Here is a 72,089-nt window from a genome sequence, read left to right as displayed (position 1 = left end):
CTGGCTCCGCCCTTCACCAGCTGCAGCACTTTTGGGAGAGTGGGCCCCAAAATTTGCCTAGGAACTAAGGCAGAGCTGGTTTAGTAATATGGCCCTGCGGGGTTGTGAGTGTGGGAAAGCTAGTTGGCTGACCAACTCGGCTCCCCCCGGGGCCCAGATGCAAGTCTGAGTCACCTTGTCTACGTAAGTATGGTATTTTTCAAGGGCTTATCTATGCCACAGCACAAGCCAGAACCACCTGTCCCCTTTGGCTTTTCAAGATAGGATTTCTCTGTAACAGACCTGGCTGTACTGGAATTCAGCAGATCAGGCTGATCTCGAAATCACAGAGATCATATTTCTCTGCCTCCCGAATGCTGGAATTCAGGGTGTGGGCCACCACTGTTGGGCCAGAACCTTACTTTTTTTTTTTGTTTTTGTTTTTGTTTTTTGTTTTTTTTTCGGAGCTGGGGACCCAACCCAGGGCCTTGCGCTCGCTAGGCAAGCGCTCTACCGCTGAGCTAAATCCCCAACCCCCAGAACCTTACTTTTAAATGGTAGTCTTGTGTTCCATTACCTGGCTCTACCACTTAAAAACCCATTTTTCAGTTGCTGGAAACTTGGGTTGCTTTGAGTTTTGAAGTCCTGGGGATAATGCTGCTATAAACATTTATGACAAGATTTCCTGTGAACACGGTTTTCAGTCTTCTTGGGTATACACCTGGGTATCAAATTGCAGGATCATGTGACAACTCTGTGTTTAACTTTTCATTGCTGGAGATTGAACCCAGATCTTTGCTAGGTGAATCTCTCCCTAAATTGTCTTAGTTTCCTTGTTTTAATTTGTGCCATTGTACACTTCTGTAGTACATGAACGGGCTAGTTTGTCTATGTTCTCACAGAAAGAAAAAGTTTAAAAACTCTGTTTCTTCTTTCCTCCCTCCCTTTGTCCCTAAGCGTGTGCTTTATCCCTGTGTCTCAGGTCCCAGGCCTGTCTCTGTGCATTTAAAGAGAATGCTGCTACTGGCTTCATACTGTAGGAATCCTTAGTCAGGCAAGGAAGCAGTATATTTAGCTTCTTACATGACCCAGCTGTAAGGCATTTTCTCAATTAGTGATCAAGGGTGGAAGGACCCAGCACATTGTGGGTGGTGCCATCCCTGGGCTGGAGGTCTTGGGTTCTATAAGAGAGCAAGCTGAGCAAGCCAGGTAAGCAAGCCAGTAAGTAACATCCCTCCATGGCCTCTGCATCAGCTCCTGCTTCCTGACCTGCTTGAGTTCCAGTCCTGACTTCCTTTGGTGGTGAACAGCAACTCGGAAGTAAGCTGAATAGACCCTTTCCTCCCCAGCTTGCTTCTTGGTCACGATGTTTGTGCAGGAATAGAAACCCTAAGACACATCCTTACATGTCACTTCTTATAAAACACAAATTGCAAAAAAGCCATGCCAATGTTTAGTTTGATCCCCTTAAAAGGAGCCAGGCTTGGTGTTACATCCCTGTAATCTCAGTACTCAGAAGCAGAAGAATCTAGAATTTGAGACCAGCCTTGGCTACACAGAGAGTGTGATGCATGGGATCAGCCTGGGATGCATGAGACCTGTCTCAAAAAAAGTAAAAGAAAAAAAATCCAAACTGATCAAATAAACAGGTAGACAATCTCTCTCTCTCTCTCTCTCTCTCTCTCTCTCTCTCTCTCTCTCTCTCTCTCTCTCTCTCTCATACAGATACACACACAGAGAGCATATATAAAAAGAAAGATTAGATAGATTTTTTTTAATTTAAAATAACATTTATTTATGAATATGAGTACCTGGTACCCACAGAAGTCAGGAGAGGGCATCAGCTCCTCTGGAACTGGAATTATGGGTGGCTGTGAGCCACTGTGTGGATACGAGGAATCAAACCTGGGTTCCCTGCTAGAGCATCGAGTGCTGTACACTGAGCCATCTCTCCTGCCCCAGTGAAGAAATTTTGTATGTCAATAGCTATGAAGGCTTGGGGTCAGAGGTACTCAGAATACTGGATGGGTTCACAGTGTTATTTTCTTTTTAGGGCTGGGGTAAACATTTAAGTAACAAATTGAAGGGAACTTGGGGAAGGAGGCAAGAGGGGTGAAGCAAGCGGAAGAAGGCAGCAGAGAAAATATTACATGTCCGTTGTGGGGAAAAGAAAAACAGACGTGCATGTGGTATATGTGAGCTTTCTACCTCAGGGTGTCCAGATGGCTAGAAGAATGAAGAGGAGTCCAGATAAGAACCTTTCCCGTGAGCTTCAAGTTACAGCAGATCAGGGAAGACTTGGTGGGCTGTGCGGATCTTAGCTTCTAATTCCACATACGGGTTTTATTAGGCATTTTTATATGTAGATAGTTATATGGGAGTGAGTGTGGGCAGAGGTCAGGACATTACGTACACTGGGGCCTATGAGATGGGACAAAAAGGGGTTTTAAGGGAGGTGGTGGGTGATAAAAAAAACCTGTGAAATGAAAATGGAAGTGGGATACTGGAGGTAAAAGGGGACAACTGGGGACAAAAGGGGCAGAGTTATGGGAGTACAAGAAGGCCATAAAGAAATAAAAAATAAAAAAATTAAATTTTACAAAGGCAACTTATTTTCTGGGTTTTGAATGACAGAACTCACATTTTCATTTAGGATTTTTTAGACTTATTCATTTCATTTTATGTGTATGATTATTTTGCCTGGATGTTATGTATGTGCACCATGGCTGTGCCTGCTGCCTCTGGCAGTCAGATTCCCCTGGCACTGCAATTGCGGATGGTTATGGGTGCTAGGGATTGAACCCAGGTCTTCTGCAAGAGCAAAAATGCTGACCTAGCTCTCTACCTCCAACACGTTTTCATGTTTCACTGAGCTCAATAAATCGAGTAGCTGGCTTCACACATGGTATGGGAGGGAGTACTACATACACATTTACATGGAGAACATTATGTGTACAGAAACGGAAAGGGAACTGGGTCTTGGATCTAATTTAGCACTTAATGCATTGCATTCTGTAGACCAGAGCAGCAGGAGGGAGTGGAGACTTACAACTCTCCCATCTTCAAAGTTTCTTTTTTTTTTTTTTTGGTTCTTTTTTTTTCAGAGCTGGGGACCGAACCCAGGGCCTTGCGCTTCCTAGGTAAGCGCTCTACCACTGAGCTAAATCCCCAGCCCCCAAAGTTTCTTTTTGAGAGTGATAAAGCATGCTACTGAATGCAGGGAGAAAAAGTTGACTTATGACCTTCTCTTAAAGGCGTTTAAATAAGATCTAATTTGGAGTTGATTGCTGCTTTATTTCTTCAAACCCTGGAAAATCTTAGCTGATCTCATACACTGCTGACTTCATTAAAATTGTTGTTTTGCTAAGGAGTCCCTAAATTACGGTGGTTAGATAGTCCTCTAAAGTGCAGGGATGGGAGAAAGCAGGAGAAGAGCTAAAGCCAGCCAGAAACAGTTGTGTGTCTGACTTGGTATCTTATGAATTCTTTCCTGCAGACAAAACCTGCCACTATATCTTCTTTTTGTTTCTTGATCCACTGTCCATCCTGTGGGTCACAAACAGGCTCAACTTTGGGAAAAGATGAAGGGCTATGCTTAGTCACTTGTCTAAGGTCTATCAATTAGATGACCCAAGACTAGAATCTAGTTTCCTTTGTGCTTAAATTAAAATGAGTTGCACTGCACTTAGAGATTCTAGTCATTTCTTTTGCAAATATCATTTGGGGGCTATGTATGCGCGCGCGCGTGCACACACACACACACACACACACACACACACACACACACACACACTTTTCATTTTATTGAGATTTAAACCTCTGTCTGGCCAAAAAAGTTTAGTTTGCACAAAATCATTATCACAGATAGTTTTTTAAGACTTTGAAAAAGTTCTTCGTTGGCAATTCTATTAACCATTAGACAAGAAATTAGAGAAACAAACAAACTGTCTGCTTAATTCAGCTCTTCAATAGAGTTTCACTTAGGAATATGTGTTTCCATCCCAGAAATGATTAGTGGATGGTTAAATTACAAGAGGAAGAAGAATTAACATTTTGAATGAAAGCGTATATAATGAGGGAGCTTGAAGTGGGAGAAAATTACTCCCAAACAGAATAGAATTTTGAACAAGAGAAAAACTGATCCAGCTATTTATGTACATTACCCATTTCAATCATTACACTTTGAGTTCTTTTTTTAGTTTCGGGCTGGTCTTTTATTAATTTTCTTTCAAGACAAGGTCTCATGATGCAGTCCAGGCTGGCCTGCAACTCCTGGTCTTCCTGCCCCTAGCTTTCCCACTGTTGGGATGACAGCTGTGGGCCACCTCACAAGGCTGCTCGAACAATTAAGCTTTTCTATCCAGGGGTCTGCTGGTGCTTTACTGCACAAATAAAGCAGATTCTTCATCTAGAGCCTCAGAAGAGCGTGCAGATTGCTCGATGGCATAGAGATAAAGCTGGTCTCACTTCCTTCTCATCTACTATCTCCACCACCTAAAAAGAAATACACAAGAGCTGGACAAAAAAAAAAAAAAAAAACAAAAACCAAGGAGGAATTTTAAAAACATTTAAGTGTGAGTGTGTGTGTGTGTGTGTGTGTGTGTGTGTGTGTGTGTGTGTGTGTGTCCCCGACATGGATATGTGCCTTCATGTGCTATGCCATGCATGTAGAGGTCAGGGAACAACTTTTGGAGTCAGGACTCCTCCTCCATTTTTATATGCGTTCTGGGGATTGAACTCAAGTAATCATTTAGGCTTGTATGGCATCTCAATGGCCCCATCATAACCATTTTTGTTTGTTTGTTTTTGACTTTTTTTTTTGGTTCTTTTTTTCGGAGCTGGGGATCGAACCCAGGGCCTTGCGCTTCCTAGGCAAGCGCTCTACCACTGAGCTAAATCCCCAACCCCTGTTTTTGACTTTTGCAATTTTTTTCTTTTTCTTTTCCATTTTTATTTCTTTTTTTTTTTTTTTTTTATATTGTGAAATTTGCCCAAGTTTTATTAAGGTATTTGATTTTTGGGCTATGAACCATGGGGTATTTTTTTTTTTTTTTATTATTATTTTTTTTCTTCCATTTTTTATTAAATTGGGTATTTCTTATTTACATTTCAAATGTTATGCCTTTCCCGGTTTCCTGTCCATCAGCCTCCTAACCCCTCCCCCTCCCCATTTTTTAAAGCTACACAGTTCAGTAGCATAAAGTACACTGTCATTGTTGTGCAAGTGATTTTCAGACCATTTCTATTCTGCAAGTGGCAACTCTGTATCTATTAAAGACTAATTTCTCCCTGTCCTTCTCCCAAGCTCTTAGCTACCTTTATATTTTCTCTTTCTATGATTTTAAATTTTTTTCTTTTTATTATTTTATTATGTTGTGGGTGTTCACATAAGAATGGATGCCATAGGCTCATATATTTGAATACCCCCCCCCTCCCACACACACACAGTTGGTGGAACCATTTGGGAAGGATGAGGAGGTGTAGCCTTGTTCTGAGAGGTGTGTCACTCGGGGTTACGGGTTGAGACTTCAAAAGGCCAATCATTCCTAGTAGCTCTCTCTGCCTGGTGCTTGTGGATTGAGATGTGAGTCCTGAGCTGCAGCATGATGCCTGCCTTCAGGCTGCAATGATACCTGCTATGATGCCACCCATGCTCTAACCCTCTGGAACTCTGAGCCCCCCCAATTAACTACTTTCTCTTCCAAGTTGTCTAGTGCCTATGGAAGTCAGAAGAGGGAATTAGATCCCCTGGAACTGTAGCTACAGATGAGCTGCCATGTGTCTGCTGGGAATCAAACCCTGGTCCTCAGGAAGAATACCCAGTGCTTTTAACCACTGAGTCGTGTGGAGGATTTTGTTCTTTTGTTTGTTTAGTTGTTTTTTTTCTTTCTTTTTTTTTTGAGAAAGGGTCTTATATTTTTGGTTGTGAGCCTAGCCTTTAATGACTGAGCTATCTCTCCAATCCCACTTGGGAGGGAGAAGAAATCAGAGGGCACAGGGAGGGAGGGAACTGGATGGGAGAAGGGAGGGGGAAGGGCAGGGGAAAAGGAGAACATGATTAGGTATTGGGTGGGGACAGAACAGGAATGAGGCCATGAGGGCCAGCAGAATAAATAAAAAATATACAACTTCAGGAGGTGGTAGTTAGGGGATCGTCTAGAATGTACCAGAAACCTGGGAGGTGAGAGAATCTCAGGACTCAAAGTGGGGGAACCTTAGATGAAATCCCCAACAGTGGGGAAAGGGAACTTATAGATTCTACCTCTAGTAGAAAGACAGGACATCAAGTAAAGGAATGGGATTGCCATCCCACAGTCAAAAATTCTGACCCATAATTGTTCCTGTCTAAAAGAACTGCAGGATCAAAAATGGAGAAGAGCCTGAGGGAAAGGAGGTTCAGGGATGGGCCCAAATTGGGGTCCATCTCAAGAGAAGGCTCCAAGACCTGACACTATTACTGATTCTATGTTGTGCATACAGACAGGAGCCTAGCATGGACGTTCTCTGAGAGGCCCAACAAGCAGCTGACTGAGACAGATGCAGATACTTATATCCAGCCATTAAAGTGAAGTCAGGGATCCCTGTGGATAAATTAGGGAAAAGCTGGAGGAAGCTGAGGTGGAGGGCGACCCTGTAGGAGGACCAGCAGTCTCAATTAACCTGGACCCCAGAGATCTCTCAGACACTGGGTCACCAACCAGGCAGCACACACCAGCTGAGATGAGGCCTCCAACACATATACAGCAGAGGGCTGTCAGGCCTGGGTTCAGTCAGAGAGGACGCACCTAACTTTTGAGAGACTTGAGGCCTCAGGGAATGAGGAGGTCTGGTGGGGTGTGGGGGTGTGGGAACATCCTCTTGGAAATGGGGGAGGAGGAATGGGGTGCGGAACTGTTGGAAGGAAGAATGGGAGGGGGATAACGACTAGACTGTAAAAAGAGATTAAAAGATAATAAGGGAGGAGAGAGAGAGAGAGAGAGAGAGAGAGAGAGAGAGAGAGAAAGAGAGAGAGAGAGAGAGAGAGAGAGAGAGAGAGAGAGAGAGAGGGAGAGAGAGAACCTTTCTAATTAACCTAGGCTGGTCTAGAATTCTCAATCCTTCTGCCTCTCCAGTTCTGGAATTATAGACCCATTTCATCACAACTCTTTCTACGATTTTGATACTTTTAGATACTTCTACATGAATGGAATCATACTGTGCTCGTCCTTTTGTGATTCACTTCTTTTGCTTAGCATAGTATGGGACAGGAGCTCTTAATTTTTTAAGTTTCTCTTCAATCTCTGTATTACAGGGCTGTGAATGGCTCTGGTCAGGGGGCATGCATTGTTGAAGGTTTTCTCCACAAGGATGGAGGGGCATTCATGCTCTCCAGCTGTAAAGAGACTAGCAGAGCTAGCTAATCATTCACAGAAGGTCTAGGAGGTGAGAGTTTTGACTAGGGTAAGGCACAGGTGGCATGCCACACACCCGAGAGCTATTGTTATATCAGTGTGAGATAGCATCTTTATGATTCACTCCTGCTAATGAGATGGCCAGAGAAGTCACCGAGAAGCTCTCAAGGGCAGAAGGCTGTAACATTTCTGCATTTGCCTATTCACTCTTGAATACTGCTGAGATATTTCCTATCTACAGTACAGTTGAACCACATTAACTTTGGTGGATGTGTCTTACAGTTAACTAGTTATATACAAACCATCTGTTTGTACACATGACTGTCTTCTCAGCCAAGTAACTTTCACCTTCAGGAGTTCAGCTGTGTCCTCTTGCCAAAGGATTACCCCTACCGGGCTTGATGACTGTTTCGTTCCCTCCTGGAGTGGAGGTAGGGGGTCACAAGACCCTCACTTGTGTATCCACCTCTAGCATTCAAATCTGCCTTAATAGGCTTTGGGGGGGGGTTTACAGAATATATAGACTGGAGAGGTATAGAGGAAGGGATGCTTAAAGTATGCAGCTATGGGTAAGCTGTTATTTCTGATAGGTAAAGACGGTCTGATGAGGCCTTTTGGGAGTGGGGAGTACTAACAACCCTGTAGGTAACCCTTCACCTAAGCTCTGTAAGGAAGCCCAGAGAGACCTTTAGTGGGATAGGGCCACGATTTGCCATTGGACTTTGGGAGAAGGGGTGGTTGTTGGAATTTTAGCAACAGTTTAAATTCAGAGGGAATGAAGCTAAGACTAAGTGTTCACGTCTCTTCAGAAATCCTGGCTGACAGAAAAGGCACAGCTGAAATGCAAGTGCTGTCAACGAACACTGGCAATTCTGAAGCAGAAACTCCATGTTTCAAACATGTCAGAGTGGACTTCTGGGATCCCCTAGAAACTGTGACAAACTAAAGTTAGTCCCTTGGAGACTGTTACAGCTGTTCAAGAACAGAGTCCTGACTCCTATGGCCGGAACCCCTCAGCATAAAGTCCTTCAGGCTCAGCTTGACTACGGTTGTCCATGGGTAAGAAAGTGAAACCCAGCCCTGCTGGGAATGAGGCCATGATGCTTTCAGGTACACACACAAAAGCACTCAGGGGAAATAATGTCCCAAGAAGGCCACCTGTTTGGAACTGGACAGAAAAAAAGGCCACTCTTGAACGGGGCCAGCTCTTTTAACACTGACAATTTGAGCTCTGTCTTAATTCTCCTGACCTGTGAAACACAAGATTGCAAACTATCTGTGTCCTGACAACATGGAACCCAGGACACACTAACACTTTCTTAAAGTTTCCTCTGAATTCCTTCAAATCTGCCTATCCAGCTCTAATCCCGATTCCCTTTTTTTTTTTTTTGGTTCTTTTTTCGGAGCTGGGGATCGAACCCAGGCCTTGCGCCCCTTACCACTGAGCTAAATCCCCAGACCCCCCATTCCCTCTTATATTGGAGGAAACATCTCCGGGGACCCCTGAAGCAATGTTTTGCTGGCAATGTTTAGCTACACAAAGCTAATTTGGTATGGTCTACAGGGGAGTTCCTTGTGAGTTTCTGCCCACGCCTCTTTGTTGCCAGCTGCTTAGCATCAGAATTGTGAAAGAAAACTGAATAGGCACTGGTTTCAAACCTTGGCATTTTCTTCTTTTCTTTCTCCTGTCTCAAACATAGTCTCATACCCCACATCCCTCTTTTTAAAATGGCAGCTATTTCACGGGAAACTGTTTAGCAAGTTACAGTTTGTGGAAATTAAACAGAATATAACATTGTGCTGAGCAATGTCAGTGTAACTAGGGCCTCCTCGGTCATTAGATGCTATGGGTTTATGTTGATATAGCTTGATGACAGGAGAGGGTACATCAGGCTCCGTTTGAATAGGGACTAAGGGAACCTGATTGCCAGGGCAGGAGCTTGGGACTAAGGTGAAATTAAGTTAGCCACTAGTGTAAAAATTTAATGTAGTGCTAAATGTTTTTTAAAACTTTAAAGGCAAAAATATCATGTTACCAGTATTTTGAAAAAATGTTTGAGCAAAAGAATCTGAGATGAATGCAATTTTTTTTTTTTTTTTTCTTTTCTTTTTTTTTTTTCCGAGCTGGGGACCGAACCCAGGGCCTTGCGCTTGCCAGGCAAGTGTTTTACCACTGAGCTAAATCCCCAACCCCGCAAATTTTTTTAAAAACCAAAGAAAGCCAAGTTGTGTGGCTCCTAGAAGGCAGAAGCAGACAGATTTGGAGGCCAGCCTGATCTACACAGTGATTTCTAGGCCAGCCAGGACTACATAGTGATTTCCACATTCAGACCCTGCAGCAAATAACCCATATATATTTTAAAAGATTTATGTTGGGCTGGTGAGATGGCTTGGGGGTTGAGAGCACTGACTGCTTTTCCATAGGATCTGGGTTCAATTCCCAGCATCGACATGTCAGCTCATAACTGTTTGTAACTCCAAGATCTGACACCTTCACACAGATATGGATGCAGGCAAAACACCCATGCACATAAAAACAAACAAACAAACAAACAAACAAACAAATAAATAAATAACCATTTATGTCTACAGTTGTATAACCCTTGAGAGTGAGTATCTTACCTACCCTCATCCTAGTCCCATCTCTAGAAGGACAATGGCTAGCCATATGGGGCTATTGGTTTTCTCACTAGTCTAGATTTTAGCCTCATTGGGAATTACTAATCCCAAATGGAGAAGGAGTTCAAGTACACCTTGGTCAAGGGATGCTTGACTGGAAGGAAAATGCTTTTCATGATTTGTGGTTCGATGTTAAGTGGAGCTGAAATTTCAGGGCTTGGATCTGGCTCAAGGAGATAACATGATAATATGTGACTACGCTACTGTCTCTAAAGAGCTATTCTCTGGTGGTAACAGAGTTGGGTGACTCTCAGAGAGTAATCTTAGGGTTTCAAGTGGACAGATACTTGTGAGCCAGAAGTAACAAAGGACATTGCTATTCCTGCTAATCTGGGTGACTAGAGCATCCCTGCCATGGAAAGAACCAAGACTGAAGATGTGTTACTTGTATGAAAAACATGTGAGACAAAATAGAACCCCCAAGAAGGCAGAAGGCAGGCATGTGGAAATCGTATTTTGGTATATTCTACTGGGAATGGAGTCATCTAGAGAGATGTATTTCTCTCTCCTTTTCTTTATTGGATAGATTATTTACATTTCAAATGTTATCACCTTTCCAGGTTCCCCCCTCTCCCATTCTCCCCCCCTCCCCTGCCTCCACAAAGGTGCTCCCCCCTCCCACCCACTCCCACCACAACACCCTGGCATTCCCCTACACAGGACCAAGGGCCTCCTCTCCTACTGATGCCAGACAATGCCATCCTCTGCTACATATGTGGCTGGAGCCATTTGGTTGGTAGTTTAGTCCTTGGGAGGTCTGGGAGGTCTGGTTGGTTGATATTGTTGTTCTTCCTCTGGGGTTGCAAATCTCCTTCAGCTCCTTCAGTCCTCTCCTCTGTTGGGGTCCCCTTGCTCAATCCAGTGGTTGGCTGCAAACATCCTCATCTGTATCAGTAGGTCTCTGGCAGAGCCTCTCAGGAGACATCCATATCAGGCTCCTGTCAGCAAGCACTTCTTGGCATCGGCAATAGTGACTGGGTTTGGTGGCTGCATATGGGATGGATCCCCAGGTGAGGCAGTCTCTGGATGGCCTTTCCTTTAGTCTTTCTGTTGTTGTTTTTTGAGACAGGGTTTCTCTGTGTAGCCCTAGCTGTCCTACTTGCTCTGTAGACCAGACTGGCCTCAAACTCAGAGAACCACCCGCCTCTGTCTCTGGAGTGCTGGGACTAAAGGCGTGCACCCCCACCACCTGGCTGAGATGTAGTTTTCTGATAGTTTTAAGCACTATCAGAAGAACTAGGCTAGGTGGTCTATGTAAAAATCAGGTTCTCAGCATAAATGGAAGGAAAAGATCGTGTTTCTAGAAAAATATTTTTAAAGAAATGTAAAAGTAATGTTTACTCTCCTGCATTAATTGTCATCTCTGAGGCTTTCTGCCTCTACCTGCTAATCTAGGCCTAGTCCTGGAAGCTTCTAGCCTCCATACATTCTTATCTGGGCCTAAGCTCACCCCTTTCTCCTTTCTGAACTCTGGCTGGCTGGTTCAACTCAGCTGCTCTGGCTCAACCTCCTCCCCATGCACACTGATTCAGTCTGGCTTCTCTGAGCTTCTCCTGGGTTGCTCTGCTTGGTCTCTAGCCATCTGTTCTCATCTTCTAGCTCTTTCTCATTCTCTGGCTCGCTCTGCTTTCACTTGTGTCTAGCTTGTTCTCTCTCTCTCTCTCTCTCTCTCTCTCTCTCTCTCTCTCTCTCTCTCTAACTGTCCTGGTAAGTTGTCTTCTCTCTCCCCCTCCCTCTCCCCCTCCCTCTTCTCTCTCCCCTTCCCCCTTCTCCCTTCTCCGCCCCTCCCTTAAGTAGCTTCTCTTTCCTCTGTTTTCTCTTGAGTGGTGTGTGCTAAGGGCACAGCTATACCACAACTAGAAAAAGCTTTTTTTCAGTAATTAACACAACCTCAGGGTTCACAGTGTGATCAAATATTCCAAAACAGAGAAATAACATAACAGTTGTAGAGAAGCTTTTAAAGTCTTAGTAATATTTTTTCCTTTCATCTTTTTGTGGCTGTAGGAACTGAACCTAGGACCTTGTGCATGTGAGGCAAGTGTGTCACTGAGATTTATCTACAGTGTTCTTAGTGTTCTGTGATGTCTTTATTAGCAAAGTATCACATCCCCGAATTGTCTATGTAGGATCTGAAACCCTAAACTGCTTTTAGCTCACTTAATCCATGTCTTAGTTACTGTTCTACTGATGTGACAAGACATCATGACCAAGGCAACTGAACCCAAAATATATGACACTTTTATCAGGATTAAGATATGAACTCAGAGCTGGTCATGGTGACGGGCACACCTGTAATCTTGGCACGAGGATCAAGGATATAAGTTCAGCTTGGGAAAATAGTGAGATCTTGTTTCCAAGAAAGAAAGAAAGGAAAAAGGAAGGAGGGAAAGAAATACAGATAGATAGACCTGGACTATAAGCCTCAGGATTCGGGGGTTGGGGATTTAGCTCAGTGGTAGAGCGCTTGCCTAGCAAGCGCAAGGCCCTGGGTTCGGTCCTCAGCTCTGAAAAAAAAAATAAGCCTCAGGATTCAATCCCTGATACTGAAATAAATAATAAGCAAATAATTAATAAAAGTAATTAAGTGCTTGGTTTTCCTAATGATGTTCTTAGTAGAAACATTGGGCTAAGTTTCTGTTGAGGGTAAAATGTCTACATAGTGAAGCCTAAAACAGGAAGCATTCTGAATTAAATACTTAAGCAGACAAATGGTGGCTGGTTGATTCCAGTGGTCAGCCAAGACAGAATTCATGAGACAAGTGGCTAATATAGAGCTTCCTGTGTTAACAGAGATATTTTATAGCTGTGCTATTAAAAAGAGTAGCCATTAGCAGCACGAGGCTCCTGAGCACTGAAATGTGGCTAGTGTAATTTAATTTTTAATCCTAATTAAAAATTTTGGTTTTGGGTATTGGAGATTGATGTTCCATATATTGAAAATCAGTGTTAATATTTTTTAGGCGAGGTCCTAGAAAGTATACACATGAGACACAGGAAAGGATGGCTAAAGAGAAGGAGACACAAACTGCACCACTAGTTTTAGGTGACAGGTACATGAGACACAGCCTCAGCCTTTAAGCAATTTAAATTTAATGTGAAAAATCTCATGTCACTCCTAGCTATCATATGCAACAGTGTAGTTAGTACTGTCCAGATCTCAGCTGGGAGCAGGCCGGTGGAGGGGAGAATACAGTAAAGCTGCCGAGGGCCAGACCTCATCCTACTGGGGCAGGCATGGGATTCTGAATTCTTTGTCACTTGCCAGATTTTCCAGAGCAGTGCCTCTCAGACTCCATGAAGGGGTCTTGTCAAAGTGCTCATTCCAACTTAGAGGTTCTGGGGTATTGGAGCATAGCTTGCAAGTCTGTCTCTCTCTGTCTCTTCTCTCTTCCTTCCTTCCCCTTCCCTAAACAGGATGGTCTTGAACTCACTATAAAGCCAGAAAGACTTTGAATTTCTGATATTCCTTTATCGACCTCCCAAGGGCTAGGATTATAGGCATATATTATCCTAGCCTGTTTCTTTTTTCTAATTTTAAAATTTGAAATTTTTTTTGTTTGAGACATAGTTCTGTCGATCCTGGAACTCATTATGTAGGCCAGATCTCAAATACCTGCCTCTGGCTCCCGAGGGCTAGGTTTAAAGGCATCTGTCACCACACCTGGCACCACTGCACCTTGTTAATGTACTGCTGAGTGAACTCAGGGCTTTCTGCATGTTAGAGAAGCGGTCTACCAACTGAGTGGCCTCCCTGGCCTGAAAGCTTTCATATCTCTCTCTCTCTCTCTCTCTCTCTCTCTCTCTCTCTCTCTCTCTCTCTCTGTCTCTCTCCCCCTCCTCCCCCTCCTCCCCCCCTCCCTCCCCCTCCCTCCCTCCCCTCCCCCCTCCCTCCCCCCTCTCCCCCCCCCTCCCTCCCCCCCCCCTCTCTGAATCAGTGTTTTACCTGCATGCCTGATACTCATGGAGGTCAGATGTTAGTTCTGTGGAACTGGAGTTGTGGGAGGAAATAAGCCACCGTGTGGGTGTTGGAAACTTTGTAAGAGCAACAAGTGCTCTTAACTGCTGAGCTGTATCTCCAGCTTGTAAGCCTGAATTTCTTTAAAAAAAAAAAAAGTATACACACAGAGTGCGGATGGGTGTTTTGTCTGCATGTATGTCTGTGTAGCTTCTGGGTGTGGTGCCTGTGGAGACCAGAAATATGTGTGTTGGTTCTCCTGGGACTGAAGTTACAAACACTTGTGAGCTGCCATGTGGGTACTGGGAATTGAACTCTGGTCCTCTGCGAGAGCCACCAATACTCCTTTTTTTTTTTTTAATATTTAATCTCTTTTTACAGTCTAGTTGTTATCCCCCTCCCGTTCTGTCCTCTGACAGTTCCTTATCCCATTCTTCCTCGCCCCACCACCAAGAGGATTTCCTCCTACCCCAACCCCACCAGGCCTCCGCATTCCCTGGGGCCTCAAGTTAGGTGTATCTTCTCTCACTGAGGGCAGACAGGCATTCCTCTGCTGTATTATGTGTTGGGGCTTCAGAATAGCTAGTGTATGCTGACTGGTTGAATTAGGGAAAGGCCAGAAGAAGCTGAGGAGGAGGTCGATCCCACAGGAAGACCAGCAGTCTCAACTGACCTGGACCCCCGAGATCTCTCAGACACTAAGCCATCAATACTTTTAACCTTTGAACCATCTCTGCATTCCCCAAGAGAGGGCCAGCATTTCTAATGAGCTCCCAGAGATGGCAGTGCTGATCATCTTAGGACCACACTTGGTACATGGTGCTTTATTTGGGTTGTATTACTTTTCTTTTCTGGCCAAGAGAATTCGTGAGTGACATGAATGCTGTTAGCTACTTTCAAATATCTTACTCAATAAAATAGTACAATTAACCAGGAAAGGTTGCTGGGGGCATCAATCTTATCGTTAATCTTGTTTCATTTCAAATGAGGACAGCTGCATTTTAGCCTCTAGCTCCAATTCCTTTCATACCCTTTAATTAAAAGCATCAGGAAAACCTGGAACAGGGAGGGACAGAAACTTAAGAGACATTGAGATCACCATGCATTTTGTTAGGCACTATTTTTCTTTCAGAAAAAAATGCTGCCTGTTTCAGAAAACAAGTCATGCATTCGGACGTGCATGTGGTGTGGACGTGCACGCGCAGTGTGGACGTGCGTGCGTATGGGGTGGTGCAGACGTGCGTGCGTAAGCGCTTCCGGTGCAGATGTGCGTGCATGTGGACGTGCATGTGCGTGAGGTGTGGTGCTGGCGTGTGTGTGTGCTTGCGGCGCGCGCGCGCGCACCGCGCATGCGTGCAGTGGGCAAGTGTGGTGGGGATGTGCGCGTACATGCGTGCATGCGTCGCGGCGTAAGCGCGTCGATCGTGCGATGCATCGCGGGCGCGCATGCATGCGTCGCATCGTCTTGCGTCGCGTCGCGTCGCGTAGCGCATGCGTGCGTCACATGCATGCGTGCGTCATGCGTCGAGCATCGCGTCGCGTCTGCATGCGTGCGTGCGTGCGCGTCGCATGTGCATGCGTCGCGTGACGTCATCGCGTCGCAGCGTCGCGTCGCGGCGATCGTCGGCGAAATGCAGCGTCGCGTGCGTCGCGTCGAGTCTGGCATGCGTCATGCGTGCATCGCGTCTGACGTCGCGTGCGCATGCATGCGCGGCGCGTGCATGCGTATTAATGCATGTGTGTGTGTGTGGTGCGGTGCAGATGTGCGCGTGTGCATGCGTGTGGTGTGGTGCGGACTTGTGTATGGTTCGGATGTGTGTGGGTGCATCTTTTAGTGGGTGAGGGAAAAGTCAGTATATAAAGGCACAGAACAGGGACTTGCATTTGCCAATATTAAACAGTTGTAATTCCTGTAGATATTAGGGAGATTCTCCAAAATTATCATCACAATTTTACAGTAAGAACAGATTCTTGATTGGGCCATAGAAAGGACTTGTGTCGGGTAGGAATTGTCTTAAGATAGGCAGACATTTTAAGCCTGAGAATGTTAAATGGATCTCTTAATGGGAAATAATGGGCACACTCTTGTTATTTCCACATTTTAGTGTGTTCCACAATGTCACCCATACATTGGGCAGCTGTTCTTTTCTTAACCACACTCCAAGCCTACAAAATTCCCATTTAGAAAAAAGAATCCCATTCAGCACTATGCATCTCAATTACAATCTGTTTCAAATTGCAGATGTTGGAGAACAGCAAAAGCCCACTGCAGGAAAACTCCCCACAAGCAAGAGAACCATTACCTAGGGCCTGTCCTTTCTGACCAGAGCTGGGCCGGATTGGGAACTCAGTATGAGCTCTGTTGCTGGTGGGGTGGGGTAAGCGGAGGTGTCTTTTGTGGGTATGAGAATTTTATGACCATTTTCAGTTTTTTATATTTTTCACATGTATGTGGTCTGCATGTGTATGTGTGTAAGTTTGCGCATTCACATGTGTTACACGGGTATGTGGAGACCCGAGGTTGAGTATTATCCTCGGTCTCTCTTCCAAACCTCATTCATCGAGGCAGGGTCTCAATCAAACCCAAAGCTTTTTTGGTATGGCTAGCCAGCTAGTTTTTTCTGACAGTCTGGTTTTGTAGGAATTGCAGGTGGGCTGCCACACCCACCCGCATGTATCTGGGTTTGGGTTCTGTGGATCTTTTGATCTCTGGTCCTCAGGTTTGCAAAGCAAGTGTTTTAACCATGGGAGTATCTCCAGCCTCCCGCCCCTCCCCCATCCGTCTATTTGTCACTTTTTTCCAGCATATATTCTTCCTCACCTGTAAAAGTGGACATTCTCAAAGACTAGATCCCAGATTTTCTTCTTTATAATTTCTATATAGTTAGCTATGTTATTAAAGGCACGTTTATGATAAAATCCTTTCTTTAAACTGTGCCTCTCTGACAATCATTTGAGCTGTTGGGGAATCAAACTTCATGTGAGCTAGTCAGGTGCCCTTTTATTTTCGTTTTTATTTTATAATTTTTAAAGGCAAGATTGCACATAGCACAGATAGGCCTTGAACTCCTGATCCTCCAGCCTCCAATATTGGGATTATAGACCTGTGCTACCACACTTGGCCCCCTCTATCATTGTTTTGCATGTATGTGCTGGTATGTGTGCTTATGTGCACATATGCATGTGGAGGCCAGAGCATGAGTTTAATTAAGTGCCATTCCTCTAGAGCAGTAGTGTTCAGCCTTCCTACTGCTGCTGATCCTTTAATACAGTTCCTCATGTTGTACTGACCCCCAACCACAAAATTATTTTCTTTGCTACTGTTATGAATTATAATGTAAATATTTTTGGAGATAAGAGGCTTCCCAAGAGTCAGAACGCATGACTCAAGTTTGAGAACTGCTGCTGAAGAGACATCTACTTCACTTTTTGACAAGATCTCTCACTGGCCCAGAGCTTTCCAAGTAGGCTTGACTGGCCATGGAGCCCCAGGGGTGTTCATGTCTTTACCTCCACAGTGCCAGGATCAGCAGTGTATATCAAGAAGCCTGTTTTTGTATTTGTTTTTGTTTTTTTTAAATGTGGATTTTGGGGACTGAACTCAGGTTCTAATGTCTGCAAGGCAAGCACATTACCATGTGAGCTGTCTCCCCAGACCCTCCTGATATTTTTGCTTGGCTTTTAGCACTAGAAATCTTACTCAGGGATTCATACAAGTTAAGGGAGTACTCTGCCCCAGTCCCTCCATCATTCTTTTGAAAAATTATATTTTAATATTCCTTAGTTTTCTCTCTCTCTCTCCCCCCTCCCCCCCCTCTGTGTATCTGTATGTAGGTGCATGTGTTGGGGGTGACCACAGAATCCAGAAGACAAATATTCTTGTTCCCTGTGTATGAATGTTTGCCTACATCATGTATGTATGTATGTATGTATGTATGTATGTATGTATGTATGTACACCATATACCTATCTGGTTCCAGAGTAGACCTGAAGGAAATACCAGCACTGAGCTATCGCTAGGCCTCTAAACCCACTTTCTTAGACGTTTGCATAGTGGAAAGCCTTAGGAGATAGAGAGGATATGCTCTTATAGGCAAAAACACTTCTCTCAAGAGCAGGATGGGCCATTTTGCAATTTTTTAAAACTCCACCGTTTCCTAGGACCAGAGGGACAGTCCAGTGGTTAAAAGAACTTGCTGCTTTTGAAGAGGGCCTGGGGTTCAGTTCCCAGCACCCACATAGTGGCTCCCAATTATCCACAACTTTCGTTCCAAGGGATCGATCGGATGCTACCTTCTAACCTCTGCAGGCACACATGTGGTGCAGATATGCATGCCGGCAGATGCTCAAACATGCAAAACAAATCTGAAAAATAATGAAATATTGCTATTGCCTATGCTTGTTTTCCTCAGCTGTGACACATTTTCACTACATGTACAACACTTACCTGGGTCCATGTTGCCTTCATGGGACTTAAGGGAGAAAGGAATGAATGCAAACCTGTATCTCATGCTGCTTACCACATTGTACTTAATAAAGTCCTTTGTATTGACTAGATATTACTGTGTCTTCTTCTAGCATCCATGAAATGATAGCAGGCTAACTTGTCTTACGAACAGGATAAAAATCTTAAGGACCTTCATAGATCTGTTTTATGGAGCAGTGTTGGGACTGGGCTTCACTTTGTAGCCCAGGCCCAGCCTTGAACTACAGACAATCAATCCTCCTACCTCACACCTCAGACTCATGAAATGTTGGAGTTTTAGTGTTCCATTTTTTTTTTCTTTTTAGAGCTCCCTTCTCTCTCTCTCTTTTTTTTTTATTAACTTGAATATTTCTTATATACATTTCGAGTGTTATTCCCTTTCCCGGTTTCCGGGCAAACATCCCCTTCCCTCCCCCCCTTCCTTATGGATTAGTGTTCCATTTTTATTGATAGGTGCTTCCATTGATGCACAAGAAACTCAAAATAATAGAATTGATGTTATAAAGGATGTACCAATAGATTTGCTTACATTTGCGACATTAAGTCACACAGGTAGACTTCAGCTAAAGGAACACAAAAGACCCTAAAGAAAAAGGTAGTTTACTAATCATGCCTGTTATAATAAAAATTTATGGTGCCAAAATGGAAATGTTGATTCACCAGGACTGACCAGCCATTAGGCCTATCCCCAAAGAACATGCCACTAACAGGCAGCTCAAGAGGGCAGAGCAAGGTGATAACCATCATTAAGATTTGGTCTGCCACTAATACCTTATACTCTCACCAGGAAATGCAAGAATCTGTAGGTGAGCAGGACGAGCTCCGGTAACAACTATTTGAAAAGAACAGCTCTTGTGTACTTGAAGTCATTCTGGCAATAGCTTTGCTGTGTAAATCTGCCCAAGTGGCTAGTCTGCCATTAGTGAGGCAGTGAGATGGCATGGGAAAGAATAAGATTTGGCCTCAGGAAGCTTGAGCCCAAATCTGGGCTCTGGGCCTTCTTAGCTGGGCAACTCTGAGCACATGATTTAGGCCGCCACCTTGCTTCCTTTAAAACAAACAAAACAAAACAAAACAAAAAAAACAACCCACCTGTATGGGGTTCGTCTTTCTTTTTTATTAATCATTTTATTCATTTACATTTCAAATGATATCGCTCTTCCTGGTTACCCCTCTAACCCCCCATTCCATCCCCTTTCCCCCTTTCCTTTTGCCTCTATGAGGGTGCTCTCCTTTCAAGGACTAGATGAAAAAAAAATCATAAACAGAACTGTACCTTTCATATACTGAGAATGGGCAAAGGGTGGATGTATTCTATATTTTATGGCCTAGGTGTTTCAAGCAGCTGAGTATATTTTCTTTCAGATGATATATGAACATCCTGGATATGAAGGACTATTGTATTCAATTTTACCAAAAATGGATATTTATTTTAAACACCACTACAGGACTGGTAAGGTGGCTCAGCACATAAACTTGGTTTAGTTGCTGTTAAACTTGGTGATCTGAGTTCGACCTTTGGGACACGAAGGTGGGGGGATAAAACTTGACTCCCATATGTTGTCCTCTGACTGATCCATGTTCAGTGTGGCTGGTATACATGCACATGCATGAGTCTGTGTGTGCACGTGTGTGCACACGCATGCATACACACACTATAATTAAAAAAAACACTATTAACAATAAGATCTCAACTCTATACAAAAAACTATAGGTATTTAAGGAATGCTGACAGTGAGGGAAATAGTCTTCCCTGGGGAAGAGCACACTAATTAGTGACTCATGAGCAAATGGTCAGCCCCAAAAACATACATACAAGTGTCATTTAGGGATATATATGCATATACACACATGTACTAATGATTAATGAAAAAAGAGGCCACGAATTTGAAAGAACGCAAGGAGGGGTATATGGAGCAGGGGCTAAGCGGGGGAAAGGCAAGGGGAAATGATAAAATTGTATTATAACCTCAAAATAAAAAGACTGCAAAAGGGCTGGAGAGATGGCTCAGTGGTTAAGAGCACTGACTGCTCTTCCTGAGGTCCTGAGTTCAAATCCCAGCAACCACATGGTGGCTCACAACCATCTGAAGTGAGGTCCAATGCCCTCTTCTGGTGTGTCTGAAGACATTGATAGTGTACTCATATACATGAAATAAATAAATCTTTAAAAAAAAAAAGACTGCAAATACCATTGTGTTCCTTACCAGTAAGACTCATCTTTCTCTAACCAACAGGATGGCCTGGTGGCATTTCAGTGATGCCAGTTTCATTCAACAAAGACAAAGATTGCTGTCAGTTGGGGGATGAGAAATATGGGAACAGGACCCCAGATAGAGTCAAACTGTCACCACAATGGAGACCACTGGAGGGGAAATAAACAGATGCCACTAAACGGTAACTGAAACAAAGGTGAATTTATTTGTCTGTCTGAAAAGGAAGGGTACATCACTGGAGCAAACCATTCTGCTTATTGTACCTGAATGGACCACTTACAGAGCTAAAGGAGGAAGGACAGCAAAACTGGCAGCGCACTGAGGTCAGATCTGCTTGACTCTGAAGGCTGAGCTTAAGTTCTTTGCAACTGCTCACTGGACCAGTTCACTTCTTCCAAGGACAGGCACCTGCTCCCAGCAATGTCCAGGATGCTCCCACCAGCTCGATGTCTCTCTGGTGGCAAACGTGACCAGCGTGCTCGAAGGTGGTCAGATCTTTGTTGAAGAGCACAAGCAGGACCTCAGTAAGGGTTTATGCCGGTGACGATCACAGTCACCTGTCCCTTTGCTAACCTCTTTCAGAACTGACAGACCAAGTTTCCATTTCTTCTTAAAAAAAAAAGGCAAACAAAACACACACTTGCACTTGCTTACAGAGGCAAATTTCATGTAGGCAGGTTATCCTTCAGAGTTACAAAGAACAAGACCAGCAGTAAAATAAGCCTGTCCATGACTGGAGGCAGCACCACCACACACAACAGCCAAAAGGCAGCAACAGCCCAGACATGGAGAAACAGATCAGGCCATATCCAGACAAGGGACTGAGGATGGAAGTTCTACACAGTACAGCATGAATGAACATTAAGCCCTTCCAGGCAAAAGGCAGACACAAAAAGGTACAAAGTTGTATATCTAAAAACACTGTAAAATTCAACTAATATATATATACACACTGGGAATAATTCAATTCATAGGGACACAAAGCAATCGGTGGTTGCCAGTGGCTGGCAGAGGGGAGGGGATGGGGGAGGGGAGGATGGCTTCCTGCTTAGTGCTTAATGGGTCCAGGACTTCTTTGAAGTGCTGGGCATGTTTTGGAAACACACAGAGGGCTGGCTGCACAGCATTGCCAATGTCATGAATGCTAAGGAACTGCACCTTCATGTGGACAGATGTTTGTTACAGAACTGATAAACCTCAACCCTCTAAGGGCAGAGCAGCCCAGTCCACTGAAACAAGGACACTGAGATGGGGTGAGCAGGCAGGGAGTGTGGAACAATTGATGAGGAGTAAACGGGGTGGGGATGGGGGCGGAGGAGGAGGAGAGCCCACTTAACAGCCTCAGACAGCTGTGGGCACTGAAGAACCAGTCTGCAAGACCGAGTTCTAAGTGCTGGCTTATTTCCTCCGTGCCATTGACCTAGAATGTTCTAAAACATGTAAGTGGCTTCACAAGGAGAGCCACAGCAAGCCAGCCCAGATGGCCTTTTCCAGGCCAGTGGTAGGGTCTGGAGGGGAGCTGGGGTCTGCCAGAGCACTGGCTGCAGGGCAAACCTTCCGAGGGCTGGGATGCTCATCAGACAAGGCTGCCATGGGCTCTCTTGCACAGGACTGCAGGCCTCGGCTGTCCTCAATTTCAGTGTGACAACCCTAATCAGGCCAGGTGGTGGTTCACACCTTTACCATCAGCACTCTGGAGACAGAGGCAGGTGGACATCTGTGAGTTTCGGGCCACCCTGGTCTACACAGTGAGTTCATGACAACCAGAGCTACCTAGAAAAACTCCTTGTCTCCAAAGTTAAAAAAAAAAAAAATTTTGGGGTGGGGGATTTAGCCACGGGGTAGGGGGCTTGCCTAGGAAACGCAAGGAACTGGGTTCGGTCCCCAGCTCCGGAAAAAAAAAAAAAAAAAAAAAAAAAAAAAAAAAAAGAAAGAAAAGAAAAAGGATATACTCCTCCTTCAAAAAACTGTTAAAACAGCAAAATGCATGTTTGTTAAATCACCATTTACAAATAAGCCTTAATTTATTAACTTAAAAATCAAAAGATATACTAAGTTTATTTTATGTGCTTTGGAGTTTGTCTGTAGGTATGTGCACCATATGGGTACCTGGTGCCCACACAAATCAAAAGAAGGTGTCAGATCCCCTCAAAATGTATTTAAAAGATGTTTGGGGTGTTTGGTGGGCCTCCTGTTCTTCTATCACTGGATTCACCAGGTGGGTGATGAAAATTAAACCTGGTTCCTGTACAGGAGCCACAAATGCTCTTAACCACTAAGCTATATGTGCAGTTCCTATTTTATTTTTAAATTATATGTTTGTGGGAGGGGTGCATGCATGTCAGTCCTCAAAGAGGCCAGACACATGTCAGATTTTCTGGAGCTGGATTTACAGACAGGCTGCGAGCAAGCTGCCTGACATGGGTGCTAGGAACCAAACTCCAGTCCTTGAAAGAGCAAGTGCTCTTAAGTGCTAAGCCATTTAGTCAGCCTCATATTACTGCAGTTTTAATATTTATCTAATGACAATCTGCAAGAGTCTAAACATTGGGACACGGCAATAAACATGACTATATTGAAAGCAATTTCTATGTAAAACTTGGGTATTGTAGGGTCTTATTTTTGCATTTTAAACTGTAATATTCAAACCGCCAGTGATGAAGTAAAAACTGAGAACTGATTTAGCTCACTGTTAGTGCATTTTAAAGAGAATTAGGACTTAGGATTTTGGGGTGTTTGGTGGGCCTCCTGTTCTTCTATCACTGGGTTCACCAGCTGCATGCCCACAGTCAGAGCACTGAGTGCCTGGTCTGCCTACAGTTATTATGCGTGGTATGATTCTCAGCTGCACATTCTGACTCTGAGTCTGCCTCGGCTGTACTAGGGTAGCAGAGAGCGCCAAGCTCTGTGAATGAGCATTCGGCCTGCGAGTCTGCTGGGTGGAGCCTACCTGACACACCACAGATGTCTGGATTGGTTGAACCCCTCTGGCCCCACCAGTGTTAAGGAGACCAGTTTGCGCAGTACTAAGGCGACTAGTTTGCGCAGTACTAAGGCGACTAGTTTGCTGAGTTGGCAAGGACAACGGCTGATTATTAGACCCTTGAGAGGAAGCTGGTGGCACTGGCTGTGGGGGGACAGAAACCCTGGGTGTCTGCGGCTGTTTTGGAATCAATACATATATCTGCTGTGGCTGTCCCTGGGATGACTTCTGAGGCTCTGGGCGCAAAATGATAGAGCCTGGGGGAAGCTTTACAGTTAAGGGACTTGCCGTATTATTTATAATCAGTTGCATAGGTGACTTCACGGGACGCTGTACCGGCTTAGGTAGCTGCTGTCTGGTTGGTAGAAGGCTATTTTGAGTGATCCTTCAGCAGCGGGACACTAGTGGGGCAGCCTATGACCTGGGTTGAATTACCCACCAAACTAGGTTTTTTTATAGACTTTACCAAATTGATCACATTTGTGCTAGTGGTGCAGGTAGGGTGCTGGACTTTTGGCTTGTTTTCTGATGACCTAGCATTAGATTGGAGAGCTGGAGGAAGGGTGCTAACTCTGCTCATGCCCACAATGGTTTGATGAACCACGGTGGTTTTCTTAGGAGCAGGTGGTGCCCCTTCACCACAGCTGACATTTGAGGAGCCCTGTTTAGAGATATGGGTAAGCGCAAGTGGTGGAGGAATTCTGCTTCCCTGCTCTAACACTGAGGATGACGTCAGACCCATTTTGGGCTTTGGCACCAGACCAGTTGCAGGCTTTGACACCAGACCGGTTGCGGGCTTTGACACCAGACCGGTTGGCGGGCTGGCACCAGAACAGTTGCGGGCTTTGGCACCAGAACGGTTCGCGGCTTTGGCACCAGACGGCTTTGGCTTTGACACCAGACCCGGTTTCGGGCTTTGACACCAGACCAGGCGGGCTTTGACACCAGACGGTTCAGGCGGGCTTTGACACCAGACGGTTGCGGGCTTTGGCACCAGACCCGGTTTGGCTTTGGCACCAGATCGGTTGCCGGCTTTGGCACCAGACGGCTGCGGGCTTTGACACCAGACCGGTTGCGGGCTTTGGCACCAGACCGGCTTTGGCACCAGACCGGCTGCGGGCTTTGGCACCAGATCGGTTGCCGGCTTTGGCACCAGATCGGTTGCCGGCTTTGGCACCAGACCGGCTGCGGGCTTTGGCACCAGATCGGTTGCCGGCTTTGGCACCAGACCTGCGGGCTTTGGCACCAGATCGGTTGCCGGCTTTGGCACCAGACCGGCTGCGGGCTTTGGCACCAGATCGGTTGCCGGCTTTGGCACCAGATCGGTTGCCGGCTTTGGCACCAGACCGGTTGTGGGCTTTGCCTCCAGGGAGGGCTCAGGAAGACAGACTGAGCTACTAGACCCCTGTGTCATATTGCCTGAACACCTATCTTCGCTCTGGAAAGACCATTGGCACACATCCACTGTCTCACTAGGCTCAGTGTCTACTTTAGCCATGAAATCATCTGAATAATCATCCAGGGACATGTGAGGGAAATACATGTGGCTATCAATTCTGTCCTCTGGAAGTGGCCCTATGTCAGCAGAGAAAAGTGGATCATTAAGGGACTTCATGATACTTGGATTCATTTCCCATAGCTGACTGTCATCCTCATAATCAAACATAAAGCCATATTTTACCTCAGGAACTTCCAGGACACTTGGTTCTTCATCATCAAAGAGCAGAGATGGCACCTCGTTCATATATGTCTCCGCTTCCATCTCGGAAGGCATGGTCAGTTCACTGGATCCCTGCAGCCATGCATCCGTTTCAGTAGTCAACAAGTCATATGGGTCATCGGGCCCTATTTTTGCTTGTTTTGCGATAGGAGTCATTGTTGTAGTAAGGTCAGGGGGACATGTATACTCAGATGACACCTCCTCTTGATCCAGAGAAGAGGCTGCACGCCTCTTGAAGCATTGTCTCATAGAGTCAGTCATCTTCTGCTCATTAAACAGCAGTCTGTTGGCTGTGCAGGCAACAGCAACAGAGGGATCAGACACAGTGGCTCTCATGGTAGCTAAAATCAGTTGACTCTCAAGCTCAAGTTTTTTCTTCCTCAGTCCACTGGCAGTTATCACTTGTAATGGACTCCACATCGCTTACTAGACTCTGCATCGTGGGGACGTAAGAGAATGTCGAGTTTGGTAAGCAGGAGTCGAGGAAGCAGAGGACACATCAGATGACACAGCAGGCTCTTCACCAATCTCCCCAGGGGTTGGGTGTCACTGCATTGCCTGAAGTCTCTGATTTCTGCTATGACACACCCATGGTGAAAAACATTCACAGGAGACTTTTCCAGGACATCAATCAGAAAAGAAGGTAACTCTTCAGCATCCAAGTATTCAAGCAATTTCTCTATTTCATAAGGCAACTTAAAAGTCTCTGAAAATGACCCACTTTTGTCCTTCAGCATGAGAGAATAGCCCTGATTTTCTGGGTACAGGTTGACCACTAAACATGGCAACGCCTCTCTCCTCAGAAGCTTCTCTAGCAAGTTGACATTGCTTTGAAGGCCCCCTGCCTCTGCCTCTTTTTCACATTCTTCAACATAAATGTCATACAGTTTTTCATGAAGAGACTTTTCCCCACTGGACGTGAGTCTTGAAGGAGGGGGCCGCTGCCGGACAGATTCAATAATATCATCCGCCCACTCAAAAGCCTCCTGTAAATTTCGTTCCATCGTACGTAAGAAAAGAGTCAGGACCTTTAAAGAAAAACAAAACGTGTTGGCGGAGAGAGGCCGAAATCATGGCAGTTCTAGTAACTGTCCTACAAAACTCTACAACTCTGCAGGGGAGCATACGCCTGAATTTAATATGGACCCCAAGAAACCCACCTCCCCACTGGTGAGGCGGACGCCTCCAATTCCTGCACTGTACTTTTGGCGCTCAGCCGCCACGAAAGCCGTCTGGGCTGCACCGAGAAACCTCGACTTAACAGAAAAGACGAGCCAAAGCGAACCGAAAACTACCTCAAAATGTTTGCAAGTTTCTGAAAACACCCATACCTTCGGAGGTCACTGCCCGTGTGCAGGCCGGTAGCCCTCTGCGCTGGAAGTGGACACGCAGGGTTGTGGAGCTGCCGTGCTCGCGCGCGTCGTCCTCCGTACGCCACTCCTCCAGGCCTCATGCTCCTTAAGCCTTCTGGGTAGGAGGGTCCTTGTTCAAACTTCCTTTCCAGCGGTGTCCCCACTTCCGCTGGAGAAGGCGGGAAGACGTTGTGGGCGGTTCCTTGCTGTCCATCTAACTTGTAAGGCGATCAGGCGGAAGCTTGCGCAAGCAGTACTTTTTTATTACAGTTTGTCTCCACCATTTTACGCTGGAGTTAAACCTGCAGGGCCATTGTGCACCATTTAAGTTGTTTGGCGGGTCCTTCAACGGCAACCAGGGACAGGCGGATCTCTGGGAGTTTCAGGGCCAGCCTGGCCTCCATAGCCAGTTTGAGGCCATATATAATCAGTTCAGGCCAGCCGGTGCTATATAGTGAGACTGTGTCTGGTTATTATTTTTGGGAGTGGGGGTGGGGGTTTGAGACAGGGATTCTCTGTGTAGCTCTGGCTCTCTTAGAACTCATTCTGTAGACCAGGCTGGCCGCGAACTCAAAGATCCACTTGCCTCAGCCTCTCGAATGCTGGGACTAATAGCTTGCACCACTACCGCCGGCCGAGACTATCTTTTTTTTTTTTTTTTTTTTTTAATATGTTCGAACTGCTTGTTTCCAATGATTTGGTGGTTCCACCACTAATTAAGCACACACCTTACCCTTTATACCTGTGGAGACACTCACTGTATGCTTGTGTGAGCATTAGAAAGCACTCATTCCATTCACGAGTACACCCGCCTCCCATCCCCCCCCCCGCCGCCACCCCCCCCGCTCCATCCAGGTTTCTTACATAGTTAGACACGTGGCATTTTTTTTTTTTTTTTGGTTTTTTTTTTTAAGGCTGGGGGCCCAAACCAGGGTTCCTTGCAAGGGTTCCTAGGGAAGCGCTCTTCCCCTGGGCTAAATCCCCAACCCCGGGCATTCTTTTTTATAACAACTTACCTTTTATTTCTGTGTGTTTCTAGTTTTTCTTTTTCTTTTTTAATTTTTTTTTTTGGTTCTTTTTTTTCGGAGCTGGGGACCGAACCCAGGGCCTTGCGCTTCCTAGGCAAGCGCTCTACCACTGAGCTAAATCCCCAACCCCTTTTAATTTTTTATTTGATATATTTCTTTACATTTCAAATGTTACTCCCCCTCCCGGTTTCCTGTCCATAAGCCCCTATCCCTCCGCTCCCCCCCTCCACCGTCACGGGTATTCCCCATACATCCCCTTACTGCCCCCATATTCCCCTGCACTGGGGGTCCAACCTTGTCAGGTTCTTTTCTTTTTTTCTTATTATTTTGTGTGCGTGGGTGTTTTGCTCACATGTATGGTTTTGTACCACGCAAGAGCAGTGCTCTCAGAGGCCAGAAGAAGGCATCAGATAGGGCGTGAGGAGCCCTGGAGATGCTTAAAATGGAACTCAGATTCTTTGGAAGAGGAAGCACTGCTCTTAACTGCTAAGCCATCACTCCAGCCCTATTCTTTCCTTTAAAAAATAGATTTATTTGATTATTTGCCTATTTGCATGTATACACACATGCCTTCAGAGGACAGAGGGTGTCAGATGCTTTAGAGCTGGAGTGATAGGCAGTTGTGAGTTGCCTGACTTGGTGCTGGGGACTGAACCCCATTCCTCTAGAAGAATAGCAAGCACTCTTTTTTTTTTTTTTTTTTTTTTTTTTTTTACAGAGCTGGGGACCGAACCCAGGGCCTTGTGCTTGCTAGGCAAGCGCTCTACCACTGAGCTAAATCCCCAACCCCATAGCAAGCACTCTTAACCATTGTGTCGTCTCTCCAGCCCTGACTTTCCTGTGATGATTTAGTGTATGGATTCTATTTATAGAATCTTGTTTTCTAGTCCCGTTGTTGCCTTAAAATTTGCCAGTCTGGGTTTTTTTTTTTTTTTTTGACAGCTGTTTAGAAGATTCTCTAATGTTTAGATTTACATACAGCCCTGACACACAATAATCACAATGATTACCTGTAATGACAAGAACCCAAGATTAAATCTGCAAAACCCCTGAAGTAGACACGTTTAAAATAAATGCTTTTTTCTTTTTCTGTTTTTGTTTGTTTTGTTTTTGAGACAGGGTCTCACTGTGTATCCCCGGCTGCCCTGGAACTCACATGTAGATTAGACTGACCTCAAATACATACAGATCGCCTTACCTCTGCCTATGGAGTGCTGGGCCACCAGGCTCTGATTAAGGCTTTAAAAAAATCAATAGTAAGTGTGATTGTTACATGTCATCATAGATATTTTATATTTGGTTAGATTAGAAACTTTTTGCCTGAGTTTCTTTGAAATGACTGGTATTAAGCAACACATAGAAATGGGTTTTTAGCGCTGGATATATATTTCTTGATTTTACTTGACTAAGCATAGGCAAGGCCCTGGGTTCAACCCATAATATGGGAAAACAAAAACAAATCAGCTCTCACCACCACCACCACCACGACCAAAAACCAGCCTACGAAAAAAAATAGAAAAAAAGAAAATGGTTTTCTAGTTCCCTGGTTATTCTTTGGAAGATGGACACTTCTGGAGAAGCAGAGGGCTTTCTTTGTTTTTTTCTGTTGTTTTTTTTTTTAGATTTATTTATTTATGTATATGAGCACGCTGGTAGCTGTCTTCAGACACACCAGAAGAGGGCATCAGATCCCATTACAGATGGTTGTGAGCCACCATGTGGTTGCTGGGATTTGAACTCAGGACCTCTGGAAGAGCAGTCAGTGCTCTCAACCACTGAGCCATCTCCCCAGACTCCTTTCTGTTTTATATATATATATATATATATATATATATATATAAACACACATATACATATATATGTATATATATATATATATGATCTTCATGTTCTCCATATATATATATATACACACATATATATATATATACCTATAAATATGTATATATATATATATTCTGCACTGTATGTGTATGTGCCTGCAGGTATGTGTACACATGTGTGTTCATAGATAAGAAGGACAGAGGTCAACATTGGATGTCTCCCTGAACTGCTCACATTTCATCTTATCTTTTGAGACAGGGTCTCTTGGTGAATTCAGTGCTCACCATTGGTTAAAGTGGCTGGCCACTGAGCTTTAGGGGCCTGCCTGTATCTATTCTCCCAGGATTAGGGCTACAGTGCTAAGAGGCCTTTTTTAACATGGGAACTGGAGACCCAAACTTAGGCAGGTACTCTTCCAGTAGAGCTGTCTCCCCAGACTCTTATTTTCTTATTTTCAATATTTCTTTTTAAAACAATTTCCATATCTGAAATGAAGCTAACCAAAGGCTTGGATAGTTAAATTGTATTTTGTTTTTCTGTAATCTCTGTTTTCCCCCCTTAATATCTTCTGGGTTTGCTTTTATTTTGGTGAGGGAGGAATAGATGAACAGAGAGCCACTTTATAGTTTCTTTGCTATTTATGGACATAGCTACAAATGCTACCCCATGGCTGCTATTCCAGGGTACATCTGCTTTAGCATAGGAGGGTTCCTGATGACTGTCGTCTCCAGGCTCTCTCATCTTCCTACCATCTTATCACTGTTCCCTCTTCCTCCCTGCAAATCCCTATTCTATAATTAACCATCCTTCTACTCCCACTCACCCGCCCTGAAGCTCACAGGGCCTCCCTCCAGTCTCTTCCTCTTTCATATCTCAGGCTTCCTTTTGACTACGCCCCCCCGCCCGCCCGCCGTACCCCTGATCTTCCTCACCTCTGTTTATTTCGCTCTTGTGTTCCTTTCCCACTTTTTAAGGCTTCACTCACCTTTACATGTTTGTGTATCCATTCATGCATCACAGACTAGGATTTGCATTAAGGGAGGACATGAATTTTTTGCCTTCCAGTCACCTTGATAAACACTATCCACTATCCAGTACATTCTGTTTTTCTTTACAACTGTATACAATGCCATTGTATAAGTTATCTATTCTGTGGTACCTCTGTTTCTACCTTTTTATTTTCTTCAAGGTCTGTCTCCTCTTTCTTTTCCTCCATTTGTCCATCATTTTGAGGAGGGATGGAGAAATAGCTCAGCAGTTAAAAGAACTTGCTCCACTCGATGTTCTCACAGAGGACTGGGACTGAAGTTTGGTTCCCAGTTCTCAGGTCAGGTTGCTCCCAACTACCTGTAACTCCAGTTTTAGGGGCTCCGATGTGCGTGTGTACAGACACCCACACCCACACCCCCCCACAAAAACATATGAATAAAATTGAAAAAAAGATTTTTGTTCTACTTCTTGTGATAAATAACCATAAATAAGTCATAATTTCTTACTCTGCGTTACTGCCACTGACCTTGGGAGCCATTCTAGGCTTTGTGGGAGATTTCCAGGCATGCTTGGTTCCTACCCACTGGATGCCGGTAGCAGCCTCCCGCGGTTTATGACTGCCAAACATACTTGTCGACATTTTGAAATGTTCCCTGGGGGACCAAATCTGTGGCTGTGAATCAGCCTATAATAGTTGTTTATTTCTGTTTTTATTCTAATTGTTTTTGCTAATGTTCTAAAACTTACCATTTTTCTTAATAGAGTCTTTGGTCAGATGCAAAAAACCCACCACCAACTCTTTAGAAAGTATATTTTAAAAAACAGACTAGCTTAGTATTTTATTTGCTTTGGAAACCATCTATGATCACCCCCCAATTTTCTAGGTTTATTAAGTAACTGAGACCCTTTTGTTCATCTTAATACTTGTCTTAAGTCTTCACTCAGTTGTTTGCTCTTTTAGTTTAAAACAGACTTTCCCATGGTTTCCTCTTTAAAATCCGAGGCCAGTTTTGGTAGCTTTAAATGTTATTTATTCAGCCAGCTTTAAAGAATATAACATTTTGTTAATTGTTTGAGAATTGAATATAATGTATTTTGATATTAACCACCCTTACCACCCCCTAACTCCTTCAAAATCATGCCCACCCCTCAACTCCTTTCAAATTCATGTGTTTCTTTTGTAATAACTTACTGAGTCCATTTGAGCTGCCCATATACACAACTGAATGTGGGGCTGTCCACTGAGGCATAACTGACCTGTCAGGGGCAATGCACTTGAGGAGGACCGGTTCCCCCACCCCCCATGCAGTCATCGACTGCCCACAGCTCCTCAGAAGCAGAGGCTTGTCAGTCCTTACACCCTTTCCATCATTCAGCCTTTTTTTTATTGATGACTTACTACCACGAGTAACTATTTTTCTTGAGACAGAGTGTCTCTAGGTATCCCAGACTGGCTTGGAGTTTGAAAGTCTTCTGCCTCAGACTCAGAGTGCTTGGATATTGGCGGTCCCCTTCATACCTAACCATACTTTCTCTCCCCCATTTCCTTTTCTTCTTCGTGTGGTGTCTAAGACAGAGCTTCACACAGTAGCTCAGGCTGACCTGGAACTCACTATGTAATTCTCTCTGGCCCTGAACTCAGAGCAATTCTCTAGCCTTAGCTTCCAACTGCTGAGCTTGTGTGAGACACCATATCTGGCACTTTATATTTTTAATATTAGAGCAATCCTTATCCAGTATTTTTACTGAGTTTTCTCTGCTAGCCTTTAATGCTTCCGTGACTTCATCTCATCTTGTGACTTTTTTTTTTTCGGAGCTGGGGACCGAACCCAGGGCCTTGCGCTTGCTAGGCAAGCGCTCTACCACTGAGCTAAATCCCCAACCCTCATCTTGTGACTTTAAGACCACCTATACATTGATTTGTTCTATACACTGATAACTTTAATGATGTATGTCTGTGCTTTACCTGTATGGTTTGGCTTTACCAGTATATTTAATGGTTTGTCAATTTCCACCTCTAGCCTGGACCACATACTACTCATAACATCAAGCTTTCCTATTCAAACTCTTTACCTGGATGCTGAATAGGAAGTTTAAATTTCGCACACTGAAACTGAACTTCTGTCACAACTAGCTCCTTTGGCAGTGCATCGGTGGTGTTTCAACAAAGAATTGGAATCAATGTGTGTACTATGGAATGCATTTATTTATAGGAATCAGGCTCCATACAATCATGGCAGAGGCTAGGGAAGTAGGGTATAGGGAGAAACATTTGAGGATAAGAGCAAAGTCATTATCCATCAGGAATCACTAAGGGAAGCTACTGGGATTGATGGGGGGGGGGCTGTTGCTTCTGTTTCAGAGAGTGAGCCTGATTCATGGTGGTTTAGCAGGATAAGAAAGCAAGAAAAGTAGAGGATGAAAAAAAAAGAAATCAAGAATCACAAAGTTTAATGGAACCAGTGAGGATTATCCTGTCTGGGGCTCACTGCCTTGAACCTGGATGACAGAGGTAACATACAGAAGGTTCTAATTCCCTTCTCACTGAGCTAGAAAGAAACCTGGCCCTGGATTCAGGAAAGCTGAGGGAAAGAGATCCAGTGAGAGCTGAGGTTACAGCTATCTGTGTTTGGCATCATCACTGGAGACTAACAGGGTGAGGTACCAGGTCAGCAACAGTGTGTGTGAACTGCAGCAGGGCCTGGTACCTGGCACAAATCTTCAAGGTGTAACAGCTGATGCTCCAATTCTGCCTTCCAGATCTCACTGGGTTTTACTTTGACCACCCCTAACCTAGAACTGTAGCATACTCATGAGGCTATCAGTCCATACAACAGTGGACAGATCTAGAGGGAAAAATGTAGGAAATGTAGTTTAGCTTTGGGTACAGTAACTTGCCCTGGGAGCACTCCCATCTCAGGAAATGGCAGCTTTATCATGCTAGTTGCTCAGGCCTAAAAGCTAGGAGTTGTAGAAAAATACATTTCTCTAAGAACTCTAAGGTGAAAGAAAATATTTGGCTGTTCCATAAATCACTTTGGTTATTTTCTGTCCCAGAAAAGGATGATGGACCCAAAGGAAATGAGTTCTATAAAATGTGTTCACCATTTTCTTGATCAGAGGTATTCATTTCCAGCTTCGAAACTTTCCACAGAGGATTAAAAGTTGAGCTCACAGCCTGAGTTGGTTTTTCCTGTTTAAAAAAAAATAAGAAAAAGATCCTTTAATACATAGTTTAAGAGTTTCATCTGTGACTCCCATGTGAAGGGACCTTTGAATTTGTGAGGTCTTTAATGCTCACTACTAACACCAACAATTTCTGACAGGCTACCTGTCGACCCACATATGTAAGAGTATGGGGGTCCTCTCCATGATGACGGGCTCAATGAGGTTGTCAGGCTGGGCTTTGTGTAGGATTTACTCCTCAAACAAGTCATTCTTAGTGAAGACAGATAACTATGGTTCATTTAGTTTTCCTTTCGAGATTTTAATTTTTCTTGAAAAATTTGAATCTGTATCTCCTGGTAGTTTCTAAGGACAAAAATGTTCATTTGCTTTTGCTTGAGTTGAATACAAGTAAAGGATGTGGCTGGGGAGATAGGTCAGTGGTTAAGAGCACTTGCTGCTCTTCCAGAGAACCCAAGTTTCATTCCCAGTACTCATGTCAGGCAGCCTGTATTTCCAGCTCCAAGAGGTCCTACACCATTTCCAGGACTCCATGGACATCCGCACTCCTCATTGTATCTAGTAGACACACACACACACACACAAGAATATAAACAAATCTTTAAATCTAAAAAAGGAAAGGAACAGAGAACATTGGGGAATTACTCTGTTTTCCTCATAGCCCTAGTGGAACTAATCAAAGTCCAGGTGAGAAAAATATATGGAGATGGGTAGCTAACCAAACTTTTGGGACTTCTGGGAAAATGGGAAGGCAAGGGCTGTCTCTGGGAGGACCAGAGAGCATGGAGGTTAACATGGGAGAAATAGAGTTGCCTAGAGTTACACAGATGTGTATACATACACAAGCCTCAGAAGCTTGTCAGAGTTTCAGTGATTAACTTTCAGTGATGCTATATGAATGTTCTTGCGCCTATATCTATCATCCAGGCATACAAACACTGCAAATTTTGCATAGTTCCCAACATGCTTTGTATTTCCTAACATCTGTTTACCATGCCTTAAAAATAAAGAGCATGACCGGGAGTAGTCTTGTCATTTCGCATGTCCAAGTAGAAGGCCAGCAGCAGGAGACCTACCTCAGACTTAGTACCTCAGCTCATACTACTTTCTTAGCTCAATTTTCATGCCCACTTGCCACATCAATGCATTATTCAGCTCTTCGGATAGCCTGAGGACACCTTTGGGACCTCCATCTGTTGGATAGCCCTCGAAGGTGCTTCATGTTTTAGCAGGCCTAAGAGCAATGTGAACACCCTACGGGGAAAGACTGGAATTCCAAAAAAACAAGCAAAGGTGATGTGCGCAGGCCAGCCTGAATATGGTCTTAGTCAATCGCTTCTTATCTGATTCCAGGGGCCTTGGTCTGGAAGCACGTAGTCTCTGGCTTGAAATGTGAAAGCAGGAGTCAGAATAGAAGCTTTAAACTAGGAAGTCTGTAAGTAGACTCCAAAAGGTCTTTTCTGAGATCTTGGGGTTCTAATTACCTTGTTTTATGATGGCAGGCAGAGAGAAACCACAGGGTACCTAAGGAAAGGAAAAAAGTGAACCCCACTGGGAGACCCTGTAGAGGCAGGAAGACACATTTTACTTACCTTCCAACACTTTCCTTAAATGGAGGGACAGACCATGAGCCATGTGGAATGTGGAATGGTGGGATGAAATAAGTCAGCTGGCCAGACCCGCAGTCTATGGCAAGACGGCACTCCTGGAAAACCAGCACATGAACAAACAGGAAACCAAGTTGTTACATCTTCTTGCCCGAGCCTGAAGATCAGATGCTACTTTCCAGCCATTTCTTTTTTGGTGGTTTTTCTGATAGGGTAGTACTCCAAGGGCCTGTGAATGATTAAAGAATGACAAAGTCAAATGGCAGGTTAAGCCCATTCAGAAAAAGGCTTGGTGAAGATCAGGACAGGTCCCCAACTGCTGGTCAGTCTGCCCAATGTCCCAATAACCAGGTGACCTTTTTTTGGAAACTCAGAGCCTTAACATGGGGGCTGGTGAAAACTGTTCTGGAATTCAGTGAGCATACCTATCCCTGTCTATTCCTACCCTCACCTCATTCGAGTTTATGGGCCTGAATGCTCCTGGAGAGTGATGTCACATTAGTGTTGCCAGTGAGGGGGAGAGTCAGAATTTCTTTCCTTAATCAGAATCTTCTCCTGAGTCATAGCAGATAATTTACTGTATGTAAGGACCTTAAACTCATACTAGCATGTCCTCTATGAATAGAAGCTGTATGTCCCATAAGACGGGCCTGGCCTCCTAGGTCATGGAGAAGTCTACTCAAAGGTATTCTGCATGATGATGCTTGGTATCCTCTGAAGCAGAGGTTATTCACAAAGTCACCTGGGGAGATTTTAAAAATAGCAGCATGCGTTCTTCAGAAATTCTGCTTCATAAACCTGTGCTGGTGACAGGATAATGGTCACTTTCAAAATCTTCCCAGGGGAGTCTATCTAATATGCTAATATAATTGAAAATCAACCTTAGATATCAGCCATGCTACCCAGAACAGCCCATTTTGTCTGACTTTGAAGCTAAGCAAGGTCAGTCCATTGCTAGTACTTGCATGGGAAAAACTACTTTATTTAGGTTATTTTTCTAGTTCTACTTGGCTCTTCTAGACTAAGTAGCTCAGTTAAACAATTTATCTATTTTGTGTGTGTGTGTGTGTGTGTGTGTGTGTGTGTGTGTGTGCTGGGTGCTGCCACATGATGTGTGGTCTATGGGTGCGGCGCTCACTCAGACGTGCATGTAAACAAGAGACATGCACGGCACAGCACCACGGTATGTAGAGCCAAAGGTTCTTTCCTTCCATTATGTGGGTCCCGGGATTGAACTCCCATGGCAAGGGCCTTTTACCTGCTGAGATATTGTACTGGCCTAAATGATTTTCCTATTGCCCAAACTAGATCCAAAGGCAGGGCGTGGCAGCAAACCTCGGAATCCCGGCACCTGGGAAGACTGGGGTGGGAAGATTAAGAGTTCAAGCCTATCCTGGACCACGCAGCAAGACCACATTTCAAAAATGAGAAAAGAATAAGGGCTGGGAGACAGCACAGTGGGTAAAAGTGCTTACAGGCAAGCACGAGGCCTGAGTTTGAATCCCCAGAATCCATACAAAAGCAAGACATAATAACAAGAACACCTGTAAACGCAAGTACTCCTAAAGAGTGACTGATGGGAGGCAGAAAAAAGAATTCCCAGAAGCTTGAGGGCCGGCTAGCTTGGCATATCCAGCAGAAAAACAACAGACACCCTGTCTCAAGCAAGGCGGAAAGCCGAGCCTGACACCCAAGGCTGTTCTCTGACCTCTAAAGGAATGCCGTGCTATACATAAGCCTACACATTCATTCATTCATCCATCCACCCATCCACCCATCCATTCATTCTCTTTCTCTCACATACACGATCTTAGAGCTCATTCTTTTACTTTTAAAAAAGAAATCATTTCTTTTAAGTTGAGTGCTTCGTTCAAACCACAAGCTCTTTTTGGCTGCTTCCTCTGGCAACAGTTCGGTTCCAACTTCTCAGGAATGTTACAACTGACTGTATGGAGTGGACCAAAGCCCCCAAACCAGGCCTTTTGAAACAGTAAATCAATAACAGCGAAAACCAAAGTCCAGCCTCTCCCTTCACTTAGGAAGGGACTGGGAGTCAAAGGATCAGAATTTTACCTTCTAACTGCAGACACTCAAGAGACCCGATGCACTGCAAACACCCAAACCAAGCAAAGCACAGCAGTCCCCAGATACCCCAGTGCCAGTATCTGATCGGAGGCCTCTTCCAGTAGGAATGGCCTCACTCCAGCAATCTTAAGGAAGATGCTTTAGACTCTACTTAACTTCCCAAAGAGACATATAAATACCTGCAAGGATAAATGGGTCATGAAATCAGCTTACTATAAGAGACTGCCCTGAGTAACGGCTCTTGATTGTCGAGAAACTGGACGTTATTTCAAAGCAGCAGAATCCAGGGCACTTAAAGAGGACAGTTCGGCAGTGGCCTAGTGTTGGGGGTGAGTTTATGTAGAATGCAGGTGCACACACACACACACCTCTTTTCTTCAGGGTATATGGCAAGTCGCCAAGACCCCCGATCATCAAAGTAAGTTCTTTTCTATATTACAGTACATAAAACAACAGAGGAGAGGATGCTTTCAGAGAGAGAGAGCGAGCAAGAGAGATGGAAAGGTAGGGCATTCATAGTGCAGAGAGTTCTGTGGCTAAGCAAACGGGCAGCATCTGGGTTGTGGCCTTCAGGCGCTGAAGTACTGCGACTTGTCTTCAGAGGAGTCCTCAGTGGCATCTGCTTTCTCCCGGGATTTTGCTGGCTCCTCTGGACCTTCTGGCCCCTCTTTCTCTTGCCCCTCCTCCTCCTCGTCGAAGTAGTCAGCCTCATAGTAAACATCCTCATCCTCTTCTTCCTCATCCTCCTCCAGGTAGTCAGCCTCGTAGTAGATGTCATCTTCTTCTTCCTCTTCATAGTAGTTATTGTTCTCTTCATAGTAGTCATCGTTCTCATAGTAATAGTCATTGTCATGGTAGTAGTTGTCCTCGTAATAGTCCTCATAATAATCCTCCTCCTCCTCCTCCTCCTCTTCTTCATAGTAGTAGTCGCCATCCTCCTCCTCTTCATCCTCCTCTTCATCCTCATTCTCAACCCCCTCGTAGTAGTCATCGTCATCATCGATCTCTTCTTCATCCATCTGTTCTTCGTCCTCATAGTTCTCCAGGCCCTCCTGGTAGAAGTCGTCTGAATCTTCGTCCTCGTTCTCTTCCATGTCCTCATTCTCTTCTTGGGGATAGATGTCTGGGTATTTCTGCATGCACTCCTGCATGGCCTGGAACTGACCTACACACTCGGATCCCCTGCCTTCGTCCGTGCTGTTGTGGAAGCAGGAAAAGGCAGACTTGAAGTGCTCTCCACAGGGGCCGCTGGCCATTCCTCCAAGGCAGGGGCAATTCCAGTTAATGTTCCCATTTGGCAGAGTCAGTCCATACTCCGCATAGGGATCAGCGGGGTCGTCAACCACCAGCTCGGCATTGCTGGGGCTTTCGTGGTCTTCTTTGGTCACAAATACAATTTTATCCTTCCCTTCTTGCCGGCTGTAGGCCATGGTAGCTCCGGGTGCTGGTTCTCAGTGCTGGTGCTCACAACTAGCAGCTTGCAGCTCTGAGCTGGAAATGCTGGAAGGCGTGGCTGGAGCTGATACACCTTCAAGCTGTGACCTCCCTCGCCCCTCCTCAGGCCTGGAGGGGGCGGTTCTAAGGCCAGCACTGATCCGCCCCCTCCCGGCCTGCTTGCTGCTGGCCATCAGTATTTTTCAAAAGAAAATATAATCTCCTGCTGTTTGGATGTGCCTCTCAAAGATCTACATGAAGCTGGGTCCCAAGGGTGAGGCACATTGGGCAGGGCCCTGTGGATCTTTACACCCTTTGTAGAAATTAGTGGAAGATCTCAGGTAATTGAGGCCATGCCTTTGAAGGAAACAAAGAGTCTAAAATCTCTCAGGCCCTTTGCATCCCGGTACCTTTCTCTGATACTTTCTCTGATACTTGAATCTCCAGAACCATGAGCCAAAACAAAACTCTCTTTACTTCCTAAGTACCCTGGATCAGGCGTTTTGTTACAAAGCTGTCTCATCCACGATCCTTCCTGATCTCTGCATCAGCTAATTGCAAACTTGGCCTAACATAGGAATCATCTGATGGCTTGCTAAAGTTAACATTCCTAAGTTCTCACCTGAACATTATTTTTATGGTGTAGGCCGGTGTGGGTTCTTGAATTCTGTGATTTTTTTTTAAGAATTCCTTCCATAAACATAATCTGGACAATTTCCTAATTCTGAAATAAGGTGATTATTGATATGTGTTGAGTTAAAGGAAATATGGATTTTTAATGGCAGTATAAAGGAAAATTGATAGTTCCTTTTAATGATTTTTCTCCTGAGGGACAGACAACAGTAAAAGACGGTAACCCTGCTTTATCAAAACACAGGCCTAAACTATAACCCTGCATTTCTTATTTTGTTTGGTTATTGCTTTAAAATTAAACAGGTGGTCCTTAATGCTCCCTGGCCAAAGAAACCAGGGCGTGCCTTTTTATTTGTTAATTTTGCAAGTTGAAATCAGTTAGAGCTTCCAGAATGGAAAATGAGTTGGCCACTGCTGCGACCCACAGCTATGACACTTAGCCATTCTGCTGTTTAGTGTCTGTAGTTTCCAGTGGGGAGAGGGAAACCACGGGATGGTTAGGTGACCCAGGTGAAAGCACAGCTCAACAATCACTTGTCTCGAAACCCCTGACCGAGCCTGTGACTCACAGGGCTATGCTTTTAAATGCTCCTCCCCAAGGTAGCTCAGAGGTGGGCTTGAAAAAGGCTTGGAAGGAATCCCCCAGACCTCAGGCCCTAAGATCCTGTTCTGCCATATCTGTTTGCTGACCAGGCTGTGCTAAAGTCCTTGTGGACTCACCTCCAGCTGCACAGAGGGGGGTGGGGGAGATGGTGGATTCACCTTGCCTAGCTAAGCAGAGTCTCCCTTATAACAATTATCAAGATAGGATCTGGGTTGGTTGATAGCCACAGGGTGGGCGGTCGCTGAAGTAGCCCTGAAACACCAGGGTGGCTGTAGTGAAGTAAGGAGCCTTTTGTGCCACAAAACTTGGGTTTTCTCCCACAGTAGTGGGATTGGAAGCACCCAGGCAGCTCACCAGGTTAGAAACCCAGAGGATCATTATTATTTAGTATCTGTGCAATAAACAAAACTAAGGCAGCCAGTCATTTGACAGATGTGCCCAGCACTGAAGAGATAACTCTTTTTTTTTTTTTTTTTTTTTTTTTTTGCCAGGCAGACGCCTATATATCAAAATTTAGGAACTGGAGACAGGAGAGTTAGTAGTTCAAGGACAGCCTTGGTTATGTAGCAAGTTCAAAAGTTCCAGGGTATAAAAAGCAGTGGGGTTCACAGTGGAATTTTCATACATACATTTGTTTACATGACTGGCCTGGAACTAGCTCTGTAGACCAGACTGACCTCAGTTTACAGGGATCTGTCTGCTTCCGCCTCCCTTGACTGTTGGAATTAAAAAGCCCATGCTGCTAGGTTTGAGCTAATTCATCATGTGTTTTAAATTAGCCCCTGTCTGAAAGCCAACAGGCAAAAGATTTGCAGCCATTTTTGTAAGGTATCAATTCACTCTGATGATAGTTTCCTTTGCTGTGCCGAAGCCCTTTTATTGTCTCTAACCCCATTTGTCAACTCTCACTGTGCTATTGGGGTTCTTCTGACAGAGTTCTTGCCTATTGGTGTATCTTGAAGTGTTTTCTGTATGTTTCTCTCTAGCAGTCTCAGTTTTTATATTAAGATCTTTGTATAATGAATTTAAAAAGATAATACTAAAGGATTGGGAAAGATCGGTGTAGCTAGAACTTTCGGAGAGGAGACTGGAGAAGGCAAACTGCCTCAAGATTGAACTCGAGATCTGCAGAAGGTGTTACATCTGCAGTCCTGTGCTCGTCTCTGTGTGTCAGAAAGCCAGGGAAACAGTCTTTGAGGGGATCAGGTGGGGACATCTTTAGGGAGCATGCGGGATTACAGGAAAGAGTTCATCTTCCCATAGCCAGAATGGGCAAGCATTGTGATATCCAACAAGCATTTGGCAGACTATAAGAAGGTTTCCCTTAATAGTGACCAAAAGGCCGTTTCTTATCTGAGCTGGCCTCTTAAAGCTGAAAAAAAAAAAAAAAAAAAAAAAAAAAAAAAAAAACAAAAAAAAAAACAAGCCTTTGAAGGAATCCAACCTGTTCTACATAACTTCATCCTAGAGAAGATTTCGTTACAAAATGCTAAAGAAGCCGATTTTATTTATTTTTTTTAAACTGAAAGACCCAGCCGGAAACAATGACCCTAGTGTCTGGCATTCACTCCCTGAGTACTGTGATTGTGTGAAACTATCTCCAGTCTTAGGGAAACATGTTGAAATGTTTTAGGCCTCAAGGACTGAGATTTGTGAAAAGGAGTTGGAGGTAGAAGAGAAATGTGGATCAAGTAGCACGCAGGTTTCTTTTGTTGTTTTTACATTTTTACAATTCGATAGATTGGAAGGTATTAATATTCTAGTTAGTGTAAAATGTTTAACTTCTTGTATTTCAGAAACAGAATAATTTGCTCTGTTTGGACCGTGCTCTGATGGTGCTCAATCTAGCTATAGGAAAACTATATAACTTTTAATTACCAACTGTTACACAGCCCAGAAAATAGCATGAGAGAACACTTGCGAAGGCAGGTAATTGCAGAAAAGGGAAGAGATTTAACAAATAGCTCTTTGTAATAATGATGGCATTTGGAAATCCTTTAATGATCAGCCATTTCCTATATTTCGCTTAAATGAGAAATTCTCAAATACATTTTTAATTTTTAAATTTTATTTGTAAACCTCTGTGTTTGAGTGTGTGTCTCTGTGTGGGTTCCTGCGTGTGGGCTGTAACTGTAACTCGGGGGGATATGATACCCTCTCTAGTCTCTGCAGGTGCCCGCACTAAGGCTTTCTGTAGCAAGTGCTCTTAAGCACCAAGCCATCTCTTCACTCCCTAGTGTCTTTTTAATTTTATTTTTAGATAGGATAGTCTCACTATGGAGTTCAGGCTAACTGTGAATTCATAATCCTCCTGCCTCTGCATTTAGAGTGCTGAAATTGTAGGCTTGCCCTAGTAAACCTGGTTGGTGTTCTTATTGATTGAACTAATAGATTCTAGAGCATTTCTAAGTATTTGGGAAAAAAAAAAACCTGCCGTACAATACAAGGTAGAAGTAGATGGTCCTGGTATGAAGCAATCAGAAATAGGAAGACAGATTCCTAATTTCAGTAGAGAACAAGTCCAAGTGATTCCACAATTCCCTAAGTACTCCACTGTGCCCATACATTCTAAGTTGGGGACACATGGGCCTGTTATCACTCTGTGGCCAGTTGCGGTTCATTGTGTACATCGAGTGAGCCTAACTTGCGTTAAGATGACAGATACACATTCTTTGGCCAGCTTGAGGTTTGTGGTACATGTAAGAAGACCCCAACATTTGATACTGAAAAAGTGGTGAAGAAGTATTATGGATCGTCAAGCAAGGAATAAATTCAATCAAAACAAGTATGATTTGGGCACTGGATTTGTATTAACCCGCTGTCTCCTATCCAACTGCTAACCAAGGCCAATACTGCTTAGCCTCAAGGACAGATGAAATTAGATGCATTCAGAATGGTATAGCCATAAACATCTCTCTTTTTTCTTTTATATTTTTATTGGAGAAACTTTTATTATTTTATTTTTAACTAATCATTCCATTCATTTACATCTCAAATGATATCCCCCTTTCTGGTTACCCCTCCATAACACCCTATCCCACATCTGCCCTCTCTCACCTCCCCTATGCCTCTATGAGGGTGCTTTTCCATCCACCCACCTACTCCTATCCCACGCTCCAGCATCCCTCTATGCTGGGGCATCAAACCTCGACAGAATCAACGGCCTCCCCTCCCATTGCTGTCAGGCAAGGCCATCCTCTGCTACATATGTATTTGGAGCTGTGGATCCTCCCTGTACACTCCTTGGTTGGTGGTCTAGTCCCTGGGAGCACTGGGTGGTGTGGCCGGCTGATGTTTTTCCTCATATGGGGTTGCAATCCCTCTCAGCTCCTCCAGTCCTTCTGCCAGCTCCCCCAATGGGGATCATGAGCTCAGTCTGACGGTTGGCTCCAAGCATCCAAATCTGTATTGGTTAGTTGCTGGCAGAACCTCCCATGGAGCAGTCAATCATACAGGGCTCCTGTCAGCAGTGTCTGGGCTTGGTGTCTGCAGACAGGATGGATCCTAGGGTGGGGCGGTCCCCGGATGGCCCTTACAGTCTGAAAGCTTACTTCTCTAAGGTGTCTGTCTGAAGAAGTATTCATTGAACATTCTTCTGCCTCATGGTCTATTTATTTGCTTTAATATGAAACGTCCTGTTTCCATGTTGGATCTTTCATAATCAGAAACATTTCTTAGTACTATAAATTTGCTTAATTTTATTGTTTAGACCCTGGTATGATGGCATATCCCTTTAACTTCAGGACTCAGGAGGTAGAGACAGGAAGATCTCTGGGGGTTCAAGGCCAGCCTGATCTACACAGAGAGTTCCAGGACAGCTACACAGTGAAAGAGACTCTGTCTAAAAAAAAAAAGAAATTTTACTTTAGGGTATGAAATTCAGTTCATCCATAATTAGTGAAACTGTATGACTCAGACACTTTTTTTTTTTGGAAGCTGGGGACAGAACCCAGGGCCTTGCGCTTGCTAGGCAAGCGCTCTACCACTGAGCTAAATCCACTTTCAAAGTTCCCAAATCAAACATAAACTCATTGACTAAAAGCAACAAGGCTTGCCTGGGGAGTAAACAAGATGCCAATGGCATGTCTAGGACTCCACACTGCATCGGGCCTAGTGGTCCTCAGGTCTGGCGGTACATTAGAGTCCTATTGGGAGTGTTAAAACATTTTATGAAAGTAGAAATGAAGCTATCTAGAGAACGGAGGAGACTTGATGGGCATGGGGGAAGGAGAGGGTAGTCGGCTATAAGGGGAGAGTCCTTAGAGTAAATGATGTACTTATATAAAACAACCCATAAGATGATAATGATGAAGAAGAAGATGATGATGGTGATGATAATGATGATGAGATTCCAGCTCCTTGGGAGGCTGAGCGGGACGATCAGCAGACTACATTCAAGGCCAGCAGCACAACTCAGAACATGAACAAAAATTGCTCCCCCAGCCCTTATCACTCAGGAAATTCCAAGGGCTCTATGAGCTCTTTGTTAGGAGCTGGTAACAAAGTCTAAACATCTACTTAAAAAGAAGTAGAAATTGTCTTTTAAAATAATTATTTTCATTTTATGTGTATGGGTATTTTGCCTGCATGCATACCTCGTGTCCGTAAGTGTCAGAAGAGGATCTAGGATTCCACTGAACTGGACTGTAGGATATTTGTGAGCCATTATGAGGGGTCTAGAAACCAAACTAGGATCTGTGCTGCAAGAGCAACAAACTCTCTTAACCCCTGAACCGTCTCCAGGCCCCAAACGCAAAGTTCTTATTGGGCTAGACTGAATACTGACCATTCCAGCAAGAGAACTTTGGTCATCTTGACACAGTGTGAACTTAGGGATTTTTTTTTTCTTGCAACTTAAGGTCACTGAATGTGGCAAAACCATTGCAGCCGGTCACAGTGTAATAATAGTGATGACCTCGGTAGAACAGACTTTAAGGACCTCAAGAACTACCCAGAAAGGGAGCATATCAGAAAGCCTTGAGACTAGTTTAGTTAGGTTTTCCATTGCTGTGGAAAAACAGCATGACCTAAAGTAACTTTGGGAAGAAAGGGTTACTCAGGTTTACAGATTACAGCCCATTGCTCAGGGAAGCCAGGGCAGGAACCTGGAGGCAGGAGCAGATCCAGAGGCCCTGAGGGGTGCTGCTTCCAGGCTTCCTTCTCCTGGCTTGCTCAGCCTGTTTTCCTGAGGGCCCACCTGCCAGGAGTGGCGCCACTCAGGTGGGAAAAGCTTTTCTATCAATCATCAATCAAGGACGTGCCCTAGAGCAAAAGCAACAACAAGAAGTGAAAGCAATGCCCGAACCCAAGTAAGCAAGTAAACCGGCAAGCAAGCGGACAAAGTAGCAAACTAAGAAAAAGGAACCCCATTGAGACCTTCCTCCATGCTTTTAATTAATGGGAAATGGCTGTGGAAGGGCATGAGGACTGACGGAGCCATTTGTCTAGTTTCTGCAGCAGCTTAGTGACCTTGCTCTCCTCAGAAGAAAGTGGCTTTTACAGTTTTCTGCTCATGCTCTGTTCTGTCTCCCCTATATGGCAGCATCTCTACAGAGTTCTTCAGTTCACCCTAATCCTACTTCGTCCCCCATGTTGTCAGTGATTCCCAGCATTAACTGACTACTGAGCCCCTCCCGGTCTCATCGTCCATGTGTCTGCTCTTCCTTTGAAGACCATGATGGCCCCTAGTTGTGTCCCGTTTGTCTCCACATGAGCCAGGCTGTAGATATTTGAAGGAATGGGAGACAATGTGGAAGAGTGATTGAAGACAAAGACTCTGGAGCTGGGCTGCCAGGGCTTAAGTCCTGGCCTTTTCCTTAGGTAATACCAAGCAAGTTGCTGGACCTCCATGTGCTTTGGTTTACCCATATGTAAACTGGGGATGATAATGGAGTCTCCCCGACTGGTTATGAGGAATTAAACAGCATACATAAATGCATCCATGCAATGGCCGGTGCACAATAAAACCTAAGGAAATGGAAATGGTTATTTGCAAATGATAATTTGCTTCCTCATGACCTTATCAACAAAAATCATGAGTGTGATCTTAGGAGCCAGTTCACTGTTTTTTCTAGGGAAGACTAGTTCTGAATATATGGACTTCCTTCTTTGCTGCCCACCTCCCCCATATTGATGGCAGTGCAATGCTTTTTTGTTAAGCTACTTTAAACAATGTAGACGGTATATAGAGCTTGATCTCTTCCTTCCTGTAGCCAGCACATTGAAGCTGTTGTGTGTTCAATAACTTCATGGTCCTTTTTTTAAAATTTAACTTCATGGTCTTGTTGGGTTCCCCACTATAATGTAAAATACTAGAAAGCTGTCAAAGCATCAGGCTTTGAAAGCTTCTGTTCCCTTCGAAACTGCTGCAACAGATGTTTGAGAATCTTTCAGTGGGGAAAGACATTAAAGAAAAGTATAGTTTACCTTATCAACAAAGATAAATTGTCTAATATGTCCTGTTGGTTTTTGAGGTGCCAGTATTGGTTGGGCATATTAATGGGGTCAAATCCAGTATTGCTATTCTTCAAACATTGATTTAGGCATTATTTACCATACCAGGATACTGTAGCCATATAGACAAACGAAAAGTAAGACCAACATCCTTTTGTATCTGGGTAAAAAAAAAAAAAAAAAAGATAATTCAAGATTTTTTAGCCATGACAGTTTGAAACATTTCTGTCTATTTCAAGAAACTATATTTTTTTTGTTTATTCTGATAAGAGCTCCCAGAACCCAGATGACTTCCTGGTGATAAGAGCCTAGCAGCATTTTCTTTTGTTCTGTGTTTGGCCTTGGCATTTATGGTTGAGTCTGGGCTCTAAATCCCTGCAAAATATCCTGAGCAGCTGAGGGTAATTTTTTGCTGCTGCAGAGAACTCTTCAAACCCTTGAATGGAGGGCTGCCTCCCTCGCCAGCCTGAAACTTGGTGAGGTTCAACATGAGCTGGTTGTAAAACAGATAAAACTCTGAGTAGCACATGCTTCGAAGTTTTTGGTCCATGCCCCACTCAACTTCTGGGGGTCCAGAGAAGACTTGGAGAATAGGTCATATCTCCTTGATGAATTCTTCATAAAGTCCCTAAATGCTCAGATTCAGAGAATATCAAGGTTGGTGAGTGCATCTGTGTGCTTCAAGAGTGCAGCGTCCTATATTTATAGGGGTGTAAGCTCCTGGATTTCACTCTGTGTACCTCTTCACTGGGACACCTCACAATATCCTCCACGACAAAGTGGTAAGTGTAACGGAAGCTGTTCTTCTGAGATCTGTGTGCAACTGTAGCAGGTTATCAAATGTGGGGAGAGGGCTGTGAGAAACCCCCGGATTTCTAACTAGTTGATCAGAAATCCCAGAGAGTTAAAACTTGTAATTAACATTTCAAGTGGGAGTGGTCTTGAGGGACTGAATCCTTCCATTTTGGGATCTATAGAATTGGACTAAAGTTGAATTGTAGGGCATCAGAAGGGCATCCAGGAAGTTGGAGAGCTGGTTTGTTGATGTGAGGGAAATCCCACATACTTGATTGGTTTAGAAGTGTTCTAGGACTAGAAACAGATGTTAGCAGATTCTTATAACCATCTTTTAGTATCAAGAACAGGAAAAGGTAGCTCCCAGTAGGTTAACAATAAGGGAAATTTATAACTTCTGAAAGTAAAAACTTGACAGACTGGCATAGCTTTTGGAGAGGCTTGATCTGGTAGCCTAAAGATACCACCAAACCCTGTCTTTCCAGGCTTTGTTCAGAATTGTTCAAACAAAAGACACATTCCCTTGTAGTCTCAATGCGACTTCGGGCGATAGTCAGGCTTTTTTCTCTTCTTCATTTTCAGTTGGAAAAGAGATATTAGCTGATTTCTCGGCAAAAGTCCTGACATTTGCTTTGATTGTCTTGGATCATACAACATAACTATCTCCGAGTATGAATTGTGTTGGAGGGGGGGATGAAATATACTAAGTATGTTAGCTTTCCTAGAATGCTACAACTTTGAGAAATTAGAAGAAAGATAGAGTGTGGTGTATAAATGGATCCCAGCAGCATAATCAATTACATAGATAAATTGTTTTCAAAGGTTATCTGTGGATATAATCCAGTAATAAAAACATAACCTTATCTCTTCCAAATTTATCAAAGTCTTTATAGTAAGTTCCTCAATCTTGACATTATTAGCACTTAAGGCCAGATTTTGGTTTTACTGTGTTTGTGTGTGTGTGTGTGTGTGTGTGTGTGTGTGTGTGTGTGTGTGTGTGTGTGTGTGTTATGTTCTGCACATGTTCTCTGGGAGACAAAATTGCTTTCTCTGAAGTCACCATTTTGCAGTTAAACCTCTTAGGTAAAAATCCATATTATTGCTGCTGGAGACATTTCAGTTGCCACAAGTGTGAGAGAGTAGATAGTGGTACTGACATCTAGTGGGTACGGGGCAGGCGTGCTGCTAAGCATCTATGAAACACAACATAGTCCCACAGAAAGATTTATCTGGTCCAAGATGTCAATAGTGCCAAGGCTCTGTGCTAGCCAGAAATCTTAAGATTGTTTCCAATTTAATGTTTTAAACACAGACCGATCTATATTTGCCAACATTAGAAGAAAAATGCCCAAGAATACTGAGCAACTGACAACAGGGGAGACAGTTCATCTTTTTATCTGACAGGTGGGTTCAATTTATTAAGCATTACTAATTCTTCCCTGGCACTTCCTTCTTTTCCTCCTTTGCTTTCTCCCCTTCCTTCTCATTTTCCCTCCTCCTCTTTTCCTTTTTATTGAGTTCAGTATGGCTTCAAACTCTAGCAATTCTCCTGCCTGCCTCAGTCTCTGAGGAACAAAGTTGAGATGCTTAGGCTACCACATCTGGCTTACACATTTAATTTTCTAGTTTAAAGTGTGTGTGTGTGTGTGTGTGTGTGTGTGTGTGTGTTGTTTGCATGTGTAGAGGCCAAAGATTGACATTAGGTGTCTTCTTCTATTGTTACACTATTATTATTATTATTATTATTATTATTATTATTATTATTATTATTATTATTATTTTGAGGCGCTTACCTCTCCAGTGCTAGGATTATAGGTGTGTTTTGCTGTGCTCAGCTTTTTAAAATACAGGTGCTAGAGATCCAAATATGTGCTAGTGCAGAAAGTACTTTATTAATTGAACCATATAGTCCCTAAAATATTTCTTTTAGTCCTCTTGCCTGGTTCTACACCAAACCACAGTGGAATTTTAAAAATAACATCTGGTGTATAAAAATCATCACAGTTATACAGTGCATGTATGAAGCACTGGATTAAAACGTCAGCACTGCCAAAACCCATAATAAGATGCTTCTTTTATGATATGCTAGTTTAATATAATTGCTAAATTCTACTGACATGAATACTACCCCAATTTCCCACTAAAGCTAAACTTTGCACAATTTTTGCTATATCTAGAGAAGGCAATTCCTGTTGGTTGAAAAATATGGGATTCTTAATCCATACTGTAGTGAAAATTTGCTTTCTTATACAATGTGAGATGATAGCGGAAATGTCTGAGGCTTTCAGGAAGATATTGTCTTTCACTAATTTAATGACTAGTTGTAGAGCCCCACCCCCACCCCTTGTCAGGTCCTTGAGTATTTGAACAACAGAAGACCATTTTGTTAAATGTTTTAAATATTGTAAGATAAATTTCCAGTCAGATTTACTTAAAGAATAATTAAGGATGATGAAAGACAGTGTTTGGATAGGAGCTGAGATTGGATTTCTTGTAGTATAATTCTGAAACAACATGCTAGGGCCCAAAGATTCTTCTTGACCCTCTTATTACTTCTCAAGGGTAGAGATTTGGCCTGCTGTTCTGTCCCCCACCAGAAACTCCTGTCATCCTTTATTCCCATTACTGGTCTTCCTTTTCTTTTCATTTTCCCTTGTTGACCCTCTTAGGCTTTCTTATACGAGGTTAGTGGTATACCTTCTCTTCATTTTATGTAACTTACTACTATTTTGATACCAGCTGGCATTCTGCAATACAATTTTAGCATTAGCTATCAAGAATTAATGTAGATTATGTGAGTTAAAGGGCACATTCCCTACCAAGATAGACAAGTGTTCAAATGTCAGTCATAGGCCAAGTTACCTGACCAAACCCAAAGTTAATGATGTGGAAATTAGGAGTTGGAAAATAGGCCATGACAGTTCTACAGAGCATACAGGAATGTTGGCTCCAAAGGAGGCGGTGATTAGTTCCACTTGGGAGCCAGAGGAAGGGCTCAGAGACAAGAAAATGACTAAACCAAGATGTTCCCTTGTTTGTTTTGTTTTTTTTGGGGGGGGCAGTCTTCTTATGTGGCCCAGGCATTCCGGAACTCACAATCCTTCTGCCTCAGCCTCCAGAGTACTAGGATTCCAGACCTGTATTGACCAGATGAATGTTATATTAAGGCTGAATGAATTAAGCTATGACTACCAGACAGTACTTAGAGAATTTTCTTTTTTAATTTCTCCTGATTGGCTACAGCCATCCTTATCTTACTCTGAAACATCTCGAAATGTTCAAGTCAGAAGACTGTGCTTTCATATCACAATTTAGAGCTAATTGTAGAGACCTAATTCTAAGGAGAGCAAAAGCAGCCTTTCTGCAGGTATGCTACATCTAAGAAGATGACATGATCCAAGATGCTCCGATGGAAGATTCTACTCTGTAGAGTTATTGAGAGATGTTTTTCATTTGTATACTGAAGGGCCGAGAAAGGAGATGCAGTTTTGCATGCCAGCCATCATGAACCTCTGGGGTATAATGGGATGATTTCATGTGAATCTTCTTTCCCTGCAGTGTGATGGTTTGTATATGCTTGTCCCAGGGAGTGGCACTATTAGAAGGTGTGGTCCTGTTGGAGTAGATGTGGCCTTGTTGGAGTAGGTGTGTCAGTGTTGGTGTGGGCTTTAATATCCTCATCCTAGCTGCCTGGAAGCCAGTCTTCTGCTAGCAGCCTTCAGATGCGCATGAAGAACTCTCAGTTCCTCCTGTACCATGCCTGCTTGGATGCTGCCATGTTCCCACCTTGATGATACTGGATTAAACCTCTGAACCTGTAAGCCAACCCCAATTAATGTTGTTCTTTATAAGACTTGCCTTGGTAATAGTGTCTTACTTATGGCTTACTAATGGCAAAGGAAAGCGTTTTAGGGTCTCCCTAGGAACCAACTATGGACTATAATAAGTGGAATCAATTAGGCTGGTCAGAAGTGTTGGTAGAAGAGGTGAGTTGTGACAGAAAGCCTTCTGAAGGATTTCTTCTTTCAGTTTTTAAAGGATTTATTTTATTTTATGAGTCGAGTACACCATCACTGTCTTCAGACACACCAGAAGAGGACATCGGATTCCATTACAGATGGTTGTGAGCCACCATGTGGTTGCTGGGAATTGAACTCAGAACCTTTGGAAAAGCAGCCGGTGCTCTTAACCACTGAGCCATCTCTCCAGCCTTCATCATCTTTCATTTTGTATCAAGTGGTACCCAGTTAAAATAAATGACCACCAATGAATTTAGAAGGCGAATGAGGGTTTGAATTAGAGTAGTAGTTAAAATCAGTTCTCTGTCTTTCCAGAGCTAAGGTGTTGACTCAGGAACCAGTAACTATCTAGACTGAAATATCTCTCAGTGGAATCATCATGCACTCTTTTGGAAACTAGCCCTTTGGACTACCTTTATCTTAGTTTTATCTGTGGGGATCTCTGCAAACATCAGAGCCAGGGGAGTAACAGCCCATGAGAGGCAAGAAGGAAATCTGGTTCAACATGATTTAGTTAGCCAGTGTTGGTTCAAACTTCTAGACTCTGACCCAGCATGGTTTAGTTTAGCCATATTTAAGCACAGCACAATTTTAGAGAAAAGTTTTCTGATGACAATTAACTCAATCGTGTGTGCACAGCAAAGCTAAAGACATGTTTACATTGAAACTCTTTACAAAGTGCATGTGGCCTCTTCCATAAAGATGGGTTCCATTGCCTCAGAACTAGTGCTCAATGTAAGGGTCTAGGGAGAATGACTGAGATAAACATTAAGGTTTGCAAAAGTGAGTAGTGGCCTGGCCCTACATAGAGCACAGAAGGTACTTAGGCTGTTGTAAATCTCCCATAAGGAAGGGTTTTATTGACTGAGAAACAACGCTCAAGATAAAGGTCTAGGGAGGAAAAGTCTGAGATGAACAAACATAATTTTCTGGGAGATTCAGGCATGGCTTGACACAAATCACGAGGCTACTAACTACATCTATTCCTAGCTTTCTGGGTGGGAAAAACAAGCAAACTCGATTCTCCTTGAGGAGACAGCTGTATGCTTAACATTCCTTGTCCCCATAGTGCTTATTTGTAAGCACAAGGGTCTCGTGCCGTCTACATTGGGTTCTTCAGATATTTAGAGCATCCTTGATATTTCTCAAGCCCCCTGGCCTGCAGGTTGGAGATGTTTTCCCTTTTCAGGTACTCTTCAGAGACTCAACGGCTGTACTTAATGCACTACCTGCACCATTTCTGAGATGACAGACGGTCGAAAGTGAAAAATTAGACTCCTAAGAGAGCTTTCTAGCTGCAAATACATAGGTGAATGCCATCATTAAACCACTGAACTGAGAACGGGACCCCCATTGAAGGAATCAGAGAAAGGACTGGAAGAGCTTGAAGGGGCTCGAGACCCCTTATGAATAACAATGCCAACCAACCAGAGCTTCCAGGGACTAAGCCACTACCTAAAGACTATATACATGGACTGACCCTGGACTCCGACCTCATAGGTAGCAATGAATATCCTAGTAAGAGCACCAGTGGAAGGGCCCTGGGTCCTGCTAAGACTGAACCCCCAGTGAACTAGATTGTTGGGGGGAGGGCTGCAATGAGGGGAGGATGGGGAGGGGAACACCCATAAAGAAGGGGAGGAGGGGGAGGGGGATGTTTGCCCGGAAACCGGGAAAGGGAATAACACTCGAAATGTATATAAGAAATAATCAAGTTAATAAAAAAAAATAAATAAATAAAAAGAAAAGGCTAGGTTAAATTTTTGCTACTAAAAACCAGACCTAGGCTTCTGATACCAGATTTACCATACCAACCATTTCTTTTTGGATAAGAAATTATCACACAATTTAGTATAATATGAAGCAAACATTTTATTTGTTCTTGATGCTACCAACCATCATTTTGGATGGGCTCAACTGGTACGTTCTACTGGCCTTGTCTGAGGTTACACATGCAGCTGCAGTACTAGCATGCAGAGGGCTCACTGGGCCTGCATGGTCTAAGATGGTCTCATTTACATGCTCAGCAAGAGATGCTAGTGGTTACTGAGCAGCAACCCACCTCAGATTTATTCGTGAAAAGGCCCAAGGATAGTAAGATAGAGTGAAAGGTAGAAGGCACATTATCAAAGAGACATGAATATAAAACACAGGAAGAACTATTGTGGCCTTCTTTGCAAACAATCTATTTCATCTAGTATTAAAATGATATGGTACCTGTTAGGGATTACTGTTGTTAAACATATATTAAACAGAGGTATGTTGAGGGGCTAGAGTAATGGTTCAGTGATTAAGTACTCGCTGCTTTTCCAGAGGAGCTGGGTTCAATTCCCAGCACCCACATGGTGGTTCACAACTGTCTGTAACTCCTGTTCCAAGGGCTCTGACACCCTCACACAGACATACATGCTGTCAAATCACCGATGTACATAAAATAAAAATAAAATGTCATTTTGGGTCTGAGTTACCTCACTCATGATGATATTTTCTAGTTCCCTTCATTTTCCTGAAAAACTCATGATGGCCTCATCTTAATAGCTGTGTAGTATTTCATTGTGTAAATGAACCACACTTTCTGTATCCATTCATCTGTTGAAGGGCATCTGGGTTCTTTCCAGCTTCTGGCTATTATAAATAAGGCTGCAATGAACATAGTGGAGCACATGTCTTTTTTATATGTTGGGGCATCTTTTGGGTATATGCCCAAGAGAGGTATAGCTGGATCCTCAGGTAGTTCAATGTCCAATTTTCTGAGGAACCTCCAGACTGATTTCCAGAATGGTTTTACCAGTCTGCAATCCCACCAACAATGGAGGAGTGTTCCTCCTTCTCCACATCCTCACCAGCATCTGTTGTCACCTGAGTTTTTGATCTTAGCCATTCTCACTGGTGTGAGGTGGAATCTCAGGGTCGTTTTGATTTGCATTTCCCTGATGACTAAGGACTTTGAACATTTCTGTAAGTGCTTCTCAGTCATTTGAGATTCCTCTGTTCTGAACTCTCTGCTTAGTTCTATACCCCATTTTTTTTTTACTGTCCCTATTTTTTTTTTATTAACTTGAGTATTTCTTATATACATTTCGAGTGTTATTCCCTTTCCCGGTTTCCGGGCAAACATCCCCCTCCCCTCCCCTTCCTTATGGGTGTTCCCCTCCCAACCCTCCCCCCATTGCCGCCCTCCCCCCAACAGTCTAGTTCACTGGGGGTTCAGTCTTAGCAGGACCCAGGGCTTCCCCTTCCACTGGTGCTCTTACTAGGATATTCATTGCTACCTATGAGGTCAGAGTCCAGGGTCAGTCCATGTATAGTCTTTAGGTAGTGGCTTAGTCCCTGGAAGCTCTGGTTGCTTAGCATTGTTGTACATATGGGGTCGAGCCCCTTCAAGCTCTTCCAGTTCTTTCTCTGATTCCTTCAGGGTCCCTATTCTCAGTTCAGTGGTTTGCTGCTGGCATTCGCCTCTGTATTTGCTGTATTCTGGCTGTGTCTCTCAGGAGAATCTACATCTGGCTCCTGTGGTCTGCCACTTCTTTGCTTCATCCATCTTGTCTAATTGGGTGGCTGTATATGTATGGGCCACATGTGGGGCAGGCTCTGAATGGGTGTTCCTTCAGTCTCCTGTTTAATCTTTGCCTCTCTCTTCCCTGCCAAGGGTATTCTTCTTCCCCTTTTAAAGAAGGAGTGAAGAATTCACATTTTGATCATCTATCTTGAGTTTCATTTGTTCTAGGCATCTAGGGTAATTCAAGCATTTGGGCTAATAGCCACTTATCAATGAGTGCATACCATATATGTCTTTCTGTGATTGGGTTACATCACTCAGGATGATATTTTCCAGTTCCAACCATTTGCCTATGAATTTCATAAAGTCATTGTTTTTTTTTTTTTTTTGGAGCTGGGGACCCGAACCTGGGGCCTTTTGCAACTTCCTAGGCAAGCGCTCTACCGCTGAGCTAAATCCCCAACCCGTCATTGTTTTCATAGCTGATAATATTCCATTGTGTAGATGTACCACATATTCTGTATCCATTCCTCTGTTGAAGGGCATCTGGGTTCTTTCCAGCTTCTGGCTATTATAAATAAGGCTGCGATGAACATAGTGGAGCACGTGTCTTTTTTATATGTTGGGGCATCTTTTGGGTATATGCCCAAGAGAGGTATAGCTTATACCCAATTTTTTGATTGTATTGTATTGTATTGTATTGTATTGTATTGTATTGTATTGTATTGTATCATATTGTTTGCTTGTTTTGGTGGTTAGCTTCTGGAGTTCTTTATATATTTTTGATATTAGCCCTCTATCTGATGTGGGGATAGTGAAGATTTTTTTTCCCAATCTGTAGGTTAGCAATATGTCTTATTGACTATGTTCTTTGCCTTACAGAAGCTTTCCAGTTTCATGAGGTCCCATTTATCAATCCTTGATCTTAGAGTGTGAGCCATTGGAGTTCTGTTTAGGAAATCTCCAAACCCCCACATCCACACCCACACCCACCCCTGGCATGTCAGTGAGTTCGAGGCTCTTTCTCATTTTTTCTTCTATTAGATTCAGTGTATCTGGTTTTATTTTGAGGTCCTTGATCCACAGTGGATATTAGCCAAAAAAGTACAGAATACCCAGGACTAAGAAGATTAACAAGCTGAAGGGCCCAAGTGAGGATTCCTCAATCCCACTTGGGAGGGAGAAGAAAGCAGTCACAGGGAGAGGGCAGAGGGAGGGAGGGACCTGGATGGGAAAGGGAACAGGAAGGGGAAAAGGGGAACATGATCAGGTATTGGGGGATGGGGAAACAGGAGTGAAGCCCTGAGGGCCAGCAGAAAGAGTGGAAACAGGCAACCTCATGATGTAGGAGGTGGGGGAACCCTCTAGAATGTACCAGAGACCTAGGAGGTGAGAGATTCTCAGGACTCAAAGGGAGGTACCTTAGATGAAATGCCCTACAGCGGGGAGAGGAAACTTGTAGAGTCCACCTCCAGTAGAAAGATAGTACATCAAGCAGAGAGATGGGGTTGCCATCCCACAGTCAAAAGCACTGACCCATAATTGTTCCTGTCTAAAAAAACTTCAGGGTCAAAAATGGAGAAGAGACTGAGGGAAAGGAGGTCCAATGACAGGCCCAAATTGGGATCCATCTCAAGGGGAGGCCCCAAGGCCTGACACTATTACCGAGTCTATGGTGTGCTTATAGACAGGTTCTTATCATGGCTGCGCTCTGAGAGGCCCAACAAGTAGCTGAGAGTCAGATGCAGATATTTACACCCAACCAAGTCAGGGACCCTTGTGGTTGAATTAAGGGAAAGCAGGAAGAAGCTGAGGAGGAGGGCAACCCCATAGGCAGACTAGCAGTCTCAACTCACCTGGACCCCCGAGATCTCTTAGACACGGAGCCACCAATCAGGCCACATACACCAGTTGATATGAGACCCCCAACACATATACAGCAGAGGACTGCTGGGTCTGAACTCAGTCAGAGAAGATGCACCTAACCCTCAAGAGAGTGGAGGCCCCAGGGAGTGTGGAAGAAGCAGGGAAGAGGTATGGGATTAGTAACAGTCAGAGGGTGGACCTGGAGGAAGATAATGACTGGACTGTAAAAAAAAAAAGATAATAATAATAATAATAATACCAAGAAGGAAAATAAAATATAAAATAAATTTAAAACAGGGGTATATTGAAATCCTACCCTTTCACCTCAGAAATTGGCATTATTTGAAATAAGATCTTGGCAAAGGTAATTTATATAAAATAAGGCTATTAAGATGAGCCCTAGTTCAATATGGCTGGTATCCTCATCACAGTGGGGAACCCAGACATAGAAACTGAAAAGCATAAAAGAAAGCAAATTGAAGATACAGGAAGGTGGCCATGTGACCAAAGTGATTCATGCACAAGCCGAGGAACCAAGGGTTGTAGGTAAACATCAGAAGCTAAGAAGAGCCTCCCTATAGATTTTGGAAGGAACATAGTGCTGCCGTAGTTTTGATTTTGGAGACTACCACATTAATCATTTAATACTAGTAACTATGAGATACAGGCCCAGTGTGGAGGAATTAGGTCAATGTCTTTTTATATTGCCCCATTAAGATGTATATGAGCCTGGAGGCGGTAATTGGGGGTGAATGAGGAGCGAAACACCCTTATAGAAGAAGGGGAGTTGGAGGGGATGGGAACTTATGGACAGGAAACCAGGAAAGGGAATAACATTTGAAATGTAAATAAAGAAATATCCAATTAAAAAAGATGTATATGAGCCTAGATTTCACGTATAAAATCTTTAAGCAAGTATATATACTCATTCCTTATACTCTGATGGTTACATAGCTTATGCAACATTTCCCAAATGTGGAGCTATATATACCCCACAAATTTACACATTCTGACACCCCTTCAGGCCTCTGTACTTAACCACTCATGTAGCATATACGCAGACACTTACTTATACATAAAAAATTATGATCCTAAAGTTCCCTTCATGTTTCCTTCTAGAAATTACACCATTGTCTCCTACAGGGGTAATTGCTATTCTGGCTTCTGACACCATAAATTTTATTTTGTTTGTTTTTGAATTTCGTATAAGCATGGTCACCACATGCATGACATAGCATAGAGGGAAGGCAAGGCATAGCATAGAGGTAGAAGCAGAAAGCTGGCTGATCACATCTTCACTCACACAGGAAGGAGAGTGAGCGGGAATAGATTCTTTTGATTGGCTTCTTTTTGTTTGGCATTTATCCATGTGGTTGTCTGAGTTAGCGCTGGTTCACTTGAAATGAGGTATTAAGTCTATAGATTAGAGAATGGAGTCTCAGAGTTAAGTTGTTCAAAGGAACACAACAGTAAATAGCAGAGCCAGAATTTGAATCCGGGTAATCTGACTCTACTCCATTAAACATGATGCTACTTTATCCCTGAGTGCTATTTCTCTAATATCTATATTTTTTCCTGTGATGAAATTTCATCATCCTGTAAAAAACAACTTACAGAAAAAGTCTTTTTTTGTTTGTTTTATGGTTTCAGAGCATTAGAGTCCGTAATGGTAGGGAAGGCATGGCATAGCATAGAGGTAGGAGCAGAAAGCTGGATCACATCTTTACTCACACAGGAAGGAGAGTGAGCAGGAAGTGGGGGAAAGCTAAGAACTTTCAAAGCCCATTCTACTGGACATCTTCCAGTGAAGCTAAACCTCCTAAAGGGTTCATAACTTCCCTCAAACAGCATCACCGACTGGATGTCAAAGGTTCAAATGCATAAGCTTATGGGGACATTTCTTATTCAAACCACAATAAGATCCAATTCCTTTGCCATAACAGCTAGGACATGCCAACAGATATTTGTATATAACAAGTTAATAGATTTTTTTTCCTGAGTGAATGAATGACAGAAATGAATGGATGAGATATGTTTGCTTCTACAGTGCAGTGGTTTACTTATGTTGTCAGAAATGCCTTAGAAGATTCTTCCTTTTGTTTGCATTTCCTTAGACTCATTCTACCACTTCTGGTCATAGCCCCTTGTGATCCCTTATGTTTTCTGGAGGTGCTGGGATGGAACTCAGGGTCTTGCACAGGTGAGGCAAGTACTTTAGCAGTGAGTGACACCCTCCAGAACCAAGAAGGGTGGCAAATTTCCCCATGATTTACGTTTCTTCTAATATCTTGGTACTGTAGTAGAAAAAGAGGAAGGATGTGCTCTCTCAAAATATGTCCATTTTTTCAGCTAAAATCACTTGAAGAACTATAACTTCAAGAGGAGCCATATGACCTATTTTTCCTTACGTGCAGCAAGCCATAGAGATGATTTTAAAATAATTTAATTTTTGAGATTATATAGTAATTCTGTTGTTTCTCTCCTCCCTTTCTTCCCTCCAAACACACTCATATACCCTCCCCCATAACATGCTTTCTTTCTAAATCTATATATGTTTCCCATATATATCCTGCTTAGTCCATATAATGTTGTTTGCATGTTTTCAGAACGTTCCTTTGGTATTGGATAACAAATTGGTATGCTATTCCTGGGTATGCCATAAAAAATCTTTTTTCCCAGCTCAGAAAAAAAGAAAAGAAAAAAAAATCTTTTTTGGGGGGAGGCAGGATCTAGGTTTATTTCAACCTATGAAAAACTAAAATTCAAAGAAAATTCAATCTTGCTTAGGGAACATTGTAAAGTAACAATTTCTTGATATACATGCCTCATGTAGTCCATTTAAACCATAGAGAATTACATACGTTTGTGTGTCCTGTTCCAAGAGACAAAACAATTTGAACAGCTAAAACATCTTGTATTTACCAAGCTTATGAACTCTCAAATGTAAAACTTAATTTCCTGTACATACTCCCATCACATGAAGTTATTTCCTGTACACCACTTTTGCAAACTGGTCTTTTATTTCCTTTCATTTGACCTAGATTGGCTACGAGACCTAGAGAAGGATTGAGACCGCTTGTGATTTCTCTCTCGAGACAGAGACCTTTCTTCTATCTCTAGAACCTCTTGCCCGGGCTTCAGGAAAAGCCTCCCACTTCTTCCAGGGATTCATGTCAAGAGGAGACTCCTCCTCTTCCTGTGGTAATCTTTGAAGGACGCGACCCCAAGAGGGAGTGGCCTACCATCCGACCTCTCTTTTCACCCATTCAACAGTTCCACCCACCAGCCATGCCTGTTCTTCCATCCTAACTCGTGAGACAGCATCAGCAGCATCTTGGGATCCTCAAATTTGACAAAGTAAAGCCAGGAGGGTTCAAGCAACCCACACACTTCTGCATGGTCCATAATAGCCAAAAAGCCTGTTTCTAATTCAGTCTTGTTCCTATTGTTACCATATAAACCTTACAGTCCAAGGGATGGACTCAGCGATGCATTTCTAGATTCCTGGATTCAAAAGGCCCAGCTCAAATCCTAGCACTCCAAAGTTTTCCCACCAGCCTCTGGCTCTGTTCCCACAGATGCTCTCAAATCCTGTAATTGTCCAAGAAATGGCTGCCATAAAAATTCTTTAGGGAGACGTGTCTTCATATATCAAGTCTGGAAAATAGCTTTGGTCACTAGAAACTGGTAACTTGAGCTGCAATCAATCTTAATAGCACACTGCAAGGCTATTTATCTTCCACTCCCCTGCATGTATATCTCAGCAACATTCCTAAACTTCAAGTTTTGTTCATTTCTTCAGACTGTCTTATGAAGATCTTTCTATACTTGTCTGTAGGGTTGGGTCCACGATGTCTACTGTACACTGCCGTGAGAGCTGGCCATTGGAGGTAGGACACAGGGTTGGCTGCCCTTACCCACACTGTAGCCATCACTGGGTGGGTGGTGGGCTGTAATTCCGGCCCAGGACACCACTCCAGTGTGGGGAGAGTGCAGGCTGGGCATGGGACTGCAGAGGTGACTGTGAGTACAGGCCATCAGGCAGGGCTGTCTGGTTCTCCAGGCTCTCCATCAGGTGCCGCTGGATGCCTTGGAAGAACAGGAATGGGTCAGAGGTGGAAAAAAGGGCTCAGCTGCTGTCAAGGAGAGAGTGCTTGACGTGGCTGTTTGGCTTGTGCTGGGCTTGAGTGGCAGCCTGGCTGGGGTGCAAAAGCCTTTTACAAGAGACCCAGATGGCGGCAGATCCCAATGAAAGAGGCAGCCCATGTGGCTTTAGGCATTTATTGTACATGACGAGAAATTGGATGAATAAACCATACCTACTTCTCATAGGCCTGAGGTTGAAGCCACACTTTGCAGGGAGGAGTGCCTAGGAAGAAAAAGCATTGGCCTAGGCCCCTCAGGCTGTTTATTTCCTCATTAAAATGGAGATCTATCTTTGAGACTATGTGACCAGATCAGAATCCTCAACCTGTGGAGGCTTGGGTTTATTGCCTACATGACTGATGGCCCACGATCTGTGAGGGGGGACTACAGCTAGTGACCCAGGGCCTGGTGCCCGGGGTGGAGTGAAAAAGACCTCGTTCCTTCATGTTTCTTGGGTTTCAAGCTACCTTTCACGGTCCCACACATGTCAAATCGATATAATTGTCATGCTTTTCTCTGGTTAATGAGCTCTGGAACTGGTTGGATCCTCCCATTCAATCAAAGAACCCATTTTAAAAGCTTAGGAAGGTATAAGCATTTTCACATTTCGTCACAGAAGCACCAGCTTTTTGTTTTATTGGAGGGTATATTTTTCAGAGTGACAATTTTGTGTACTGGAAACAGGTAAGTCACTTATATGAATAATATGATTAAAAAGTTAATTATCACTTAAGTGATCTTACACAATGTTTTTACCTTATTGAATGGATACTATATTATATAAGAAAAGCACATGTTTGGAAGAACACACATGAGAGCATTATACAAAAATAGATTATTTGCACCTTTTGTAGTTGGACATAGGATTGACAAACTTTTCCTCTAATAAGTCAGATAGTAAATACATTAGGCTTAGAACCATATAGTCTCTGTTTGAACTCTTCAAATCTACACTTTAAAGTGAAAGCAGCTATAAAAACATGAGAATGAATGTGTATTTTTCAGTAATATGTTCCAATAAAACTTTGTTTCCAAAATCATGCACAGGCTGTGCTTAATCTACAGACCACATTTTGACAATTCCTTTCCCCCAGAAAAGATAAGAGTAATTCAAGGAGCAAAGTTCCTATATACTATCAGAGGAGAAATAAACTATTTCCTTCAGATTGATAAATCATTTATAGAACTATCCGTTGTTTCCACGGTGGCCTAAATAAAGAAAACATGACAATGAATGTTTTCTGATTGGAATATGTGCAGATAAGCATTAATAATCCTATCTTTAATATTTACCTTTGAAAATCCTGCTTAAAGTTGGCCACTGACTGATGATATCTGAAGATTGAGATTTGGAGAGGTTTCCAGCCTTTATTGAGTGTGTCTGACTGTGGTAGCTTGAATGAGGATAGTCCCCATAGGCTCATATAATTGAACGTTTGGTCCTTAGTTGGTGGAACTGTTTGGGAAGAATTGGGAGGTGTGGTCTTGCTAGAGGAGACATGTCACTTGTGGTAGGCTTTGAAGTTTCTAAAACCTACAACATTTCCAGTTAGCCTCTCCTTCTCCCTCTCTCCCCCTCTCCCCCTCTCCCCCTCTTCTTTTCTCCCTCCCTCCCTCCCTCCCTCCCTCCCTCCCTCCCTCTCTCCCTCTCTTCTTCTCTCCCTCTTTCCCTCTCTCCCTCTCCTTTATGGATGTAAGGTCTTAGCTATGGCTTCAGTGCCATGTTTTCCTCCATGCTGCTATGCTCCTTGCCATGATGGTCATGGAATCTAACACTCTGTAACTATAAACCCTAATAAACTCTTTCTTCTCTAAGTTGTTTTGATTATGGTGTCTCTTCACAGCAATGAAAAATTAACTATCACAATATCTCTAAACCATACAAGTAAGATTTGTGCTGAACTTCTCCTTCCCTCTGAGAGCCTGGTAATTTTGGATTTGCAAATAGAGATTACCTGTGTGTTCATCCCCTGGAGTAAGAATTCCAAGTGCTGCATCCTTAATGAGTTTGCTCTGAGGTTCCATGCTGTGAAAAATGCAGGCTGCTGAGTCAGAGAGCTGGAGAATGGAAGCTGCCTGTTTCCTTAGCAGATGTTGATTGGTGTATGTTTTAATTTAAAGGCTGGTTTATTTGCTTTTTGGATAGATTTATATACGGGTTTTGTCTGTATCACACTGGGAATTTTACCCGCAGTTTGGAACTAGGACAGGGAAAATTAGTCACTGACTCCAAGTAGAGAGCAGTAATATTTGCCTGGTAGAAAAAGTTATTAATAAATAGAAGTATCTCCAGGTAGACAGCATAGATAGATAGATGGTTTATTGAAGTCTACAGGAAACTCACATTCTTTGTTGGTGGATACCACGGGAATTTTGGGCTAATTTCCTGACATGACAGAACAGAAAAAGCCTAAGAATAGGTTCATACAGTATTTTAGTTTACTTCATTTGTTTTAGATTGTCTTAATTTTTCAAAACGGGAGTGATTTTTGGGTTTCGTGGCTATATTATTTCTCTGGGAGAGAATACAAGATACAAGCTTTCATGCTTCCCAGCTGAAGGATATGCTGATTTGTGAAAAAGATTTTGTCTTTGTGCTTCTAGAAAATGTGATTAGACTCTGGACACCTTCCAGAGCTATATGGGTCAGATTTGATAGAGGGAGACCCCCGAAGAACTAGATTGAGGAGAATATAAAAAAGGAACAGAATTTCATCCTAACCAGTCAATATAACCTACACAGACTGACACAACCCATACAGATATCCTGATGATACTTAAATATTTTTTTGAGATTTATATATTACAAAATGTACATCTTTGGTGAGTCTCATCCTCAGACATGCTGAACTGACCTGCTTGAACTCCCGAGGGACTTTCAGCCAGATCCAGTCAGGACAGACATCAGAGACTACAACAATAGTCGGTGTGGCCAACTTCCCCTGCCCACCCCACTCCCCCTTCTAGATATCTCAATGCCTATGTATATCTTGAAGAAGCCATTGAAGAGACATTGCCCCAATTCCCTGGATTTTGGGGCGCTAAAGGTGGTTATTCTAAGGTTGTTTTTCTGAGGAATTTAGAAATGGTCATAATTTAACAGGGAGGAATTAGTTAAAATTGATTGTACAGCCATAATCTCATTTGGTAGAAATCCTTATAATTGTTACTAAGTTGAAGTTATAATTTCTCACATTGGTACAGAATTTGTTTTGATGCAGAATCAGGCTTTTCATTGGCATAAATTTCCTCTATTGTTACAAAAATTTTAAAAATACAAGGCTTGGACCCAGTCCTTCTATAATTGCCATTACAAACTGATCTGAGGTGATTAAGCATATGAGTCAAGGGCCAGAGAGCAAATTCATGGTTCTGAGTTTACAGTTAGGGTGTTTTCAAGACATTTTATTAGAAATAGCTGAGAGTAGTTAATGGACAACAGTCCAGATTACTTTACATAGGTAGTTTTCAAAACCGTCAGAAATCCATAGAATGTGACATTTAATGTTATTTATCATTTGTTGAGACATAGCTGCTCCTAACAGCTCCCCTTTTGTGGATTCAAAGTACGAACTGAGCAACTCCCTCCAGGTGAGGTTATACATTGTGGCTAGGTAGCCACTGGGCAGAAATTGCCTACTTCATCTACAGACAAAATACTGTCCAGAAAAAGGACACACTATGCAGAATAGTTGACTGATAATCTCTGCCAAGTCAGAATAATCAGTCCTTCAAATTCTGCATTACAAAGGTCTGTCAGGTTATCCTGGGCCAGAAGGCTGAAGACTGATGCTCCAACTTCCTGGCATACTGGGGCCATATAGGTAGGCAGCTGTTTCTACAACTTGTCTCAGTTCTGGAATCCGTGTTAGGCTTCCTATATTTTCAGATAATATTGGTTGTTCTCGGATTTCTCATGGGTTGAAGACTAATTATAGTCTCATAGCTTACCCAGGCTATTTAACATTGAGAAAAGTTATTTGAGAGGATAGTTTTCAGATAATATCCAAGCTAAACTAAGACATAACATATGAAATTATAAGCCTTCTTAAGTTAGGACAGATAACAAAGTGTTCTATTTAATTGACAAAAATGATAGACTGGGTGTTAGGTGTATCTTTAATTTATAAATTACAAATGGTAATAGTTATGCTCAATTATATTTGAGAGAAAAGATCCTTTTCATTGGACAAAAGGAGGAAATGTGAGTTGATGTCTATATGCAGGAGTGGGCAGGCACAAGATATGGCAAGGCCTATGATTGGGAAGTAAAAAAGAAAGGTGGAATGAGAATTTTAGAGACAGAACAGACATTATGGAGAAGAGAAGGAAAGAAGATGGAGGAAGATGGATGGCCCAGATCTGTGTGGCTTTAAATAGCCACAGGTAGCTATGAATATATATATATGAATATATATATATATATGGGATGGATAATTACAGGACAATATGTCTTATCTAGGTGGGCAGTTTATATCAATATCATTTGGCTCTGAGTTTATTGTGTGGACATTTTGTGGTGTGAGAATTTAGTGATATAAATCTGATTGATAAATTACAAGCCTCTAGAGTTTTGATTTTGCCAGGTTACAGGGATTTGTGAACAGCTAACTGTGCGATGGTCGGTCATTGCATGGGGCTGGCATGGCAGCTGACTGCCATGGGAACTTAGCGAGATGGGTGGTCGGTGGCTGCTGGAGCTAGCCATGGAGATGGCAAGACTGCCTCTGGGGCTTGAGAGTAGCCAGAGCTAGCATGGGGTGGTGTATCCTTTTTAAATATTTCCCACTACAGATCACCCCAACATCTACCCTATCTATGAACTGCTGAAGCACATGAACAGCCAGCCCTGCTAATCCAAAACTGCATGACAACAGGATATCTGAGGATCTGGGTGAGGATCCAGTATTGATAGTGTGGCAGAGGCCTCAAACCAGACCAATGACTCACTGCAATTAACATTTTACAAACAAAGCTGTTTGGGTAAAAGGATTTTCTATACCTGCACAGCTTCCATGGTGAGATTTTTTTTCTTAATTTTGCTTTTTGTTTTCTTTTTTTGAGCAGGAGGTTACAAGGGCAGAGGATGGAGGCTGAGTGGGTTTTGGGTACATAACATGAAATTCACAAAGAATCAATACTAAGTTTAAAAAGAAGGTAAGGAGGGGAATTTTGTCAATAGAAAATATGGCTACTTGCAAGCCAATCCAACAGACGATGGGCCAACACAATTTCTAAAATCACAGCTAGGCATGGGTTCAACAAATTACCTGTGCCCAGTTGTTACAAGGAGCTGATCTTGACCTGCCTACTAGACTTGGCCTTGTTTTAAGCAACCCCTCTGCAGAATGCTATAGTTTCGTCTGTATCGTGTACCCTTACTTTTGGTCTGAAATTATCAAAGGGTGTTTTTTTCCTCATTATTCTCCAAATGCCAAGAACCCCAATACATTCACCCCTTCTGTATCTCTGGGTTCCACATTCTGACATTCTATAGCTTCTGAGTAGAAAGTATTTTGGAAAAATTGTTCTGCATGGGCATTGCATACTTTTCCCCGTTGCCATTATTCACAAAATAATTCAGTGGCATCTATTTTCCCCAACATTCTCTTTTTATCAGGCATTCTAAAGAAGAAGAGGCGTCTTAAACTATACGAAAGGACCATATGTAAGTTCTGTGCAGATGCTTTAGGATTTTATACAAGAGATTTGCATACCCACAAGTGTTGAGTCAATTTCCATTTGATACTGGCCGAAGGATGGCTGTATTCTATAGTCTGTGAAGATTCCTTTACAGTTAGCAGAGACTCTAACCACAGACTTTCCCTAATCTTGTCCACAGTAATGACTCACCTTACCTCAACATTTACTGAGTCTCAAGTACTTGCGCTTCCTGTTTTTAGTGACCTCAATTAGGACACCTAGGTGCAGCCCTAGAGTCATACAGACATCATTGACCAGAAAACAATTCCCAGAAAACAACAAGGTAGACACACACTGCAATGGAAAGGAAAAGAAACAAAAATCCAGAACTTTTTTAGAAAAAAAAGCTAAAAAGTGTAAAATGTCCTTCTCCACTTTTAGGCAAAAAAAAACAAACAACAATAAAACAAAAAAAACATTTTTCTAAGACTTAAAACTTGTTTTTAAACTTCTGGTTTTATGAATTAACCTCTTGCTTCCCTCCTGGAAGATATTTAAATCAACTCTTAAAATAAATGGACATTAGCTTAACATATCCTTTCTAAAACCCAAGTCAAAGCCCCAATCTCTGTTGCCATAATGTGCTTGTTTTTTATGACCCCCCATCTTTTTCCGATTTTTCTGTTTCATCCAAAGCATTTCTTATCTTTCTTCCAAAATCCATCCTTTACTGTTAGCTTTGAAATTTTGGGGATTCCAATCAGAATACCATGTCTTACTGGAGAAATTGGAGTACCCTCTTGGGGTTCTTAGGCTCATTAATAAATTAGAATGGATTCAAAAAGCAAGTTCAAGCAATTTTATTAGTGTTTAAAGATCCTCAGGACAGAGGCCCAGGCTGCAAAGCAGCTACTTGGAAGGAAGAAGTTGGAACTGAAGTGAGAGAAACGACATGCAGTTGAGTTAAGCTGGCATGGAGGGCAGCTACACCAAGAGGAGGTGAACTTTAGAAGATACCATAGAAAGCCTCCTTAACACCTGAAAGAAAAAGAAGAGAAGGGAAAAAGTAGACGTTTTGGGGCTAGGAGTCAGAAAGGCAGGCAGGAAGGCCAACAGAACCTCATGGAATTTTGCCATGATGAGGCGGGATTCTGGGAAAGGACAATGTGTTATCTCATCAAAGGACTTATTCTTCATACATTTAAGCCCGAAAAAAATAGGTGGAAAGACATTTTATAGGTCACTTTCCCGGAAATAAGGACTCATATGCAAGTGCATTTTTAAAAAGTCATGTTTAAGGAAGTTGGACAGGGAATCAGAAATCAGATAAAAGACCCAGCCACAGTGATACTGCTAGGAGCTCTGGAGTGTGAATTAGGACCCTGATTGGACTTCAAGCCATAAAGGTAGGCTTTCATATACCTGTCCCTAGCTCCTTAAGCAAGTAACCATGAATAGACCAGTCTTCAAAAGGTTTGTTTAACACAGACCATTGAAAAAAATTACATAGAAGCCAGGGATGGGAACTGCATAAAGGGGATCCCTAGAGGGTGTTGAATTGGGGCAGTTTCTACTATGTACCCCTGGTTTTTTTCTAAAGGCGAGGAAAATGTGTTATCAAACAAGTTAGAAGGAAGGGGTGCTCTATCCCTGGAAGGGGGAGATGAGAATGAATCTTGGACTATGGAGTCACATTTAGCACTTAGCTAAGAAGTATTTCCGGCCTTGCCATACCGTTGAGATATCCCCAGCTGGCCAGCCGCCTTAAATACACTGTGCGTTGTATTTGCAGGGGGTTGAGGGCATGGAGGTTGATACCGTATCACCGTCTCTGCCCCATACCAGCATATTCAATATGAAGGAGGATGAGCCACAGGTGATGACCCAGAGCAGGAGCTCAAAAGCAGAACAGGAAGAGCCAACGCTTGAATGAATCTGAGAAACAGACATGTAAAGTCTCCTTTCTGCACAGACAATAGAGAAAAGGGTGCCGGTGTGAAAAGAAATGCAGGGAGGTAATGGTGGGGCTCCACTTACAGTTTAAATGTCATCATCCGAATAGGGAGAGGTTCTTACAGAGCTGACACCTTCATCCTTTGGCCTTATGAAGACCAAATTGTTGCTCGAAATGGTGATAACTGGTTAACTCTCCAGCCAGATGAATGGAAATGAACAATCTTAAGAAAAATTGGCTGGAAGTCATATTCAGCTTTTATATCTGTCAGCTAAAATTATAGTTGGGTTATCATCTTTTCTTAGCAATTTATTTGACTGTAATTTGGTATTGGACAGTGTTATATACTTAGTAACATTAGTCAGCCTTATTAAAATGGATCTGATGACACAATTTTTTCTTTAGAAAAAAAATATTTTAATTTTTTAACTTTTTTTCAAAATGTGAGGATGACTTAATGGAATAAGAATATTTTTCTACATAATTTCTTTGGGCAAAGTAAAATAGTGAACCTGTTATAATTCAATAAATAAATACATAAATTTTGGTATATTTATTTTGAACCCTGCTCCTTTATGTTTTCTGTTATAATATGTTCATATTTGGCTAATATATTTACCATTGAAATAATTACAATCTTTAATGTTTTACTTGCAAATTACATACAGAAATATGTAAGCCAATTTTATTTTTTCTGAGCTTTTCGTGGGCAATTTCTAGTGTACCCAAACACGGCAAACATGGCTCTGGCGGGCCTTACCCATCCCCATTCCCTCTGCCTTGCTAAAACCTCTTCTATATTCCTGAAGCTAACCATGAAAGTTATTTGGACACTTCTCTTTCTCCTGAGGCTGCCTACTAAGGTCCAGCCATCAAAGTATTGATAGCCAATCCTACAAAACCTTTGGCTCACCTAATTAACCTTAATCAAAAATTAGCTTTTTATCATCCTGACATGGAGTTTTCCTCTTTTACCTTTATAAACCACGTTTTCCTATGGGCCATGTCTGTTTCACTCTCTATCCAGAGGCAGTCCTTTATCCCTCTGGGACAAATATCTTTACCCTTGTTCCTGTCTTCGGTCTTCTTCCTCCTTACCTTTATACCTCTTGTCCCTATTATTTCCTGCTCTTTGTGCCTCTAGGGCAAATTAATCTCCTTTGTGCCAAGAACTTGGTCTTGATTAGGTCTGAGAGCCCACCAGTCCTTTATTAAGTATAATTTCAATTTTCTAAATCACATTACAGGATAGTTCTTGTGAAAACATGTACTATATAGGCTGTAAGCATTAAGTATGGTGACTAATGAAAAGAACTAAGGGTTTCCAGTCGCTGTTGAAACTTTTGTGAGTGGTGGCATGGACTGAAGCATGAAGGTGTCAGATCTTGTAAGAATCTCTTATATCCTGTACGACATATAAATTGTAAATGAAACCAACTATTAAGTCCCCCTTCTCTCTTTAGATTTATTTATTGTATGTTATTTTTCTAATATAGGCTCTTACTTACTTGGTCCCAGGCACAGCCTTGAATTTGGCAGCAATTCGCCTTCCTCTGCCCCCTAGTGGTTGGGAATTACTTGGTACTGCAACATCTCTACTCTATACATACAATTAGTGTATGTTTCCTCTTAGACCATTTGGGCTACTAACTGCCAATGCAGAACAGAAATGTATAAGGTTGTGGTAACTAGGAGACGAGGTCTGGAGCTTGCAGATTCAGGTCTGACTTCACGCTGTGATAGTCTCTCTTTGTGTCTTGACATGGCAGACAGAAGAACTCTTCAGGTTTCTTTAATAGGACAGTAAACCATTGATTGGGGCTCTGTAGCTAACCACACAAAGTCTGCTTCCTAACACTACACTGGTGGCTAGTTGGAAGCCGAATATTTTGGAAGGACACACGAGGTCAGTCGATGCCCCAGCTTTGTTTATATAGTTCTGAGCTTAAGTGCTCTCTTCATTTTATGTCCTTAGATGTGAATGGATACATTTTTGAAATGCTTATTATCTTGAAATTTTCTTCTCTTTTTATTGTGTTCGAGGTCCACTAATTGAGGTTCTCATGGACTGGAAGCCTCACATTCAGCTTACTTAACTTTGGGAGTGGCGTAGAAATGGGAGATGGGGGTGAGGTGAGACATGCAACAGCTGTGCTTCCTAATATTCCTATTAGAATGCTTCACAATTTTTTAAATATAAGATGTTACAAGCTGTGAACAGACACCATGACAAGGCAGTTCTTATAAAAGCATTTAACTGGGGACCTGCTTTGGCACAGAGGGTTAATCTGTATTGGTCATCATGTGGGAAGCAGACAGGCAGTGCAGACAGTGGCAACACACATCCCTGATCAATAATTAGCAGACTGAAGACACTATCCTGGTGTGGTTTTTGAAATCTCAAGCCACCCCTAATGACACCTCCTGCAACAAGACCATACTTTTGTTCACGCCTGTGGTGGAACCAAGCATTCAACATATGAGCCTGGGAGCTATTCTCAGCTAGCTGCATGTTCCTCTGTCCCATAAACATGGTCAGACAGTAGTGCAAAATGGTGGTCAGCACAGAGTCCCCATAGTCTTTCATTCTCAACACTGTTTAAAAGTCCTTGCCTCTTCCCTGAGACTCAAAGGGCAATTCTTGTGCCTCATTCGTCAAGGCAGCAGTTATTAGCACATCCAACATACTGTACACAGAATAGGCCCCACCATTCCACGAGGAGAATGAAAGGGTGAGAAATAATAAACTCATGAACTGAAATCCATCAAGGTGAGCACTCAATCCTGTGTTCTCATCTGGCCAGCCAAGAGATTTGGGAATGGCTCTCTTCCCGTTTGGTTTTTGCTGACTGCTAACACACTTCTTTATCTAAGTTCCTCCATGTAAAGCGCTCTTCTGGGTTCTGGCTCTGTCTCAAACATCTTAAATTGGCCAAAACCCAGGCTTCATCCTCTGACCCCACACACAATGGCCTCTCTCTGGGCCTCAGGCAGGGCTGCCGTACTACACACACACGGCCTCACTGGCTTTCCTTAAACTGGAGAAGATTCCACCAACCTCGTTCTTTTTTTTTTTTTTGGTTCTTTTTTGAACTGAGGATACAGACAGACCTTGCGCTCTGACAGCTCTACCATAAATAATCACAACCCTCGTTTGTATATTCTCGACTGTAAGCAGAATACGTGGTCTCGAAAACTCTCAAGTTCTTCTACTTGCAAGGCTGGCTCCTAGCTCTGGCATCCTTTAATTACATTTACTACATTTCAATTTTGTTTTGGGCCTGGGACATCCTTTGTCTTTTCATGCGTTGGCAGGATTAGCTGGATGGTCACCTAGGCTACCCTCCATTATTTCGACAACCTTGATTCTTTCAAACCTCATCTGCTTGAAGCACAGGGCTTAGCTCAATAACATTTCTAGGTTCGTTTTCTCCTTAAACTGTACATTTGTACTTCTCTTTGCCCTGCTCACTCCTTTTCATTGTAGGTCTGCAGAAGAGTGAGCTTATGTCATGTGAAGCGGTGTCCCAGGCTGTCTTGACAGCTCCTTTTACTTAAACTC

General features: G+C 43.1%; 2 protein-coding genes and 1 pseudogene across 2 annotated transcripts in view; all 3 read right to left on the bottom strand.

The window, feature by feature from the left end:
• Positions 1-20,888: 20,888 nt before the first annotated feature.
• On the bottom strand, positions 20,889-26,413 carry LOC116888488 (annotated as a pseudogene).
• An 11,637-nt stretch (positions 26,414-38,050) lies between these two features.
• Positions 38,051-38,911, bottom strand: LOC116889315 (mitochondrial intermembrane space import and assembly protein 40-like). Its single transcript, XM_032890441.1, has one exon. It carries the CDS (start codon positions 38,909-38,911, stop codon positions 38,051-38,053), a length of 861 nt encoding a protein of 286 aa, XP_032746332.1.
• Positions 38,912-60,715: 21,804 nt separating this feature from the next.
• The window catches only part of LOC116887897 (DNA polymerase alpha catalytic subunit), a 65,916-nt gene continuing 54,542 nt past the window's right edge, over positions 60,716-72,089 (bottom strand). The window contains exon 24 of the mRNA XM_032889375.1: positions 60,716-60,873. Coding sequence (XP_032745266.1) covers positions 60,716-60,873 — 158 coding nt within the window. The remainder of the gene's footprint in view (positions 60,874-72,089) is intronic.

This window comes from Rattus rattus, chromosome X, assembly GCF_011064425.1.
Source record: "Rattus rattus isolate New Zealand chromosome X, Rrattus_CSIRO_v1, whole genome shotgun sequence".
Taxonomy (NCBI): Eukaryota; Metazoa; Chordata; class Mammalia; order Rodentia; family Muridae; genus Rattus; species Rattus rattus.
This window is presented reverse-complemented; position numbering and strand designations above follow the sequence as displayed.

What these genes read in the sequence shown, in the direction of transcription:
- LOC116889315 (XM_032890441.1), bottom strand. Translation starts at nt 38,911, where the DNA reads ATGGCCTACAGCCGGCAAGAAGGGAAGGATAAAATTGTATTTGTGACC.